This window comes from Chrysemys picta, chromosome 9 (assembly GCF_011386835.1).
Source record: "Chrysemys picta bellii isolate R12L10 chromosome 9, ASM1138683v2, whole genome shotgun sequence".
Taxonomy (NCBI): domain Eukaryota; kingdom Metazoa; phylum Chordata; order Testudines; family Emydidae; genus Chrysemys; species Chrysemys picta.
In genome coordinates this window covers 39,408,230-39,480,318 of record NC_088799.1, presented here as the reverse complement: position 1 = coordinate 39,480,318, position 72,089 = coordinate 39,408,230, and the positions used below count along the sequence as shown (strand labels likewise).

Below are 72,089 nucleotides of genomic sequence, written 5' to 3'. Positions count from 1 at the left end.
ATCATAGGAGGCAGTGAGATCTAGCAGTAAGAGAAGGGGACTAGGAATCCGGACACCTGGGTTCTATTTATGGCTCTGTCACTACCTCACAAATTACGTGGTTTCCAATCACTGAGGCTATCCACGTGCATTAGTGTCCCTTTGAATAAAATTTGGGAGGATAATAGGCTCATTGCTTTCAGATCCTTAGTTAAACAGTGCTATATAAATGCAAATGATTATTATTTGTATTACAATAGCACCCAGAGACCTCAGCCTGGAGCAAAGCCCCAGTGTGTGCACTGGATATACACATAGTAAGAGACACTTTCTGGTCTTAAGAACTTAGACTAAATAAACGCACAAAGGGTAGGAAGGGAGGCAGAGGTACAGAGTGACAAGTGACTTGTCCAAGATCATACCAGTAGGTCAGTTGTAGTCAGAAACAGAACCTAGGTCTCCTGAGTCCCAGTCTAGTGCCCTGTAGGCTCTGCACTTGTGTTATAGGGCCAGAGTGCTGCCTCTGCTGCTGTTGTATAACAATTGACTGTGGGGAGTAGTCCAAAAGGGACAAACAATTGCTCTCTTCTATAATTTTCAAATGAAATATAAAAATCCAATTAAACCTACAACACTGCAAACACAGTTACTTGAAGAAAGAGCAGTTTCAACTAATAATAGCCTTCAAAAATTGGCATTTGATACGTGGAACTCATTGCCTAAAGGTCTGTGCTATAAAATAGCACGTAGGCAGAAGCCTAGAACCCTTCTTAGATCCTAAATGCTTTGGCAACATTCAGAAGCGAACAAACTGCTTTTTGTGAACTTGAGAAAATCAGCAGCACTAGTGATGAAAAGCATTTAAACCCACCCACCCACCTACCCTGTCAGTCAACATGCTGTGAGAAGACTTACACAGAACACTAGCAAGAACTAAAGAGCCTCTGCAGGTGGCTGTCTAACTGCCATCAAAATCATCTCCCCAGAGCCAACAACAGCAAAGGAAGGATTACTACTATTGTAGCACTGTTTTTGGCTCTAGTACTGTGCCTGTTGCGGAAGAAGAAGATTAGTAATAGTGGCTGTCTCTCTGAACCTCTCAATCTATATTTGATCCCTCTTTCCTATTGCTAGGAAGTATGGTGCATATACACACAGCTGTTTGCCACTCCAAGGTACATGTGCTTATTTTGCTTTGCTTAGGATAGGATAGATCGTGGGTGAGATCCACCAGAGAAAAGCCAGATTAATTGCAAGCATGTGTTTTTTCATGCTGTCGTAACTTTCTTCCCTTACTTTAAAATTCTCTGCAGACTTAATTAACCTCAACTAGGATCATAAATAAGGCTGGACACATGATTCATCATGAAGAATTTATTGATGCAATGTTTCCTCCTTCCCCCCACCCCCTTTTGTTTTTTCAAATTTTCTGGGAACAGACTGATTTTCCTCAAATTTATTTGTTCAGAAATGTTCAGCAAAACAGCCTTGAACTGTGATTTGTTTATTAGTTCATTCCAAGTATTCAATATTCAAAAATTCAATTTATGTTTTTGTACTTATAGAAGTGATGCTGTATTTCTGTTCCTTGACTGAAAATTTTCCAGTACAATTCACTTTCTGTCACTATTCTGCAATATTCACTTAAAATTGGTTCTTTTCAGGAAATATTTGTGCCGGATAAATTGTTTGCTAGGATATTTGTAGAGTGCAAATGTACAGGGACAAAAACACAGTCAAAATAAGTTCATTCAAAAATTTAAGTAAAGGTTCACAGCATGTTATTTGAGTTATTGTCTCTGCTCTCATCATACATACTCTAAGAGGGTTTTGTTTTGTTCTTTTTTTAAGAAAAGCAATAGCGGATAGCAAAAGTCAGAAATTTCTTCATTGACAAAACTACTCAAAAGTAACCCCACCTCATAATCTGTGGAGATTCAAAACTAGAAAGTAAACATCCCAGAAAATAATTACAAAGAAGAAGGAGGAGGAGGAAAAAAGCATATTCAATAGAGCTGTTCAAGTTTTTCCTGAGAATAGATTAGCTTTGTTGGTGGTGGTGGTGGTTGGCTGGGTGCGGCTTGGGGGTGTTGGATTTCCCCAAGTTTTTAAAATCAGTAAATTGAATGTTTCTGAATATGGCAGTCTGAAAACAATAGAGATTGCAGTTGTCTGTCTTCAGAACTGTGCTGCTTAGGTCGTAGTGGCATCAGCTTTCCAACAATGTGTCTTGATTCTGATCATGTGATTTGTTCAGACCCCCTTAGCCCTTCTGCTGTAACTGGCACCAGTAGTGCCAAATTCGGTAGCTTGGTTGTTTCTTGTTTTGGGTTTTTGTTGTTGTTGTTTTTATTTATTTATTTGGTTGGTTGGCTGGTTGGTTCTTAGACTGACAATTTACCGTACTTATCCACTAGAAAATAGACTTTCAGACCAGTAACTTGTTGCACATAAGTTGACTGAAAATGACCTGAATTGGCATATATGACTCAATCTCTGGACTTTGACTAGTTTTGTGTTGAAATTAAACTTACACACCTTGTTTCTGGAGTATTCACTCTGCCATGAGTATTTGTGAATTTGATCCAGGGTGAAATTTTGCCATCTACAACTGGCTTTGGTGACCCACCAGCTCCTAGGCACAACAGTGAGTTTGTGCCAAGTTAGAAATGTAGTACTTTGGGAGTGAAAACACCTTTTGTTGTTTTTTTTGTTTTGTTTTTCATTTGTGGAAATTGGTTATTGGTGTAATTGCAAATGTTTGTTCTTTGAGTTTTATGAACAATGTAAGTCATCTTGCATACTTCCATACCTTGCATTACCTTTGCTATTTATGTACGTCTCCTCTCTTGAACACTGACTACCAATGGTAGTATTTATGCTGGGAAATATGAGGGGGTCTTGGGATATGGACATACATCCCCTAAGAACTATTCTACAACCATAAAACTAACTATAAAAACAAAACAAAACTTATACCTAAATAGGGTTTGAAGCCAACTCTCGAGAGGCAAAATGCTATTGAATTAACCAACTGTTCTGCCTAGCCTGTTAGGGCTGCATATTCTGACAGAAGGCAAAACACAATGAAAAGCCTCTATTCATCTTTCCCAAACTCAGAATGAAACCCCAGGTTTTTAGTGAAATGGCAAAATTGGTGAAACTGTGCAGAATCTCTTTGAAAACAAATATGCACTTAACACGGAAAAATGTTTCTATGTGGCCCTGGCTATGAATAATAGATTCCATTTTGTGTAATTATAAGGGGAAGTCACTGAAATATAGCTCAGAGTGAACAGTTGCAATAGGTGAAAAGAATTCGGAGGAGAATAAAAAGAACTAGGCTGTTGTTTGTTTGTTGACTTTACCCGATCTTTTCTAATAAAAAACAAATAGTCTGCCTTCTGTGAGTTAACATAATCACATTTGAACAAGAGACTTTTTTTTTGTATATGTAAATGTTTTGGTTGTTTGAAAATTAAACACGTTCTTAGATTTCGCATCGCAGTGCCAGCAGCAGACCTACTGGGGAGTTCCTAAAAGGATAAATTGATAAAAGTCCTAATAGGGGAACTCAACAGGAAAAAAGCCAAAACGAATTAGCTTGCAGAGACATGGCTAACATCATTGAGTTTATATATGTTTCATTAAACCGAGACTTGACAGCTTTATGAGGAAACAGTGGGGTTTGGAGTGCATGAAGAACCTGTAACACTGCCAAGGCTGATCAGGTCCTATGCCATGCAGCCTATTTAATAGACAAATATTTGCACAGTGAAAATGTCATTTTAAATGACTGGTTTGATAATCCCTTAAGCTTTTAAATGATCTGCAAAGTCTGGAAATTCTTCCCTGGTGTTTAAAATCTATGGGCATGTTAGATAATGAAAGCGAACATTAAATGATGGCCTATGCGTTGCTCCCTAAATTAGGGATTACTTTGTGCCTCATGAGCCTTTTTTTTTTTCCCCCGCCCCTCCATTTTCTTCTTTATATAGTAGAATATCTGGACCTGGGAGAGGTCCAGCCTCACTGTTGCAGGTATAGTTTGTGCCCACAAGTCTTGAGCCTTTTGTGCCTGAAATGGTGGATAGTGGGTATACATTGGACTACTTGCCCTTTTAACTACCTGATCTGCATCGAATAGTTAGAGGGGAAATTACCTAGCATCTGCAGTTCAACTGCAAGTACAAATTATGCCGACTCAAACTAGTGCTGCATGTTTGGGAAATGTTCTTGAATTACTACATATTCATTGTATTAGTTTCACAGCTTTGTTTTTCAGTGCCATCTAGAATAAGGGAGTCACTATTAATCACATTTGTGTTGTCACAAGTCAGTGAATTAATCATAATTAGTAAATTAATTGGGTGTTTGTGACTACTTGCTGGAAGCAGTGTTTTACAAAATGTTTGTTTTCCCCACTACTCCTATGGCTTTGGTAAGGGGAGATGATAGGATAGCCTACAGTACATATAAAAGTTACATCTTAACACAGCCAGCGTAGCAGTGAATGGAGATTAACTAAAAAAAAAGATCTAGATTAACCATGTAAATTTGTTTTTAAAAAAATCAAAAGAAATCCTAATTTAGGACCCCATCCTGCTCTCACTGAAGTCAATGACAAATCTCTCACTGTCTCCAACAGAACTAGTATTGGGACCTTACGTTTTCTCCCTGCTATTTTAACCAGTGTATCTTTCTATGATACAAGACATGATCTATTGCACCCACGCAGTCAGTAGGTGTTTTAATCTTGCAGAGAAAAGAGGATTGGGCCCATAATGTTATTAACCTTTATGATGCTACTTAATTAAATACACAGAGAAAATATCTGACTGATTTTCAGGCAAATAGAGTAGTGACCAAGAAAAGAAAAAATGCATTTGATGAGCCTGAGCCCCCATCACCAGCAAGGCTAGCGAAGGCACCCAATTAGTCAAGCTTTGTACCTGGGAGGTGAGTAACTAATTGGCTCCTGGCCAGAGCAGGCGGAGCTAAACCATAATAAGTAGACTGAAGGTAGTCAGCTGAGAAGACAGGTCTCACTGGCTGAGGGAAGCCTAGCGTTAGGGCATGCAGGCAGAGGCAATGACAGCAGTGTACTACAGGGATAGTGTAAGCTTGTGCAAAAGAATTCCTGAGATACAGTTTGTAAGTAGAGAGGAAAAGACTTCAGTAGTTAAAAAGAATAGGAGAACTATTCAGATGTGTTTGGACTTGTTCATGATACTGAAGGGGTCTGAGCATAGGTGATTTGGCTGAAGGGCCTAGCTACAGAAGACCTGCACCTGAGGGTTAGCAGGTGGCTGGGCAGGAGGTGCTAGAGCCAAAGAGTATGGCAACATATCACACTGATGCAAGAGGGTACTCTGAGGGTGAGTGGGCTGTGCCACAATGCTCCAAAGCAGAAAAGGTACATGTCTTGATAAAAGAACAAATAGAACTCTCCTTCTCCCTCACACAGACATGCATTGATCAGAGTGGTGGAGATATGGGGAGTAACTAGGTAAATCTCATGTAGATGCAGAATGTGCCTATAGGCACTCAAATAAGAGCAACGATACCTAGTCCTGACCACAAATGGTATTGTGTATTTTAAGCACCTGATTCCCTTCAGACCATATACTAAAGAGCAAACTTCAGAAGATTTCTCAAGAATATTTGCATATGACAAAGTTAAGCTTAGCAGCATGAGACCTGGGGTTCAGGTGGCTGTCAAGCTGTCCCTCAGTTTTGGGAATCAATGCTACTTAGCAATGCTTCAGGAGCAGTAAGGAGGGATCCCAGGATAAACAGCAGGAAATAAAAAATCATGGAATCTCGAAAATTGTATTAAAGGAAACAATAGGCAGTGGGCCAGAACCAACTGGCTTTAATTTGTCCAATGTTGTGATCATTGCCTACACCTTGTAAGGAAGAAATACCAAAAAGAAAAATCACACAGATGGTATTAAATCTCACCATAGGATTCCCCTAGAGAATCCTCACCTGTTTGTCCTCCAGGACACACTCCCTCTGAGCAGCAACAGTTGTTGCTCAGAAGGATGAGGAGTGGAAAAGCCAATCACAAGTCCACAAATAGGCCCATCACACCCCTGTGGCAGAGCATCAGTAAACTCAGTCCTCTACCTTGAAAGCCAGATGTATTCTGCTTCTGAATAAACTAGAAACACTAAGGTCATAAACTCAGTGGGCTGTGCACTGCAGGTTTCCTGCATCAAATTTTCCTTGTTAGGGTTGCCAATTTTGGTTGGACGTATTCCTGGACATTTAATCACATGACAATATTTAAAGATTAATCTTTAATTCCTGGAGACTCGAGGCCAATCCTGGAGGGTTGGCAACCCTAGCACATTACCAATAACCACTTGTCAGCAGTGCTGAGAAGGATCACTACAGGTCGCTCAGAATGAGTGTACCTATAAATTTAGCATCTTCAAGAACACTTCCCAAAACTGCACCCCAGTCTCAGCAGCCAAAATGTGCAGGAGTGGCTGTGGTTTCTACAGCTGGCTGCAGCACTTTGACAAAACAAGCTGTCAAGGGCAATAGCCTTGTTACTGTCATTACAGGCTTTTGATGAAGAAGCTCTTCACCACTTGCTTCAAACTATTAATCAATAACCTCCACTCAAAATGCTTACTAAGAAAATGAACTACTAGATGACCAGCCTGATATTCCAGTAAGGCTCTTGACAGCTTGTAGTTAAACCTGTCACTAATTAGGACATTCAGTGTTATATTTTTATCAAACACCAATCTCCCTTTATTTCCCCACCACCACACACATTTCTACCAGTGAAGAAGTATTTTCAAAACCAGAAGAATCAGGGCTGCTTTTAAGGTAAATGTCCAACAAGTGAATTCTGGCTCCTCAGTCCTTTGAAGACTAGGATTTTAAAGGGGTCTCAGGGACTTAGGTGCATATCTTCCATACAAGCCAATGGGAGTTGGATGCCTAAGCCCAGCTGCAAAGCCCAGAATAAATCCACAGTGTGAAGCCAGTGCCTTTTAAAACCTATTTATAAATGTCAGCCAAACCTAGATCTATCCTTCAAAGATTGTAGATGACACATCATAGGTTTTGCCCCTTTTACTGTTGTTTTTCCTCAGGGGGAATGACTAGTCATGTACTAATGAAAAGTTTCAGAGTAGCAGCCAGGGGCGGCTCTAGGCACCAGCAAAGCAAGCACGTGCTTGGGGCAGCCCATTTGTGGGGGCGGCAGGGATCCAGCATGGGAGCTGAGAACCAACAGGGGGCCCTGGGAGTGGTAGTTCCTTGGTTAGCTCCCTGCTATAGAGCCAGCCCTGGAGCAGGGAAAGAACTACGTTTCCCAGCATTCCCTTGGCCACTACCAACAGGAAAGAGGGGGAGGGAGTGAGGTAACTGAGACCTCATGCTGCAGCCTGCCATGAATGGAGAGCTGCACTGTGAGTAGGGATACCATATTTTAACACTAAAAAAATAGGACACTCCACAGGGAGGGAGGGTAGCCTAGACACACTGCTGCATACATGCTGCTGTGCTCCCCCGCAGAGCCACAGCCCCCTCCCCCCCCCAGCACCTGCCTTCCAGATTTGAACACCTCAAAATTCAGGAGTGCTCAAGCTCAGTTTGGGCAGCTGTTACTTCATTTCTCCCAAATCAAATATACGGATCCACTGTAACTTGCTGTAGAAAAAGTAGGGTAAAATTGAGCAAGAAATGCTTCCCAGTGGTTATTAGGACTGGAATTGCTATTTTCAACAGCCATTGCCTTTTTTTTTTTGTTTGTGTAAAAGGAAGACAGTGATATTGCATTGGCAAATTCCCCATAGAAAGAAAGAGTGGAACAAAAGAATAATAAAGGCACCTCAACTTTTCCTCATTTATGTAGGACTGTCTTATAATATGCATCCAGATATCCTCCAATCACACAAGCTGAAAATTGTTCCACTTTACTGCAGTTCTGTAACCATATGGGAACCAATCCTGTCTGTGTTCTGTGCACATCTAAAATTCCTGCTGAATGACCTGCCGTGGAAGCGAGTTACCAGTGACCCAGGGCTGTGGCGGAAGGAAGGTGCAGGTGGGGAGGGGAGAGAGCCCAGGGCTGGGGCGGCAGGAGGTGTGTGTGTGGGGCAATGGTGGGGAGGAATGGGGGAGCCCAGAGCTGGGGCGGCAGGGGGTGGGGAAGGGGGTGGAGGGGGAGAGCCCAGGGCTGGGGCAGCAGGGGGGTGCAGCGAGGAGCTCAGGGCTGGGACGGGGGGGCACCCAAATTTTTTTTTGCTTGGGGTGGCAAAAAACCTAGAGCCGGCCCTGGTAGCAGCCATGTTAGTCTGTATCCACAAAAAGAACAGGAGTACTTGTGGCACCTTAGAGACTAAGAAATTTATTAGAGCATAAGCTTTCGTGGGCTACAGCCCACTTCATCGGATGCATAGAATGGCTCCTCACTATATGTTCCATTCTATGCATCCGATGAAGTGGGCTGTAGCCCACGAAAGCTTATGCTCTAATAAATTTCTTAGTCTCTAAGGTGCCACAAGTACTCCTGTTTTTTGTACTAATGAAACTTACTTTCACTAACAGGAAACAAAATAGTGATGGTTACCCTTTCCGTTCCATACTGACTCTGATTTAGGGCTGTGGTTTTTTAAATAATCTAATATAATTCTATAGAAAGGGACAGTAACAATACAAAACTGATTTCATTAGTCCTCTGTGTGTGTGTGTGTGTGTGTGTGTGTTTGGTAACATGTTTAGTGCAATGGGATCAAGTTGAAAATTTGGTTCCATATCCAGATTTTGAAAACCCCAAAATTTGAATCTTGCGTCTGAAGAAGTGAGGTTCTTACCCATGAAAGCTTATGCTCCCAATACTTCTGTTAGTCTTAAAGGTGCTACAGGACTCTCTGTTGCTTTTTCCAAAATTTGAATGTTGCTTTGGGCCCACATCTGATACTTATGACACTCATTCAACAAGATACCTAAACACATGTCTTATTTTATACTACTCACCTGCATAAGATAAGGCACATAGTTATGTATCTTGCTGAATTGGGATAAGAGTACACTGTACAGTGAGCAAGATTTTATATTCTGATTTTGATTTCTATAATATCTTTCACTGCATTAATTTCAGCAAAACTTGCTTCATCTAAAACTTCGAGACTACTGTACATGTAAAGCACAATTTTTCTTCTCTTCACCCCACACCCCATTGTCCTTCCTTTTTTAGAGTCTCCATCATTTCTCTCTGGAGAGCCATGGACTTTATCATTTGGAACCATCTTGTATGCTAAACGTCTGAGATGGTGTATTAGAAAAGTGTGTGAATTTGCAGCACAATATGAACAAGGATTCTTACTCATAATTAATATCTACCACATGTGGGAAATATTCAGTGTTCTTAGTCTTAATAACCATATTGTATGTTTCACAAGGAGTACAGAGTAGAGAATTCAGAAAGGGGGTACTTGAATCGTTTGTAAAGTGCCTAGACTTTTTATCTTTTAGCTGCAGTATATTAGTATGCCAAGTTACTCAACACTTATACAGTAGGTAACATGCTAAAATATGCTAATAACAGCATTGAAATAAAAGCCTTTTCACTATGTTTGTGTCTAGACATATTTCGTTGTTGTGATAGCCTAATTTACAATTCAGAGTTAAATTAACTTATTTGTGTTCTTACTGTTGCCTCTTAAGAAACTAGACCATGAAAGAATTCAGAGAATATTAAGTGAAAGGTAATTTGTCTGATTTGGTGCTGCCAGAGATCTGAATTAATTGGAACAGTAATATATTAGTCTTTTATAATAATCACGTGTTGATTTTCTGACACCGAGCCAGTTTCTGTGAAAATACAGAGTGAGTCAATTGACTTCAGTGGATTTACACCACAGCAGTGTCTGGTCTATAAAAAGCAGCGTCCACAATGCTACACTTTGTTTCTGCAGGAGCTTAAGTTTGTATAGCTTGTGTAGTATGGAAATTCACAGCAATATGCCCCATCGTCAGGTTCGTTGTTCCAGAGACCCCCGCAATAAGAGGCCAGGATTCAACAGTATTTTTAAGAAGTAATAGTAAGCTGAAAAGGGCTCTTGTAGGAACCTGGTCTTTAGCTTTGAATTTAACACAGGTTCCAGGCTTCCCACTTCATTTTCTTTGCTTGGAGGTCCTGGTGAACCTATTAACAGTCATAATTACACTACAGAACTGGAACTTTTCCAACCAAATGGACAGAAAACAAATATGTTGCTGGATATCACATAGTTAGAACAGTGTGTAATTCAACATAATTGCAATCCTTTAGTACTGGCTAAAATATAGATCTATTTTGGTGAGTAACAATGAATATTAGTGATAACTGAAAACACTTATTTGTTGTGCTGTGGCAGATATATCCCTGTCAATATGTATGTGTAGGAAGATCCCAAGCACTTTATCATTTCAAAATGGAATACCTACAGATACAAGATTGGGATGTTAGAAATATAAGTCATGGCTAGTGCAATGGCTTGAATTCACTAGAACCTTAATCTTGCAGAACCTTAAGTGCATTCCTTTGTGCACATGAATAGTTCCATAAATTGGACTACTTGCATGAATAAGTTACTGGAACTATTTCCATGTGTAAAGTTATGCATGGACTTAGCACCCAAATTCTGCAATGTATTTGGTTTGGATGGGCTATGTGTCTTCACAGAAGACCATTGATTTCAATGGGGCACCACTCAGGTGTAGCAGTTCACTTACAAGATGGTAAGCTCTTCAGGGCAAGGACTATCTTTTTGTTCTGTGTTTGTATAGTGCTTGGGACAAGGGGTACCTGATATATGATAGGAATCCCTAGGTGCTATCCCAAAACAAATAATTAGAGGGAACTAGTTGACTAATATTTCCATTATCAAAGATGTTTCCAACCTTTTGAGAAGCTCTAACACCACTATTGTTTGGAGAACATCGTCAAAGTTCATTAGGGAGAAAGCCCTGAGGTTAGAGAAGTGCATTTTCTTTGTGCTATGTAGCTCAAACCTTGGAAGTCAGTGCTGAAATGTGAGAGTTTAAATGCTGGTGGTGACACATGACTGGTTTGTTACATAACAGGTAAAAGCAAATTCTAGTTCCTTAAAACAAAACAACAAAAGACAAGGAAATAACATAGGATGGAATTTTTTGTATGTAATAAAAATATGTTCTAGGTTGCAAAATCATGCACCCGACATGTCATCAGCAGCACATACTTCATACCATAGTGACTAAATGTACTCCCTCCAGAACAATGCAACAGGGATGAAACTGGTCCTACCCTCTAATGGTTGCTCCAGATCAAACACAGAAACTGAGAGCAGGGAGCCTATTCCTCCTGTGCTCTAATAATCAAATTGATGGTGCTCAGGTAGCACGCAGAAATAAGCTACCTGATTCTACTGAAGAGGGGGAAAAGAGCTAGGCTGGTGGGGGAAGGGGGAAGAGTAGCTTAGGACAAGGAGTCTGGTGACAATGGGACTGGAGGGAAGAGAAACTGGGAGTTGGCATGAAAGACTTGGATTGGCTGGGCAAGGAGATGGGGACTGGGAACCAGGAAGAAAGGGGAGGCTGGGACTAATTGGGCAAGGAGAATGGAACTGAACTGGGGTGGAGAGAACTTGGCCTAGCTGAGCAAGGAGACTGAGTTTTGGAGCCAGGGAAGAGATGGTGGGGGGACTGGAAGCCAGCTGGGTACTGCAGATAAAAAAGACAGTGTATAATCACGTAATTAAAAACTGTATTAGAATGAGACCTGGGCAAATAATTGGCTTTTCAGTGTGCTGGTAGTTCAGAAAAATAATACAAAAAATTGGTTCAGGTAGAAATAGAAACAGAATTTTTTCAGTATGTTCAAATTTAAAAAAAAAGTCAGAAAAAGAAATCATTTCAGGTTGAACTAAATGATTTGTTTCAGTTTCAGCCATCTTAAACCTTTCCTTTATTTTTTTAAAAAAGGAAATGAATGGCTAGAGTCACAAAACCAAAAAGCAGATGGTGGTGCTAGGGGGACCCCTTACATCCAGTGATTAGGGCACTCACTTGGGATGTGGGAGATGCAGGTTTGAGCAAGGACTTGAACCCAGTCAAGTGCCCTGTCGACAGGACTATTGGCTATTCGGGAGGGAGCTCCTTTGTCTCTCCTGTTGAAGCTGTTCCACTTTGGATAAGTAATTAAATAATCATTAAAGTCAATTAAGGTTGCACAGGCAACCTTAATTCTGGCATTTCCTAACTTTTGAGTGCTTGGCTTAGCAACCGTAATGTTCTTTTAATGTAGTTTTTGTTCGTGTAATTTATATTGATATTCAGGGTGACAGCAATGACTTTTCACTAACGAAGCTCTCTTTCTCATGGTTTGCTTTTTAATTGTCTCTGGTTTAACATACTCTTGGGCTGGTGCATCCTGCTCGGCTATGCTGGCAATCTCCCAAGTGTAACTCTGGGAAATTAAAAACAAACAAAAATATACCCTACTATGATGGGTTACATTAGTAAAATCAGGCTCTAATAATGTAAACAATTGAAATGATTTCATCTTTAGATCTTATGCCAACGACAGCAATTTTATGCTCTATAGGATTTATGGATTCTGGGCTATTGAAAATCATATTTGCTGTATTCTATTTGTATATGTATTTCTTTCTTTTCTAATTTCATTTATGGAGAGGAAAACTTAAAGCCTTAATGTAGAACAGTGACAATTATGAACTGTTTGATGTAACAAATATAACACTTAATGGTGCAGTTTATGCTGTAAAAAACATTTATGCCTCTATGTGACTATAAAATCATAAGAGCGTGATCACATGAGTGTAAATCAAAAGTAGAGCAACGCTGAACGTGATGGGTAACTCGTAATGTAATTCAGATAAGATATATCTCTCTGAAATAATTAAAAATACGCATTACTTTCCCCAGCATCATTGCTGCTTTGCACATATGCATTGAAAACAGTATTTATATGATACTGTGTTGAAATGGAATTATCTGAGCTACAGCATCTGGGCATCCTAATTGACTAAGTGATAGCTGAACTGCACACAGCAAAAGTCAGGGTGTATGTGTGTGCTATGGTGGCTTAAGGATCACAGAGCTACGCTCTAATCTTGTTGTTGCTATACATGGAGCTATATGCATGTCCCCTCGTACCATAGTTAGAGCAGCTTGAGTGGCTTCTATGCCTGCTGTATGCCGCCAGAGCCTCCCACTCGCACTGGGGTGATCCAATACAGTGGAATTGAGCAAAGTGGGGTGTGCTGTATGGAACAATCCAGCCTGTTGTTTAGAAGCATGCTGTGAGCTATAAAGTTTTTGATGTAAAATGAATCTTACTATTTTCCAAGGATATAATTTACTTTGTTGGTAAATGGTAATGATGAAACCAGAAAATTTAGTCCTGACATGATTTCCAGAGGAACTTTCATCTTCACTGAAAGAATGTTAATGGAAATGTTTGGAAGATAATTAGGCAAGGTTAAACTCCAGTTGCTATTTACATCCTAACAACTAATGTTCTCCTTTCCTGAACTGTTTATTGGATTCATATGTCATACAGCTCTTGTAGAATCAAACATTCTCATAGAAATGTCAGTGGGTCAAATTTCCCTTGTACAACTTCATTGACTTTAATGGAGTTACATTTAGGATTCATTTGATCCATTCTAGTAGTATCTAATATAGGAGTCTAGTCAAATGAAATGTTACGGTCTATTTTATGTTACTACTAGCCTGAGGTATATGGTTATACAACCCAGAAAGCTATTCTGCCGTTGACCATGTGGCTTCTGAAAACATGTTTTGTTCAGTTCCTCAGAGGTCTGGCAGGCAGTGTCAGATATGGATTAAGACTCCTAATTCTTCCCACCAGATAGAGCAAAAAAAAAAAAGCTTCAAATCAACAGAACAAAAACAAACAAGCAAACAAAAATGGAGAATTCAGATGCTAAAGAAGTTGTTTAGTTCTCTGTCACTTAAATACACCTCTACCCCGATGTAACGCTGTCCTTGGGAGCCAAAAAATCTTACCGCGTTATACGTAAAACCTTATTATATCGAGCTTGCTTTGATCCGCCGGAGTGCACAGCCCAGCCCCCCCAGAGCGTTATATCCAAATTCATGTTATATCGGGTCGCGTTATATCGGCATAGAGGTGTAGCATGATGGTATATCTCTTCGGGGCCTGATCCAAAGCTCATTGAACTCCAGTATGACTCTGGATTATGCCCTTAAAGAGTATCTTTGAAAGATATTGTACTTGTACTTGGAAACAACTATGCAACATATTTTTAGTTTATTGTTCTTGTCCTTGGTTCTTTTACTAATAGAGCTGTTTTCATGAAGACAAGATCTTTGTTTTGTAGAAAATAATCTGCTCCTGTTTATTACTAACCTGAAGTCATAATCTTCCTTTTGTGATTTCATAGTCATCTCCACAGCAACCAGGATGTCATAGATAGGGAGTTTGGACAGCAGGTAGAGCAGAGACAGGTGTACTCTTAAAAACAAAAATCCCATTATTTATTAATAAAATGGGGCTTGGTGGGGAGGTGAAAAACACAGAAATTGTGATACAAAACACAGTTTTTTGTTGTTGTTTTTCCCTAAGAGACATAGGTCGGAATGGTTTCCTTGGTGTAAGATTAACACACAGACATTCAGAAATCCTGTCCTCGGTAAACACCCATGATGCAGATACATGACATAATTGAAACCTCTGATGATTCCCATCTGGGAGGATGACAATGAAATGGCTCATAGTTGGACTGATTTGCAGCTGAAGACATAGCTCAGAGGAGTCCTTGATTGATCTGATGAAGGCACTAAAATGCTTTGCAGGGTAGATTGGCCTGTCTTCATACATCTAGCTCAGGAAGCTCTTGGAGTTATTAAACCACACACTATACTCACTGCTCTTAATAACTAATAGAGCTGGTCAAAAAATGTAATATCCACCTGGTGGGAAATTCTGATATATCAACATTTACTTTCATACTGAGTTGGGGGACGGGGGAATCAAAATTTCTGATTGCTTTTCTTGGAACAGAAAGATATGAAACATTGATTTGGGAATGTTGAAATGTTTATTTTTATTTCAGCTTGGTTCGACAATGAACTGCAACTGTCTAAATTAATGCAAATGCCTCAGGGGAGTTCTAATTTGGGTGCCTCATTCTTCCCTATGGACTGAGCATCCCAGTTGGACTGCACCTCCCAGGATGCACCATTGTCATGGCACTCTCATGATACTCTGTGGCAGTTCTACCAGAGGGGATACTTGATGCATCATGGGAGATCTAGTTTAGCTAGAAAGACCATAGAGGAGAATGGGGGCATGAGGCACCCGAACTAAAGCTCTTATGAGGCACTGTGGCAGTTCAGAGAGAAAGAGATTAATGCAAAGCTGACCCTAAAACAAAACATTTTTATTCTGCTTGGCAAACCAAACTATTCCAGTTCAGGTTGACCCAACCTGAAACATAATATTTCATTCTGATTTTTCATTGATTTTTTTTCCTAATGGAAAATCAAAACTTTTCAGCAAAATCAAAATTTTCCTGTAGAAAATTTCAGTTTTGTAGAAAATACATTTTTCATCAAAATCCATAACAGAAAATTCCTAATGAGCTCTAATAACAATCTTACACTTCATTTCACTTTTCATGCCTAAGTAACTTGCAAACTTAAATATACAGACTATTAGAGATGACATAATTCCACTTATGACATTTGTTGGACACCAAACATCTATCTAAGCCATCAGTTAAGGGATACAGATCTCAAATAGATAATGACCTCCCAATTCTGTATCTTTGGTTTCATGTCTGAACAAGCAATAACTCACTAATCTGATATTTGGTTTCATGAATAAATAGGGGTGCTATAACAAAGAAGACTACTACACTGATATGCAAGACCCTGGAAGGACTCTGACAGAATCTTGAAGAGGATGTTTCTTGCTTCTTTGGTAAAGTATTTTTCATGTTATACCTATTTTTTTTTAAATTTGTAACATAATATTAAAGTAGTTGACAGCTATTCTGTTGTTCCATTGTGAAAATTCAGTCGTCTACTATGCACAAGAGCCATTAAAGAAATATTTGCTTTCTTTTTTTACAATTGGCAAGGTGTTGTTTTTCTACTATCCTTGCTTTAAAAGTGGGTCAAGTATTTGTTTTTATTCAAAATTTGCAATTTTTCTACTTTTGGGAAGATACTATACCTGGAAATTTTCACTATAAAATATGAAAGCTTTGGAAAGTTACTTATGAGCAAATGAAAACTGGAAATATTGAAAGCATTCAGGACACCTTGCCTGTAGCTTCACTATTGCTCAAGAAAATTATATTATCTATATCTAAAGAATTGTATATATCACTCCATGTTGTAATCTGTATATGCCAGATCTATTAGAGAAGTGGGAGTAGAACTCTTATTGATGTCTTGTAGAGTTTTTAGACATTTTATTGGGACAATTTCTTGTATATCTTTGGCTGTGAAGCCAGTGTATGGTTCTTATTTTCAAATGTGCTGAGCACCCATGTCAACTGAAGTCTATGTATTCAGTACGCCCTAAAAATTAAGCCCTCTGAGTTTTACTGTGTGCAATTAATAATAATGCAACTAACAACTGTGCTTCATAGTAGAGCTGATAGGAGAAATTTTGATAAAACCATATTCTGTTGGAATATGTAGTTCCATCAAAATGCTTAGCAAAATCAAGTCACTTGTGCTGACATTTCATTTTTGAAGAATACTGGAAAAGTTCCAATAAAATCAAAACATCCTATTTTGACATTTCAGAACAAAAAGTATCTTTCCTGGGCCATTTCCCTGTGGCCCCAGCAAGGCAGCCAGTCCTTCTCGAGCTCCAGGGAGTGACTGAAGCTGCTCTGCCCTGCAGCTGTTCTTACAGGGGCCTGCCAGGCCCTGATTGGCTGCTCTCCTCAGCCCTTCTCTGATTGACTGTCTCCTACACATCCTCCCTAGGGCTCTTTTAACCCCTTAGAGCCTAGTGTGTGGCACAGTGCTCCATTGGGAAGCTGGCAATATCTCATCCTCAGGGCTGGCTCTAGGCACCAGCTGACCAAGCACGTGCTTGGGGCGGGACCTCAGAAGGGGCAGCCAATGTTGGGGTGGCAGGGGGTGCTCGAGGTTTTTTTGTTTGTTTTTGTTTCGGCCGGGCAGCGCGGGGGTGGGTGTGGGGGGGCGGGGGCTTCGGCGGTGCAGCACTGGGGGGAGGGGGGGTTGGGCGGCCTGACGCGGCGCTCGGGGGATTTGGCTGGCCTGGCCCGGTGAGGCGCGGCGCTCGGGGGTTTGGGCGGCGAGGCGCGGCGCTCGGGGGTTTGGGCGGCGCAGCGAGGCGCTGGGGGGGGCACGTTGGGCGGCCCGGCGCTCCAGGGGGGCGGGGTTTTCGGCGGCCCGGCACAGCACTGGGGCGGGGGTTTGAGCGGCCTGGCAGTCCGGGGATTTGGGCGGCCCGGCCCGGCGTGGCGCTGGGAGGGGGATTGGGTTTGGGCGGCCCAGCAGCGGCGCTCGGGGGGGGGGGGTTGGCGGCGCGGCGCTGGGGCGGGAGGTGTTACGGCGGGGCGGCGCTCTTCTTTTTTGCCTGGGGCGGCAAAAAAGTTAGAGCCGGCCCTGCTCATCCTCAATGGTATGAAGCTTCAATTTGTAGCTCAGCAGGGTTGGACCTCACTGGTGCATAGAGTACTCAATATTGCTGGTACTGGGCCTTTGGCTAGTTTAATTTGGGGAGGGAAATTTCATAGTTGGGGGAAGTGTGGAAGGAAACATTTCTTTGTTAAGCTGATAAAATAAATGCCCACTCATTGAAGCTGTTTGGAGTGTTAGACCTGACAGAGATGGACTAGCAAGCTGAATGCAAATGAGGCAGACAAAGGTGCCTGGTAAATACAATTTATTATGTGACTCTGCAGTTTATCTTGTGGATATTGCCTCCACATATGTCCTCTATGACAGGGCTGGGACCAGTACGGGGAGCAGACTGCACCATAATCTTAAAGGATGTGTAGTCTGTGCATCTCCACGGCACCCCAGGGAATGTGGAAAGAGATTGTGCCAATGTACAGCCTCTCAGAACCCCACTGTGGGATAGCTTCTATCGGTGAGCATAACATTAGCATAACACCGCTCCATGAGATTCTGGGTGGGAGGGGGAGCCAAATACTCCAGCATAGAGCCCACTTTGGTGTTTCCAGGTTACTGCCTCTGTCTCCAGCTGCTTCCAAGGCTTTGTTTTCCTTTGCTTCCAGCAAAGCCAGTAGCTCCCAATCACCATCCATTCTCCTTTCTATTATTTTTTTCACTCACACTCACTATCTGGCCCTCATTAATTTTCCCTGGTGGTTCACAGTGCCATACTTCCAAGATACTGTTACGATTCTCTCTACCTGCTTCCAGACCCATCTACCTCATTCTCTGACTGTCTGCTACCTGGGTGCAATCTCTTTTAAAAACCTTAATTTAAAAGAACCAGAACTGAATCCCTAGAGAACAAATAGACTATCTCACCCATGAAGGGTGATTACCAGTCTTTCACTTGTTTAAAAAAAAGTGCCTTTCATCTCTCTCTGGGCTGCGGCCCTTTTGAGTTATGTGTCTTTCATAAGCAGGAAGGAAACGGAGTGCTCACCCTTCATGGGTGAAGTATCCTATACATATTCAGGGCCAGGGAGCAAGCAATTATAAATAGATTTAAAGAGATGCCAAGATCATTGTCTGGAAACATCAATTACTGTGAATTCTTTGTTTGTTCCTTCCCTCACCTTGTGTTTCACATTACAGGTTGTAGCAGTGGCGTGGCTGGTTATACATTTTAATATTAGGGGTGACAACTGATTTGCCCCTGCCAAAGCATTGACTTGGAGATTACAACAAGTCTATGAAATAACTCGTGTTTACCAATAGTAACAAATGGGGCTAAATTAAATCCCAGTGTAACTCCTTTAGTCCCCTCCCCCTGCAGGGAGATGGTTTGAAAACTCTGTACCTCCTGAACACAGGGGTTGCACAGACCATGGAAATTGGTGTGTGGGGCACAATCTAACTCTTTGACCCAGCAAAACTTGTTGAAATGTCACCATGCAGCATAAATGCTGCTATTTCTGACTCAGGTTCAGTGTATTTTCTCTGGGTGGATTTTAAGGTGTTGCTTATAAGCTATGAAGCCTTAAAGGCTTAGAACTGGCCTACTTGAGCAACTACCTCTCTCTCTGTATCATCCTGCCACAGCAGGGTCTTGAGCTGGATCTTCTCATTATAAAGAGAGGGGCAGCTGGCAGAGAGTCCTTCATGACTCTGGAACTTGCTCCCCCCCTTAGTCAAAAATAGCCCAACTCTGGTGACTTTCCAGACATGCTGCAAAAGACGTCTGTTTGAGAGGGTCTCTGAAGAAGGCTGAGGGTCTGCTTCTTAGATGATGGAGGTTGGTGGCTGGATGGCCAGCTGAGTTCCTGTGAAATGGATTTCAGTGCTGCTGATTTTTAATTTAATTATATTTATTGTATGATTAATAATGGCAGAGCGCCTAGAGCTTTGGATAGGTGTCTTAATCATTTTGAATCTAAATAAATATAATAAATAAATGTTAGGGGCTTGTTTTCAGAAGAGCTTAGCAACCAACAGCTCCTAGTTGGGAATCTAAGTAAGTGGCCATATATTCAGGAGTTGTTTGGTGATCTCTTGAAAATGTGACCTCTTCAGTTAGGTGTCAAAATGGGAGCTAATCTTTTTAAAAAAAATCAGTCCTTATATGAGTGCTGAACACTTTGGAAATTCTGTCCCATAGGGTCCAACCATACCCTGAAATATGAAGACTACAAATTTGTCAAGTGTCCAATCAAGCATGCAAGTTAGCGGAAGTAAATGGATGATTGTTGCATCAGGCACCCAGTGACAGCATAGGTCCAGCCCCAAGACAGGAAAAGGAAACCTACAGGACAGCAGCAAGTCAGCAATATGGATGTCATCAGAAGAAAACACTGAGAGGCAGGAATGCTTCTATCTTTGCAATGAGGGCAAAGGCGCATGGGCACATGAACATCACACCGTCACTAATTTCCAAATAATATATTATAATTATATATCACATTGTAATGTACATTACAAATATCAGGCGTTGTTTCCTCTGCTGTCCCCCCTAGTAATATTAGATATGCTCGGATTGGGATCAGGGCGAGAAAGATGAGGAGCTCTTGGCTGACTTTCTAACCTTGAGCTGAAAACCCCTTGGTGCAGAATGAGTTGCCATAACCCAGTTTGTGGTTTCTAGAATAATAGTCAAAGAGGACCATAACCAGTGCCACAGAGAGCTATCAGATGCCGTTTCTCTTTTTAAATATCTAATTGTGCCAGCCTCGAAGTGCAACCCATTTGTTTTAGCAATGCAATAGCTCCAGAGAAAAACAATACTTTGGCTAGATTTTGTAGCTCACAATATCTAGAAGTAAAAATAGAAGCAAAGTTAGTTTAGCTCTCAGCATGGGAGAGGAAATCTGGCTTCCCGCAGCAACCATCAACCTGAAATTTTAAAGCAGCAGCTGGAAGATCCATGAGCCTTTTGCAGCTGTTTGATGTAGTATTTCAATTTTTTTTATTCATCAGCTTTGAACAACCTTACAGTCTGTTTTGTCACTTTACAATATATCAGTGTGTGGGGGTCATTTTGTAACAGCTATACATCTGATAATAATATAGTTGCATATCTTAGATGAATGATTTATAAGTGCATATATATATATATGCACATGTGTTTATTATCTTTGTATGTATACATATGTGCATGTATATATGTAAGTGTGTATATATATGTGTATATATATATATATATTGATATATGTATAAATGTGTGTAGGTGTATAGATGCACACACATATATACTGTAGATTGTACATTGATATTTCTCTTTACTCTTCCAATATACATTTTTGCTTCTCTTTGCCCCATGAAGTGGGCCTGCTCTATGCTACAGACTTTTGGATATTTGAAGGCACACCTCTTTGAAGGCACACATCATCCATCAATATGATGTCGAGCAATGGAGTGGCAGACATACAGTTTTTATTCAGTGGTCACCTTAAACCGTCAGGGCTACATCCTCAGCTGGTGTAAATCAGCAAAGCTTCCCTGACTTGCCTGGAGGGTGGGCCATTTTACAGCAGCTGAGGATTAGGCCCTCAGAATATGTCAGTTGTTACCACAGATCAATAAATAAAAATTTGGTGCTATCTCCGATGACTCTATTAGTAATATATATATTTCAGATAATACTGTGTGAAGTGAGCCTTTTAAATGAGGAGGAGTACTTGTGGCACCTTAGAGACTAACAAATTTATTAGAGCATAAGCTTTCGTGGACTACAGCCCACTTCTTCGGATGCATATAGAATGGAACATATATTGAGGAGATATAGCATTCTTAAAACTACAATACCCACCTGCTGAAGTGAAAAAACAGATTGACAGAGCCAGACGAGTACCCAGAAGTCACCTCCTACAAGACAGGCCCAACAAAGAAAATAACAGAACACCATTAGCTGTCACCTTCAGCCCCCAACTAAAACCTCTCCAGCGCATCATCAGAGATCTACAACCTATCCTGAAAGATGATCCTTTACTCTCACAGATATTGGGAGACAGACCTGTCCTCGCTTACAGACAACCCCCCAACCTAAAGCAAATACTCACCAGCAACCACACATCACTGAACAAAACCACTGTCCCAGGAACCTATCCTTGTAACCAACCCCGATGCCAACTCTGTCCACATATCTATTCAAGTGACATCATCATAGGACCTAATCACATCAGCCATACCATCAGGGGCTCGTTCACCTGCACATCTACCAATGTGATATATGCCATCATGTGCCAGCAATGCCCCTCTGCCATGTACATTGGCCAAACCGGTCAGTCTCTACGCAAAAGAATTAATGGACACAAATCTGACATCAGGAATCATAATACTCAAAAACCAGTGGGAGAACACTTTAACCTGTCTGGTCATTCAATGACAGACCTGCAGGTGGCTATATTACAACAGAAAAACTTCAAAAACAGACTCCAAGGAGAGACTGCTGAGCTGGAATTGATATGCAAACTAGACACAATCAACTCAGGATTAAATAAGGACTGGGAATGGCTGAGCCATTACAAACATTGAATCTATCTCCCCTTGTAAGTATTCTCACACTTCTTATCAAACTGTCTGTACTGGGCTATCTTGATTATCACTTCAAAAGTTTTTTTTCTCTTACTTAATTGGCCTCTCAGAGTTGGTAAGACAACTCCCACCTGTTTATGCTCTCTGTATGTGTGTATATATATCTCCTCAATATATGTTCCATTCTATATGCATCCGAAGAAGTGGGCTGTAGTCCACGAAAGCTTATGCTCTAATAAATTTGTTAGTCTCTAAGGTGCCACAAGTACTCCTGTTCTTTTTTTAAATGAGGGCCACTGGATGTGTGCTTTCTCTGTAGCATATATGCAGCCTAAGGAGTTATGAAAATCAAGCTGTCCACTTACTGCTAACAACTCATCATCAACATTAATAGTGTGGGAATAGGAGACATTTGCTCAGTCGGAGGAGCAGTGGAATTCAGTGTTTGATTATCAGTTTGAAAAGGTAGTGAACCAGCAGGATTCCCTTACTCTGCCTGAGCGAGGCGTTGTCTAGCACATTACCCTTCACTTTTCCCTAGAAATGCTTATTAGCTTTTCACAGTCAGTGAGTTCCAACAAGAGGTGGCACTAGGGGATAGCAAGAATTAATCTATTAAAACATGCACACACTGTGCTCTACAGTCCCTCTCTATAAGTCCCCCCACACTCTTTTTAACTCTGTATTTCGTACAGCTGGATTATTCTTGTCAATTAAAATCAAAATGAAAATTCAGAATGGGGGGAGTCCTTAACTGTAACCTCCTCAAACAACTCAATTCAGAGCCCCTAAGGGAGTGCTACTGGCCATTGGCCCATCTGAAGAAGGCTGTGTTAATTCTCAGCCTGGATTAAAAGATGTTTACATCATCATGTATGACTGTTAGATATATATTGATGTATTAACAGCTTTTTCCTCCAGACTGCTCAGCTCATCCATCCCCATTTGCACTCCAGCTCTACTTACTGATGCTCTTTTGTTGGTGGGGGAGATTTCCAAAGGCACTTCATTCATTTCTGCTTGAATGCATGTATGAGCCTAAATGCCACATGTGCCTTTGCAAATCTTTCCTATGTCAGATCTTCTCCTGCCCCCACTACAAAGAAAACCACTGGCAGCAGCACCCCTCACTGGGACTCATCAGCCTCTGTGATGTCTGGATCCCTTCCTAAAGAACTAGGTTTTGATTCAGGAGATCTGAGTAAAGATTCCAGCTCTACCACAAACTTCCTGTGTGGCCTTGAGCAAGTCACTTATTCTCTGTGTGCCAGAGTTCCCCATCTGGAAAACTGGGAGAATAATCATTATTTCTCTCACAGAGTGTTGAGAGGATGAATCAATCGCCTAATGTACTGCAGTGTTGGGGGAAATGTAAGTACCTACATAAGTAGGGAGTAGACCTACTCTTAAGGGTCTGCTTCAAGTCTGAGTCTGCTGAGTGGAGTGGTCCTGTGCAGACAGCACCTCACCGCTTCTGCACAGATTCAGCAACTGTGTGTGTCGGTGCCTGGGCACAAATTAACATGAGCAGGCCCCTGTGTTTTAATTCTGGTTTTGACACAGACTTGTCAGACCACGTGCAGGTCACTTAGGGCCAGATTTTTTAACTATTTAGCCACCTGAAGATGCAGGTAGGTGCCAAGTGAGATTTTCAAAAGCAACAAAATACCTCTTCATCTCTCCCCTCGAAGGGTATTGGAAAGCATAGCTAAATAACCTTTGTAAAGTACTGTTCATTTAATCCTCCACAGGGGAGGTGCAGAGAGTTACACAAAGAAATACAAAGTTAAAAATGATGGGTGGAACCGTGAGCTTGGGAACTGCATCAAATGTGTGTTTTGCACCAAGTTATGCCTGCCTAGTAGGAAGGGTAAGGGTAAAGAGAGAAATGTGAAAGTACATCTCTCATTTGCATACAGAGGATCTATGTCATCTCTGATATGTCCACCTATACCCAGCCTGTTTTTCACCCAGTGTTCTTGAGGGTAAGGTAACAGGTGGGCTCAGTGTGGTGCACTGTGCCTACCGCTCCGTCTTACTCATGCTTATGTGAAACCGCTGTTCGCACTGGCATTGGAATGCAACAAACAATGCTCCCTTGCTATGCATCAGAGGTGAGAACATTACTTAGTACCTGGCTCCCAGTCTTGTGCTCAGTCCACTAGACCATGATGCTTCTTGGAGTCCTGCACTAACACAAACCTCCAGGGGAGGAATGTGGAAAGCAGAGATTTCATGAACTTTTTTTTTTAAAAAGCAGGGGGCAAATTTTGAGTGGGGAACATCCCCCCACCTTTTCATGGTGACTATTTTCCCTAGATCTACTAGACTCAAGCCTTTGTTTACCTCCATCCTCACGTCTGTCAACAATTCAGGCATGTCTCCTGGTCAGGAGGAGTTAACATGTTACATTTGAAATGGGGCCTGTATCTAAGTCTTAAATAATGAATATCTCAAGCTCCTTTCACCCCTAGTATGTGCACTGCTGTAAATTCAAGGGTATGTTCTAATGCTGGTTCCTCCCCACCCCACTTGCAAGGATCTCTTTTGCAACATGTGGGCACTATGTATCCTGAGAAGGTGAAACAAATTTCTGATGAACTTGGTGCAAGGTAGATGCTCCCGAATACTGTGGAAAAACTGCAAATGAGCAGTCTCAGAGCTTGGAAAATCTGCTCTTTTAACAGGCTTCTTCCAGTCACCCTGGTCTTTTATATGTTTGAGAGAATGTACAGTAAGTCTGAGTTGTACAAATGGAAGTTAAAACCCCCAAGTCTGAAACATGCTAATCAAAGTTTAAATCATCACTGTACATAATGTTTTCTGAGGAAGTCTATTCTGCTTACCAAACCATAGCAACTATATGCTAATAATGTTAAAGGCCTGATGTAAACCCACAAAAGCAAAGAAGAGATTTGAAGCTGATCGTGAATCTTAGTCTTTAGAGTAATGTGGGTCACCTTCTCTTTGCTGGTTCAGAGGGACTTGAAAGACCCAATGTCAAAATTGTTTGTAGCTATGTATTGTACAGGTAGCAATGCTGAAAATGATAGTGGTTTCCAAAAGAAAGATCATAAGTTGAGCTTATTGAACATTGTTTTCACTCACTAAAGAGACAAATTGTGGTTCGGCCATTACAGTTGCCTTGCACCCCCTTACAGTCCATGCCAGTTATCCATACCATGGGCAGGGTGCAGGAGGGAAAGCATGCTTTCTAGGTGGGCTACACCTTCTTCCTCCCTACCACCCCTTGTGTGGGAGAAGGAGGAATGAAACAGGCACTGGATGGAGCCTTCTCACTCCATCCCCCACTCCTCTCAATGTACAAGCTAGCATAGCTGCTGCAGCACACACAAGCATGTATGCAGCACAGGGCCCAGAGCGATTGGTGACTCCCACTGTAGCCATGCCCTGCTCCTTACTCCTGGCCTACAATTCATACTTTAAGATGCAGGGTCCCTCCGAGTGAATTGCAAAGTACTGGATAAAGAACAAATCTCTGACTAAAAGCAAGAGGTTTCCAAAGAGAGAGACAATTGACATGTGATTTCTGCCTAGGGTTGGCCAAGTGTGTGTACAAGATTCTTACTACTACTAGTAGGAAGATGACGCTGTACTCTGCAGCACACCATATCAAACGTGAAAGATGCTGATTTGATCTTTTTGGAGAGCAGGTGCTCACTCTGAAGCAATCTACTGAGGTTCCATTGGGGGTGGTGTGTGTAATGATCTGAAAAGTGTAATGAAAAAGGAGAATGGCAAAATACTTAGACTCGGCTCTCTTCTTTTCTATCCCATCAGGGTAGAGTTAAGAGATGCCAATCACATCACTACATGCCTTCCCATTTCTTCCTGTTTTTAAACACAGATAAAAACAATACATAGTTTTAAAGATGTTTCTTTGAATTTCCTGAGGATGCAGGTGGCTCTACAGTCAGCAGGGAAGGGAATGGAAGCTGAACTTTTTGGAGGGAAGATTGTTCCTTCCTAGTTTTCACAGACTGCCAAATTCTTTGGGGGAGCATATGTGCTCCTCTAGTCTCCTTTCCCACCCTTTTGTTCCATTCAGCTATCTTTATGACATGACAGGATCGGGCAGACTTTTCCAGCTCCCCTTTAATTCAAAGTTGCAGTGTCAGGCTTGTCGGGGCTGACTCAAAGCCCACTCAAGTCATTGGAAAGACTGTCATTTACACCAGTGAGCTTTGGATAAGACCTAGAGTGAGCAACTTAACAGATGGCTGGGCTTCCAGAAATAAAAGGGATGTTCCCTAAAAGAGGTCCTATATATATCTACCTCTTGTAGTTTACTTACCTGGCACGTCTAAGGTGATGATCTTTAAAGATGTGTGCCACATTGGGCAACCCAGATAGACACAGAGCTAATGCGAACTATGAAATGTTTATATTTGAACATGGGTCTTGCTAGATAACATCAGGCACCTTTAGATTCTAAACCTCTGGAGATCTTCCTTCTTCCAATATAAGGATATAAGTGGAAAGGGAAATTGTAGGGACAATATAGGTCTTTAATAAATCAGGAGGGAAATTAAATTAATCATAAAAAGAACAGGGGTACTTGTGGCACCTTAGAGACTAACAAATTTATTAGAGCATAAGCTTTCGTGGACTACAGCCCACTTCTTCGGATGCATATAGAGTGGAACATATATTGAGTATTATGATTCCTGATGTCAGATTTGTGTCCATTAATTCTTTTGCGTAGAGACTGTCCGGTTTGGCCAATGTACATGGCAGAGGGGCATTGCTGGCACATGATGGCACATATCACATTGGTAGATGTGGTAGACCGGACAGTCTCTACGCAAAAGAATTAATGGACACAAATCTGACATCAGGAATCATAATACTCAAAAACCAGTGGGAGAACACTTTAACCTGTCTGGCCATTCAATGACAGACCTGCGGGTGGCTATCTTACAACAGAAAAACTCTAAAAACAGACTCCAACGAGAGACTGCTGAGCTGGAATTGATATGCAAACTAGATACAATCAACTCAGGATTGAATAAGGACTGGGAATGACTGAGCCATTGCAAACATTGAATCTATCTCCCCTCGGAAGTATTCTCACACTTCTTATCAAACTGTTTGTACTGGGCTATCTTGATTATCACTTCAAAAGTGTTTTTCTCTTTTTTTTTCTCTTACTTAATTGGCCTCTTAGAGTTGGTAAGACAACTCCCACCTGTTCATTCTCTCTGTATGTGTGTGTATATATCTCCTCAATATATGTTCCACTCTATATGCATCCGAAGAAGTGGGCTGTAGTCCACGAAAGCTTATGCTCTAATAAATTTGTTAGTCTCTAAGGTGCCACAAGTACTCTTGTTCTTTTTGCGGATACAGACTAAAACGGCTGCTACTCTGAAACCTGTAAATTAATCATGACTATAGCTGGGTGAACTAGTCATTCTGAATTATTTTATTTATGAGATTTGGTCTTGCCCCACCCTCATCTACAAATTGATCTTACATTTTGGTTCACTATGTTCTTTCACAAACAATTTGTAGCTAATAGTCCTTCAACAATTTGTTATTCTTAATTCTATATTTGGGCTCAGTCACCTGAGTGAAATGATGGTGTTTCTGCTCCCAGATTAGGAAGTAAAAGTAATGTCCAAAGAAATCATTCAGACTTCAAATCCCTTGGAGAGAAGAGGGAGGAGCACTTTAAAGAGAACTGCAATTCTAGAAAAAATTAGGATGTTTTAAGTCACTAGCTGTCCTCTTTTGCACAAGAAATAGCATAATATTTAGCTATGTATTGTATGTAGATCCCATATTTTAATAACTACTTTCCTTTCTGATTCAGACAGAAACAAAGAAAAAAGCCAGACTTATTGGCTATCTCTGTTCATTTTTGTCTTATCACATGGCCACCAAGTCATTGCATATACATGTCTGTCTCATCTTACGCGGGGGTTCCGTTCCGCGGTTAGCGCGTAAAGCGAAAACCGCGTATAGCCAAAACCCCATTGAGTTCAATGGCGGGCAAAATCACCCGCACTACAGGTATAGTATTAAAATTGTTATTTTTCTCTTTTTGTTTTTGTTTTTGCCGACCGCGTAAAGTTGAAATTGTGAATGTTAAATGCGCGTAAGATGCAATGGACCTGTACAGTATATAATATAGTGCTACTAGGCTTGTATTTCCAGTGCAAATGTGCTTGTTCATGTGTGAATACTCTTGCTCATGCACAAATACCCATTTGTATGAATAAAAGCTCCTTCTCAAACATTTTAGTATGAATGATAGTCACATCAGTAGTTGCAGAAAAGCAAACAAGACAGGTTACAAATATCACAGCTCGAATTGCAAACTGGATTTAGTAAACTTATTACCTAATAAACTTTCCCACTATTTGCCTCTCTCTAAGATTATTCAAGAATGGCTTACAGTTTGGGCAATCAGAAAGGAAACATATTGTAAAAATATAATATCATATATTATAATTTGATATGCATTTAACAGACTAATTTTATAGAATGTATGTACAGCTTGATAAGATAATGTTGCTAACAGAACCTTATATTTTCCATTTCCTACTACTTAGGGTCAAATTATGCCTGTCTTAATCACCCTGAATTGTTCCTTATTCCATTAATGTTCTTCAGTATTATTTTTCATTTACTTTCTGCTTTTTGGGAAGAAGCAGGGCTGAAATGGGAGGGATTATATCTCAAGCTTAATAATGTTATTCACTGTCATGCAGAGTTTACCTGGTGGGTTATAACACCGTAATGTTCCAGCTTTTATGACATGGTTTCCCTGGCCTGTGTGAGTGGGCCAATGAGCATTATAAACTGGTCACAGTTCCACAGTATAATTAGAACATGGCTTGCTCCAACCGATATAGACAAGATGAGGTTTTAGCATGGCGTCCAACACAGTAAAATGTGGCCTATAGGGAGGTCTTAAATATCCCGTGTAGGCTTTGAAGTTCTTTACAGGTGAATGGGGTTGGGGAGAGAACGTCACACTTTTGCTGTTGCTGTTGGTTGGCTGGGAACATTTTTCTGGAAGTCTAGCACCCTGCCTATAGTACAAAAATCAACTGTGTTGATAGGATATAATATAATTGGGCAGCAACCCTTGGTTTATATTGGGACAGCTGTATCTTCAGATAAGAAAAAACAAACCTAAATGAGAAGTTTAAAATTTGAAAAGGAAAAAAAATGCAGCAAAAAAAATTGTAGAGTAACCCTAAAACTGTCAGCTGCACCATATTCTCACCTCATGTTTTATCATACTCTATGGCTAAGGCAGCTTTCTGATTGACTTTTCTGGGGTTTTTTATTAGATATTTAGTATATTCCTCAATCAACTCATTGAGCTCCCTGAACTTCTTAGCAGGGTACCTGGTAAGACTAGGATGGGGGGAAAGTGTTTGCCAACTTAGTGGCCAATGCTTACTCAGACTCTATTAAAATCTTAGCATGTCCTGAGCATGCTTATAAGCATTTTTAAATGCCCAATCTTAAAATATATATTTCTCAAGGAGCCACAGCAAGTCTGAAGCTTTCAGTGTTCAGCCAGTATTATTATTGGTGAGCAAAATATGTCTTCATTTTTCTTGATGGAAACATATATCTGTATCTTTTTCTCTACTTTCTCTAGTTCATAAATGGTTGAATGGAATCTCCTCAGATTTCCGATGAAAAGTCCATCTGTGATGGGACAAAGCAGGGACATTTTCAGCCCCAAAGTTTAAGGTATGTACTTCCCCTGATATAGCTAGTCTTTGAGTGGTGAAGGAAGGGAGTGGAACCATGGGTCTGACAACTACCTGACTCTTTTTGCCAACTTTGGGCCTCCATATATTCCAGGAGAGACATTTTAGTAGCAGTCCTGTGCTCCTCCAAATGCAGAGTTCTGCTTGGTACTTACAGGGGGCACATTAGAGTGGGTGAATGCTACTTATTCCCTACCCTTTACATTGAATGGCTGAATAAGGGCCAAGAATCTAGCCCTTGGTTATGAAAGGCAAATGGAAAGTTTTTAAGGGCTGTTGCTATATAGGCTATTACTGTGCACACACTAATACTGCCTGTTAATGAAGAACTTCAACAGCTGAGCTTAGTAATGGTATGAAATATGGCTAACTGGTGGGGATTTGGAGAGAGACCATTGCACTGATTGGCTGGAGTGCTACACTACCATGGTTTGTATAATTGCAAGTGGTCTCATTCTAATCCCTGATGGACAAGTGGTCACAAATGGTCTGATCAACTACTACTGAAGTCACTGGAAAGATTCCCATTGACGTCATTGGGTCAAGCTCTACTTTCACAGTTCTGTTTACTGTAAGATTTTATATGGCTTCCATCACCATAGTGTATGATCACTTCACAGTCTTTAATGTATTTAGCCTCACAGCACCCCTGTGAGGTAGGAAAGTGAAGCACAGGGAGACTGTGAGTTTCCCAAGGTCATACCAGAAGTCTGTGATGGAGCTGAATTGAACCTGGGAATCCTGAGTCCCAGGATAGTGCCCAAACTTCCTGTCTTAATTGGCATTGTTAATTATTGTTCCAGTCAGGAGCGGCTCTAGCCATCAGCAAAGCAAGCACGTGCTTGGGGCAGCCCATTTGCGGGGGCGGCAGGGATCCAGCATGGGAGCTGAGAACCAGCAGGGGGCCCTGGGAGTGGTAGTTCCTTGGTTAGCTCCCTGCCTATAGAGCCAGCCCTGGAGCAGGGAAAGAACTACATTTCCCAGCATTCCCTTGGCCACTACCAACAGGAAAGAGGGGGAGGGAGGGAGGTAGCTGAGACCTCATGCTGCCGTGAATGGAGAGCTGCACTGTGAATAGGGATACCATATTTTAACATTAAAAAAATAGGACACTCCACAGGGAGGGAGGGTAGCCCCACCCTGCCACCATCCACTCCCTCTGATTGCCCCCCACAGAAACCCCAACCCATCCAACCCCCCCCGTCCCCTGATCACCCCTGCCCCTAACTGCCCCCCAGGACCCCACCCCCTATTTAAGCACTGCTGCTCCCTGTCCCCTGATTACCCCCTCCCAGGACCCCTGCCCCTAACTGCCCCCCTGCCCCTAACTCCCCAACCCCCTTACCGTGCCACTCAGACCAGCTGAGTGCCACTCAGCTCTGGCTCCGCGCAGCGCCAGACACACTGCTGCATACATGCTGCCGTGCTCCCCCGCAGAGCCACAGCCCCTTTCCCCTCCCACCCCCAGCACCTGCCTTCCAGAATTGAACACCTCAAAATTCAGGAGTGCTCAAGCTCAGTTTGGGCAGCTGTTACTGCATTTCTCCCAAATCAAATATACGGATCCACTGTAACTTGCTGTAGAAAAAGTAGGGTAAAATTGAGCAAGAAATGCTTCCCAGTGGTTATTAGGACTGGAATTGCTATTTTCAACAGCCATTGCCTTTTTGTTTGTTTGTTTGTGTAAAAGGAAGACAGTGATATTGCATTGGCAAATTCCCCATAGAAAGAAAGAGTGGAACAAAAGAATAATAAAGGCACCTCAACTTTTCCTCATTTATGTAGGACAGTCTTATAATATGCATCCAGATATCCTCCAATCACACAAGCTGAAAATTGTTCCACTTTACTGCAGTTCTGTAATCATATGGGAACCAATCCTGTCTGTGTTCTGTGCACATCTAAAATTCCTGCTGAATGACTTGCCGTGGGAGTGAGTTACCAGTGACCCAGGGCTGTGGCGGAAGGAAGGTGCAGGTGGGGAGGGGAGAGAGCCCAGGACTGGGGCGGCAGGAGGTGTGTGTGTGGGGCAATGGTGGGGAGGAATGGGGGAGCCCAGAGCTGGGGCAGCAGGGGGGTGCGGCGAGGAGCCCAGGGCTGGGACGGGGGGGCAGCCAAAATTTTTTTTGCTTGTGGCGGCAAAAAACCTAGAGCCGGCCCTGGTTCCAGCAGAGAGACAACAGACTGAAGGAACATGGAAATTCTACACAAAGGTGGTTTGAAGTCTAGGGTTGAAGCCACGGTGGGTTTTTAGGTAGTTCTTGTAAATAATGCCGATGCTCTCTACACTTGCTCTGGCAGGTTAATGAAGGTATTTAACTTCCAGTGCTCTCAATCCAGCATCTTTCTTCAGCATTAGCCCTTTTTTTTTTTATAAAACAAGGAGTCAAGGTCAGCACTAGTGTCTGACAACCGTGCTTTACCACATTCTTGTTATAAATGCATTTCTCCTCAGTGTCTAAAAGTTGGATTAAAGTGAGACAGACCTGAACAGTATATAAATGCTGAAACTCATTAAAATCATTATCTAATTAAAAAGAAGTCAAAATGAATAAACTCCCTGTATGCCAATGGCTAAAGCCCAACGATTTTCTGAACTGTGCCCTACTTTGCTGTGTGTCACTATTTTTTGCAGACAATGAACAATGGAAAAGAACTGAACCTTTAAAAGTAATATATTACTGGGTAAAGCTAAAACTTGTTGTTTTTCCCCCAAAGCTGATTTTGCAAATACAAATCATTCACCTCCTTCCATTTAGATTTTGTAAGAGCAAGAGAAGAATGAGGAAAGCAATTAGCATTATTGAACCTAAGAGTACAAGAAATTCCACACTGAAATTCCATGATTGGTGTCACAGTTATGGGGTGCAATCCAGGCTTGTGTTATCCCTTACTCTGTAAGGCACTCAGCGTTACAATGCTTTGCTACTGTAGCTCTCCGTCTGGGACACTCACAATCAGCAACAAGTATGTGGGTCACAGAAGTGCTGGTCTGCATGCCTGGTTCAGCATCTCTGACCCTACTAGCCTGTCTACAGCCCCACTCTGACTTCCACCAGCCTTGGTTGACTTTCCCTCAGTCATGACCTTCCATAGAAGTACAAGAGGCTGGTTTCCCCTGTCTTCGTAGGTGAAAGATCTTTGCCTAAGCAGGTTTCTCATCTTATATGCAGTTTCCAGAGACTTCATCTCTCACCCTAGTTGAAGGACCCATCTTCCTCAGCTTGCAAGAGCTCTGTTCCCTTGTATCTGTCTAGTGATGGATGCCAAAGATGGCTTCTGTCCCTGTCTTTATAGACCAGTAAACCTTTGCACTGTATTCTTTGAAAATTAAAACCCAGATGAAGCTTCTCTCTCTCCTGCTGGGGTACAGATGCCATGCTTTCTCCTCCCTCACTTGTTAGCTTAATAGCTTTGTTTCCCTCATATGTAAATGTACCTTCATTGTCTCTGCAGGAGGACTCAGCTGGTCAGAGAAGCAAATACATTCCTTTATCTAAGGGTATGTCTTCACTACCCGCCGTATCGGCGGGTAGCAATCGATTTATCCGGGATCGATATATCGCATCTCGTTACGACGCGATATATCGATCCCCGAACGCGCTCACCGTCGACTCTGGAACTCCACCAGAGCGAGCGGCGGTAGCACAGTCAAAGGGGGAGCCGCGGCCGTTGATCCTGCGCCATGTGGACCCCAGGTAATTCGATCCAAGGTACTTCGACTTCAGCTACACTATTCGCGTAGCTGAAGTTGCGTATCTTGGATCGATCCCCCCCCCCTCCAGTGTAGACCAGCAATAAGGCAGACCTGTTGACTCACTCCCCAGGACATGCCTGGTTTAAACATGTTTTAATCATCATTCCAGCATGTATCCATAACTCTTAATATACACTGTGTACGTACATCACACAAGAATATTAATGATCAGTGAGTTGTTAGTTTTCCAGTGACATATTACATGACACCTTTTAGATACAGATTACAATTATAGTGAGTTGAGGTATACTGAAGTGGTTACGGCAGCTGAAACTCCTTATCTAATAGCAGTGAGTCCCTTGCCCTCTGGCACTGGGATGCTCTTAGGGTCACAGTTGGTTATTGGTTATGTGCATTCTTATTATGTCTCCAAAGAACATAAATTCCCAGAGACACAGGAACGCAAACGTAAATAGTTATTTATACTTCAATGCAATTTGCTCTTCTAAAAATTCAGCTTTTCATGTTTTTTTAATTTTTTTTAAAGTAAATTACATCAGAATGGTCTTTTAAAATTGCTCTGACATAAATTAATCTAAATGTATTTAGTGATTCTTTGAAAAACAAGTACAATTGTTTTGTTTAATGTTAGGCAAATGAATAATTTTCTTGTCTTTTAGGCAGATGAAGAATTACAGTACAGTTTAAACAAGTATGTGAAGTGATTTAGGGTCTAGTCCTGCAAGGTGCTGAGAATCCTTAACCCCTCTTGCCTTCTAGAGCCATTGAGAGTGCCCAGCAATTTATGCAATATTCTTAAGATCTGACAGGATCAGGCCCTAAAGCTCAATCAATGTTCAGAGACTTTTAACACTGCACTTAAAAATAATTCTGGGTGGGTGTTCTTGGCTTCAATCTAAAATACTGCAGTGAAGAGAGAATAGAGTGTATGCTAAAGAAATGTTCTGAAGTCTCTAGCATTCTGTTCTCTAGTGGCAAATTAATTGCTAGCAAAATGCATGCTCCATGGGTGTTCTGCAGGAAGGTGTCGTCTTAGATTGGGACATGCTTTAGGAGCTCTGGGTCTTCCTGTTAGTCAAACAAGACTTGCCTGATTTTAGGAATTTGAGGATCAATATGTATCCATTAATCCAGCTGAAAATATTCAGAGCTTGATCTTGTTCTCAGATACTCACTATAGGCTCATGTTGCCACATATCTTTTAAATCGACAGCTATGTTTGTTGTGATTTGATGCAGCTGCTGATTTTACAAGATAAGTGGTTATATCTGAGAGAGGAATCAAGCCTTTTAACTTTTAAAATAGACGATGTAAAATTAGGTAGGCCAAGTGATATTAACACTACAACAGGCGCTGATCTAGCAAAGCGTTCATGATTTAACTTTGTGTGTGAGTATTCCCACTGCAGTCAGTGGGGTTAGTAACATGTTTAAAGTCTAAGCATATCCTTAAGTGATTTGCCTGCCGTGAGAGCTGGGAGAAAATTTTTCGACTAGGGGTTTATTTGACAAAAAACCACAGTTTTGGACAGGAAAAAAAGTAAACATTTTGAAAAGTCACATTTCATTTCAACACTTTGAAATAAAATGCTTAGATTTCTTATTTTGAAATGATGTTTCATTGTGAAATTTAGCTAGATTTGTTTAAGAAGAAAAAGGGTAAAAAACACATTGTTTGGGGGCAAATAAAACATTTGGTTTGATCCCAATTTTTTTTTTCCATTTCAGTAAGAGGAAAAAAATCCATTTTGGGTCAATTGAAACTTTAACTAAAGTATATAATTTTTTTTTTTTGGTTCAGCCACTGAAATGTAAAGGTCAGAAACACTGTATCTGTCTCTACTTGCTAGTCCCCATATCGTGTATATGATTCGTACATCTTGATATTAGAATCATATGGTATGAAATGGTTCCACATAGTTCAGGCCCCTGCTTGTTTGGCTGGATATATGGGTAGTGTGTGGTGCAGTTGCAATTGCTTATGCTAGGTCTACACTACGGGGAGGGGTCGACCTAAGATACACAACTTCAGCTACGTGAATAGCGTAGCTGAAGTTGCATATTTTAGGTCGACTTACCTGGCTGTGAGGACAGCGGCGAGTCAACTGCTGCTGCACCCCCATCGATCCGGCGGGTAGTGAAGATGTGCCCTTAGTATCTGGGATGTGGCTTCAGAAGTCAGAGGTCACCCTCCCTCTTGTAAGATGGTATTTTGGACTGCAGGGGGATACAGGCTGCACTCAGCAGCAGGCTCTGATGGCTGTTGTGTTAGTTATAGAATGCTTAAATAAAAATAAAGATGTTGTTAAATACAAGCTCTCTGTCTTTGTACATCACCTAGCACTGTGGAGTCCTGACCTATGACTGGGGCTCCTAACCATAATAAGAACAGAAGTGCCATAATAGGAACAACACAGCAATGTCATATTTATGTTTCATTCCAGAGCTTGTTAACAGACAGAGAAAAAGATGAAGAAAAAGTGGACAAAACTATTAAATCCACTTTTCCATATACAGAGATCAATCATATGTTTTCAGGATTCTAGAAAGGAAAACAATACCAAAAAAGAACTCAGATAATGTCTTTGAGAGATCACAATGCATGTCTCCAAGAATCAGAGGGGTAGCCGTGTTAGTCTGTATCCACAAAAACAACAAAGAGTCCGGTGGCACATTAAAGACTAACAGATTTATTTGGTCATAAGCTTTCATGGGTAAAAAAACCCACTTCTTCAGATGCATGGAGTGAAAATTACAGTTATAGGCATCAATATATATTAGCACATGAAGAGAAGGGAGTGACCTTACAAGTGGAGAACCAGTGTTGAAGGCCAATTCAGTCAGGGTGGATGTGGTCCACTCTCAATCATTGATGAGGAGATGTCAATACCAAGAGCAGGAAAATTGCTTTTGTAGTGAGCCGGCCACTCCTGGTCCCTATTCAAGCCCAAATTGATGGTGTTAAGTTTGCAAATGAATTGTAGCCCTGCAGTCTTTAAGGTGCCACTGGACTCGCCATTTTAATGCATGTCTTGTATAACAAGTTGCAGTAACTGTAGAACAAAATATCTGTTGCTTCTGCGCACAGGCAGTATTCTTACAATTTAAAGATGCAGTACACAGAAATCAGACATTACTGTTTTATAAATATATATGCCACACATCACTAATTTATTGCACAGTCCCTGCATCTACCTCTCCTTCACAGGGACCTGGGTGGCTCAAGGTGGCTGGTGGATAAGAGTTCCCATTTTATAAACATCTAGCTTGAACTTTGTAACAAAGAAACTGACACCTATATTTTCCTCAAGGAGTGCTGCTGATGCTACTAAGTAGGAGAGCAGAAGTGGTTGGTGTTTCGCAACCAAAATCCCCAGATTGTTTCTGTGAAATGTACATCCTCAAATAGTACCATTTTTTTAATGAATTTTTAACATGCATGGTAACATATATAGCAGGCAGTAAAATAATAAAAAGTAGTCCATAAATATACATTGCTATATTTCTTTTAAGAGTAGATGCCACTTTTCAGCATCCTATGGAAGTAGCGGCCTCTGTGCTTACCGTAAAAGCAATGTTGGCAGACTCATAAATGACATAGAAAAAAGACAATTCACAGTTAGAAAGGCCATCTTGGCTGTTGTCACTGCTGCTTCAGCTTGGACATTCTGGAGTCTGATCCTATAAATATATAAGAATTCAATTGTGTAATTGCTGTTACTGAGATGAATTCAATTTGTATATATTTTTATACTGTACCATTAGATTTTAGATTCTTGAGCTAGTATGGTTTCCTGTGATGAACACAGATGGGAAGAGCTCCAGACCCTGAGATGCAGAAATTAAGTTACAAAGAGAGGTGAGAAAGAAAGGGGCTGAAGAGAACAAACTCTGTTCAGCATGGCTAATTTTGACATTTGCTTTTAATAATTCCTAAGGTAGGATTTTTGCCTTGTGTTAATTGTTTTAGGTCCTGATCCAAAGTCCACTGAAGTCATATTGGAGTCTGGGCTTTAGTGGGCTTTGAATCAGGCCCTTAGCACTTGTTAAAGGTGTCAGACAGGTGGATTTGTAAATGAAGTCACCTATAGTACAGCATGGGAAGGAGCAATGCTCTCACAGTGCCCCACCAATGTGATTAATTCCCTGAACTGAATGGATCGTCAACAGTGGGAGGAGGGTAGTCTAGTCTCCATGCCCATTTCTCCTGCGTTTTGCGCCTCTGCTAAATGTGCAGGAACTGTGCCAGGTTTGAGGATGTGCTTTAGTTTGGATACGTGTTCACTTGGAACTGGTCTGAGACCACCAACTCACTTCAAATGAGCAATCCAGCATCCACCATTGAATGGTATAAACATTCAATCCCTGGGCTGGATTCCAAGAGTGACCTAAGGGTGAAATGCTCTGTGTTCCCTTACCAATATCCTGAGCCTACCCTCCTTAATTGCATTTTAATTACACTGTACTATGACTAGTTATTAAATGCTTGTATGACACACCCAGACTGCCTTGGTGGAAGGGGGAGGAGGGGCAGATTTATGCATATTATTTTTAGAAGTATTTAAAATGGTATTAGACATTTTGCTTACAGCATTAGGCGTTTTTACAGTAACTGTGGTAAAAATATTGATTTACAATACAACTAAACCTTACCTTAGGTTTTTTTAGACACATGGTTAAATAACACGTTCAAAACCCACTGCACATGAAAAGTGTGTGGGATGGGGTGGTGGTGGGGTGATAGGGGAATAGAAATGCACATGTATTCCTTGAACAGCCCTGTGCAAATTCCGTGGGCAGAAACATGCAGGAGCAAGTGAGGTTGGGTCTAGGATGGCCTCAAGCTCCACTGCTACATGATCTTGTACTGGAGCGTGTTCTAATGAGCTGATGGAGACTATTCCAGTTGTTGACCTGCAATGGAGTCTGTAGAGCAGTCAGGCAGCTGCTTTATGGCCTGGGTAGTGGATGGAATCCTCCCCACTGTGCACCCTTTCATGATTTGCCTCTAAGAATAGGCCATTTTCTAAACCAGTTAGAAACTATTTAAAATGGTGGACTGCTGTTACTGAGTAACAACAGTAAATATAAGACCCAGTCAGGGTCTCATTGACGTGAATGGAAGCTTGTCCTTGTAGTCAATGAGTGCAAGACCAGACTCGTATTCACTATATCTCATCTTTATTTCTTCTTCACAGGAGGCCTGATCCTGTATGGTATTGAGCATCTTCTGCGAGGTGATGAGCATCCTCATATCTGTACAGGATCAGGTCCGTAGCCTTTATGAAGTCTGTATGAAGATATCAGAAGTTAACTTTTAAGCCTATTGAACACTTGCTTAAGCAGCACTTAATCCTTAGCATTAGCCAAGTGCATCCTCAAAATTTTTTGATTTTGGCCACAGGCTGAATGCATAAGTGGCATTTTTGCAAACTCTCCTAATAAATAACAGGTATCAGTATTCACTATTATTAAGCTAAATCATTTCTTTAAAGGCTACATTCCACAATGGATCCAATGACAGCAGTCCTTACTCATGTGAGTAATTGTATTGGTTTTAATGAGTGATCATGTGAGTGAAACCTTTATAGGAGCTGGCATATCACTAGGCCTCTCAATTAAGTGGCGTATACTCTATATCAGTGATACTCAGACTAAGGATCATCAGCTGCAAGTGGCTCTTTAATGTGTCTCCTGCAGCTCTTTGCAGCACATGATATAAAAATACTGTGTGATTTAACTGTTAACCAGTCTAAGTCATTAACCAGTCAGGATGCTTTTACTATGTTATTAACCATTGTAGAAACAATGAATTCACACCATTGTGGCTCTTTTGGGTAATGTTGATTGATAATTTGACTCCTGAGCCACTGAGGTCTAAGTTATCACTGCTCTGCATAAAACAAACAAACAAAAAAGTAAACTTGTATTGCAAATTGTGGGTGTGGGGGTAATTTACAACAGAATTTGGCCTTCTGATGGATTTGAAAGCATACAGAACCTCACTTGCCATTGAGGAGTGATTAAAACTGCTTGTTTTCCTTTAAACTGGTTCCATACATGTGAGCTGAGAAGCCCTCGTACATTTTGTTTTACTTGTTTAAGACCCCAAATCTGTAATAGATTCAGGTGCTTATCTAACACTCACTAGTACAGACAAAGCCAGATTATGTGTGGTCCTGCAGGAGAGCACTAGAAAGGGAAGTGTTTAGGAAGCCTTTCCAACCTCATTCCATGCAGGCATGAGCCCTAATTTAGCTCCACTCCTTTGCACCCTTCAGAATTTTGCTGTGGGAGTTGCTAAGGGCACCTTTGTGTCAAGGCCTCACTGTCCAGAGTGCTTCCTCTAGCATCTTTCAAATGTGCTTTATAATGACTCCTGGCACTGGCAGCCAGCTGATGCTGATGATCCTGATCCATGTGGCTCAACCTCTTTGGAGCCATAATTAAACCGTTCTTTTCTAAACCAAATAATCTGAAAATCATTTTTCATTTATAGCACCTGCCAAAGACAGCTCTTGTAACTTTTTTTGGTGGAAGTAATCCTATTGACTTCAATGCAACTACTCCAGTAAATTGGGATTGCTGGATTGTAACTGCTACTGACTGAAATTTTTCTGATGACATGTATTGGTTTCTGAGGCACAGGATGGAATTTCAGAAGGGGGGGCAGGAAGAGAGAGAGATTTACCCCCCCAAAAAGGCTAGTGGTTAAAGCACTTAAGTGGGATGTGGGAGAGTCAGGTTCAAGTTCCTACTCCAGATCAGGTGGAGTGGAGATTTGAATCCAGGGCTATGGCTACACTACAGCTTAATTTAACATAAGTTATGTCACTCAGGAGTGTAAATTACCCCACCCTCCCACCCCCTGAGCAATGTAAATTACATTGATTTAAGTGCCGGTGTGGACAGCACTATGTTGGCGGAAGAGCTTCTCCTGCCAACATAGTTACTGCCGTTCATGGGGGTACGGCTGTAAACTCTCTAATGTAGCCATAGCCAAAGTCTCCCACATCTCATGTGGGGGCTGTAACCACCCAGCTATTCTGGGTTCTTACTTTTAAATTTTCACAACAAATGTCAAAAGATCTCATTTTCGTGCCAATGCAGCATTCAAATGTTGATACCTCAGCATTTTTTGTGAAATAGAATTCTTGTTTACCAGCCAGCCCTAACTGTACCCTATGTCTTGAGTTCCAGTTTCCCTACAGATGCTGAGGACACCCACAATGGCTCCCTACAATGCTGTGGTGCAGGGAGTGCAGATTGACAGGTTGTCCTCAACTTTGGTACTGAGTTTATACAAACTGGGTCATGATAAGTAAGTAAATAGAAAAGCTGATTTTTCATTACTTTTAAAATTGTATTCATTTGTGATTGTTAAGTCTACTCATACAGGATAGCTGATTTGAGTTCTAAACAGTTTCTAATATTTATTTTTATAAAGCTATACAATTTATCTTTAATATAATTATGTAATTTATTATATTAATACCAGCTGTCATATTTGGCATTGGTTATATGAAGTAGTTGAAAGACTATATTAATTTTCCTTGAACTAGAAAGCTGATTTAAAAAATTTAGAGTAAGACCGAGCACCCATCAGCCAGCAATATGTCCGGGGGGGATGGTATTTTAGGGGGTGTTTCTAGTAAACATTTCCCTGGTTCAACAGAGGAAATTATCAGGCCTTATCAGGAGGGTATCTTCTATTTCAGATATATTTCTTTTGCAGAATTGACCTTGGCAGTTGAGGGGTTGGCCCACAAGCAATTTCTCAGCCTTCTGTAACTGTAACCATCTCTTGTGTAGCGTGATCACATAGGACGTACTCTGTATGGGGCTGGCTTTAGAATACCAAAGAGGGTTAATTTATTACTACTTTAAAGGAAGGGGGCAATGAACAAACCCACCCCCACTCAGAGATTCTCCTTTATGTTTCTAGGCCTCCAGCAGTAGGTGACCCAAAGCTGGGTTTGTTGCAATGAGTTAGCACTTTTTCCCCGTAGCAAAATTAAATATGGGCCTCACTGAGAACATCAGATCTGATTCACTTCCAATTTTTGGGAAGTTTGGATTCAGATTTAAACTCTGTTAAGGCCCTTCTGTAATTATGTTTTAATCGCACAAAACTGATCAGTACAGATCCTCAAGGCCTCTCTGATATGCAACACACAAAAGCAGCCCTGCCGACGATCTGACTGCTCAGTCACTAATAACTCTTCCCCTCCATCAGGGCCGGCTCTGGCTTTTTGGCCGCCCAAAGCAAAAAAAAAAAAAACAAAAAACCTGCGGCGAGGTGGGAGCGCGGGTGCAGGGGGACTGGCTGGGTGGGGGAGGGGGAGGGACCGGGTGGGAGAGAGAGAGAAGGGGGCGGACAGGGCTACAGCAGGGGCGCTGCCACGCGGCCCCTCCCGCTGCGCCGCCTCCAGCCGCGAGGGCTCCGCTCCAGTCAGCAGGGAGGGAAGGAAGAGGACTGCCCTGCAGAGCGCTCTGGTTCTCCGTGCCGCCGCCCCCTACAGGGCGGCCAGAGCGGAACAAAAAAAAAAAAAGCGGTCATGCCGCCCTAGGATTGGGCAAAATGCCGCCTCGAACAATCTGCCGCTCCAAGCACCAGCTTGCTCAGCTGGTGCCTGGAGCCAGCCCTGCCCTCCATGCACAGTTGCCCTGTTAGGGTATGTCAGTCTACACTGCAATTAAAAACCCACGCCAGCTGACTCGGGCTCACAGTTCTCCAGCTAAGGAGCTGTTTAATTGCAGTGTTGATGTTCGGAGGTGGGAGGGTCCCAGAGCTCAAACTGCAGCCCAAGCCCAAGTATCTACACCCCTATTAAACAGTCCCTTAGTCTAATACCTGCAAGCCTGAGTCAGCTGGCATGGGCCAGCCGCAGGTATCTAATTTTAGTGTAGATATATCCTTCTTACCATTATGACTTTTTGGGACTGGCCCTTTAAATATAGCAAAGCCAACTGCTGCCCTAATGAGGCTGTATTATAGCTGGCAAGTGCTTGCTGCAATTCCCGCTCTTCCAGCTGCAAACACTTGCCATGAGTTCTCTTTCTAATTGCTGGGGAGAGAGCACATTTTCCTAGCCTTGAAATTTGAAGGGGTTCAGATTCCTACCTTACCTGGTTTTCCTGTGTTCTGAGTCTTGCTAAAACCTATCAGCAAGATTCTGGGGCACGCAGGCTTGTGCAAGCTCACAGTGGGATACTGGAAGGGAGAAGAGCTGAAATAGAATGAGAGCAAGAGATCCCTGAAACAGTGATTTGATCCTCTTACTGCTCTACATTACCACACCCCTGTCAGGGCAGAGATAGCGACATAGAACCTGCCTTCACCATCCTCCTCCCATCACCTCTTGATATTCCAGAGAGTGGCAACATTTCTAGCTGTACTGTCCACAACAAAATTAAATAGGGAACGAAAGGAAGTTTCAAGCAGAAATCATGTCACTTTTAAACCTAGGATCTAATGTGGGGCTACATATAAAATAATGACACAGTGGTCTATCACAGAGGGAATTCCAGGAGGTATCAGTGCAAGCTCCTGGCAAGAATACATAGATTAGACATCTGCTCTGATGTGAAAATAGAACTCTTCATCTCAGCAAAGGACATTTTCCCTTTGTAAAATTGGCATCTATTTATTTGGTCCAAAATGTAAAATAAGGCATTTCAGACTAACAAAGGGAATTACAGCAAGTGATAACATAATTAGACCACAGTTTGTCAGTCAGGTACAGTGGCTAGAAGGAAAATGGTTTATTTTTTTTTCTGACTTTTCCAGCTGAATCAGAGAACTCAATTTAAATGCTGCCTCTACAAATCACAAATCAAATGAAGAGGGCATCTGTGCAGCTGATCACATGATATAGGGTCAACCAATGGGGCATTGATGAAATACCATGACTTGTCCCACATGATCTATCCCAAGTAACATTGTTCAAACTCAAAATATTTTTTTTAAATATGGAGATATACCTATCTCATAGAACTAGAAGGAACCCCAGAAGGTCATCAAGTCCAGCCCCCTGCCTTCACTAGCAGGACCAAGTACTCATTTTGCCCCAGATCCCTAAGTGGCCCCCTTCAAGGATTGAACTCCCAACCCTGTATTTAGCAGGCCAATGCTCAAACCACTGAGGTAGCAGGGATAATTTGAAGAAGAAGGTTTCGTGTTCATATAAAGATTCTAATCTACTCATGCTGGTTCACAAATGCAAGCTACTGTGAATAATAGGTAATCTGAAATTTGTCTGTAATTCAAGTCAAAATGTATTGCATAACTCAATTGTCTACTCCGTGCTCTAGATATGTAACCAACCTATGTTTGAAATTTAAAGAACATTTCTTAGATAACATATTTTAAAACATGTACTTTTAGGGCTGTGGTATCATTTATTTGATTAACTTCTGTTGGTGAGAGTGACAAGCTTTTGAGCCACACAGAGGTCTCTTCAGGTCTGAGAAAGGAACTCCCAGCCTCACAGCAAAATGCAAGACAGACTATTTAGCACAAAAAGAAGAACAGGAGTACTTGTGGCACCTTAGAGACTAACAAATTTATTAGAGCATAAGCTTTCGTGGACTACAGCCCACTTCTTCGGAAGCACAAGTAGTTAGCACATATTGTAAGGGACAATTCAAGGTAGAGTGGCCCGTTAACGCCTCTGCAGTCATAGGACAAAAAGAGCGGGTCAGTGAATTACAGCTTGTTGTAATACGCCATAAATCCAGTATCTCTGGTCATATCTAGCAGAATAATGAATTTAAGCTCCCAGGCTCATCTTTTGAAAGTTGGGAAATTCCCAAACCTGAGCCATTCTTTTTATGTGACAAATCTGAGGAACTGTCCCAGATTGTGGTGTTATTAGAGGAGGTTTTGGAACAAATTGATAAACTAAACAGTGGATATAGTATATTTGGATGTTCAGAAACCATTTGACAAGGTCCCTCACCAAAGGCTATTAAGCAAAGTAAGCAGACATGGGATAAGAGGGAAGGTCCTCTCATGGATTGGTAACTGGTTAAAAGATAGGAAACAAAAGGTAGGAATAAATGGTCAGTTTTCAGAATGAAAAGTAAGTAGTGGAGTCCCCCAGGGGTCTGTGCTGGATCCAGTCTTATTCAACATATTCATAAATGATCTGGAAAAAGGGGAAACAGTGAGGTGGCAAAATTTGCAGATGATACAAAACTACTGAAGTTAGTTAAGTCCCAGGCAGACTATGAAGAGCTACAAAAGGATCTCTCAAAACTGGGTGACTGGGCAACAAAATGGCAGATGAAATTCATTGTTGATAAATGCAAAGCAATGCACATTGGAAAACATAATTCCAACTATACATATAAAATGATGGGTTCTAAATTAGCTGTTACCACTCAAGAAAGAGATCTTGGAGTCATTGTGGATAGTTCTCTGAAAACATCCACTCAATGTGCAGCAGCAATCAAAAAAGCCAACAGAATCTTGGGAATCATTAAGAAAGGGATAGATAATAAGACAGAAAATATAATATTGCCTGTATATAAATTCATGGTATCCCCATATCTTCAATACTGCATGCAGATGTGGTCGCCCCATCTCAAAAAAGATATATTGGAATTGGAAAAAATTCAGAAAAGGGCAACAAAAATGATTAGAGGTATGGAGCATCTGCCATATGAGGAGAGATTAATAAGACTGGAACTTTTCAGCTTGGAAAAAAAGAAGACTAAGGGGGGATATGATAGAGGTCTATAAAATCATGCCTGGTGTTCAGAAAGTAAATAAGGAAGTGTTATTTACTCCTCATAACACAAGAACTAGGGGTCACTAAATGAAATTAATAGGCAGCAGACTTAAAACAAACCCTTTGACAGGTATTTATCTTGCACAAAACACACAGTCAACCTGTTGAACTCCTTGCCAGAGGATGATTTGAAGGCCAAGACTATAACAGGATTCAAAAAAGAACTAGATAAGTTCATGAAGGATAAGTCCATCAATGGCCATTAGCCAGGATGGGCAGGGATGGTGTCCCTAGCCTCTGTTTGCCAGAAGCTGGGAATGGGCAAAAGGGGATGGATCACGTGATGATTACCTGTTCTGTTCATTCCCTCTGGAGCATCTGGCATTGGCCACTGTCGGAAGACTGGATACTGGACTTGATAGACCTTTGGTCTGACCTAGTATGACCGTTCTTACATTCTTAAGAATGCAAAGTATTCACCCACAAGTGAGAGAGGGTGTTTTTGTCTTTTATCATTTTCCTCTGTGAATTCATTCAAGAGTGTAATGATTGTTTTGTTTCACCCATATAGTTGTTGTTGGGGCATTTAGTGTACTAGATAAGGCACACTACATGTTATGATAGGCATGTATAAGATCTATGGATCTTGAAATTTGTAATGGGGGTGTTGATTATTGTAGCAGTGGAGATATGTCTGCAGGTTTTGCATCAGTTGTTCTGGCAATGTCTGGTGCTGGTTTGAGTTGGTTTGTCCTGATCTGTGGGGACCTGACTTCTGATGATGAGCTTGGAGAGGCTGAGGGGGTTGTTTGAAGACCAGAAGTGGAGGTTTAGGAAAGATTTCTTTCAGAATGGGGTCCCCATTGAGTATGGGTTGTAGTTGTTAGCTTGTCTCTCTGATATCCTGGGACCAAAATGGCTACATGTACACTGCGCACTTTTAGGGCTGGTCATTTACAGTCCTCCTGTCTCTGGAACTCCCGTGTGTGAAGTGGTGAATCAGGTAGGTGCTGTATTAGAATTTTTTTTTTACATGTGCCAGTTTCAACTTCCTATGTTTAACTTCTTAAAATCTCTATTCTCACTACTTGTAATATATTTTTAGCTTGTACTCTAGAAGCAACTTATCCTAATATTATGAATTCTAGACTATTCCTTTAGCAAATAACTGAGAGCCTAGCTCATTAAACCCTGAGTCTGTGACTGTTACAATTGGTTGCTGTCTTACAGCGTATAGTATTTCTTAGGATGATCTCTTTATGAAGAACTTCTATTTGCTGAAGTCATGTGCTTTGTTTTTAAAGTTAATCATCTCTAGTCCAAATTTTCCTGCCACAGAAAACAAAACAAACAAGCTATGGCAAATCCCTCTCAGATCAGCAAAACAGAGAGGTCAGACTTTTGCCTTGTTTACTGATGTTAATGTTTTGAGCATTACTTTATTTAACTAGGTTTCCTACTTTCTTTTTTTCTTCATTGGTTAAACACCTTCCTTTCTTTCTATGGTCCACTTTTACAACTCTAGTTTTTCATCTTAATCAGAAAGGAATATGTTAAAGTTATTAAGTTAGCAAGGACCAAATACTTCTCCAGCTCCCCACCCCCAGCTCTGTTGCAGAATAGGCAGTATGCATGAGAAGATGTCCTTTTAAGGAAAGAATAATCTATTTTCCAGTTCCAACAAATTTCAACCACATTCGAACAGAAAAGATCATATTTCCATGCTGTAGGTAGATGGCTCCAACATTATTCATGTGATTCTTTGTATATGTCTGCAGCAGCCATTTAACAGGAGCACTGAGCTAACTCTGAAATACTATAGCACTCAGGTCCAGCCTTTTATGTTTGTTTACTTATTTTTATGAGCTTTCCTCCGTTATTTGATTAACAGAGCTGATGTATAACAGAAGACAGCTAAAGAAATTCATTTGACTATTCTAAAGGGAGGCCCCATTATATCGACCTTGGAACACCAGGACAGTGAACCTAAAATCTGAGGTTTTACCACATGGCTGTTAAAAGACAAAGGACCTCAGCTGCTATAAATTGGTCTAGCTCCACTGATTTTAATGGTTCTATGCCGAGTTCTTGCCAGCTGAGGATCTGGCCCAGAGAGTCCAGTCATCCTATTGCTTCTGTACTGGGCATGAGATGAAAATGAGGCAAGATAAAATGGAGTGAAAATAGCAGCGTAACAGGGTAGCATGCCTTAAAAGCTGGAAGGCCTGAGGCCAGTCAACCCTGATTACTGAAGGAGGCACTGAAGGAGGTATCATGGAATTTCTCTATAAAGCGCAACGGTAAGCGGGGGGGGGTAGGGCATGGGGAATCAGGAAACTGTAGAGAGACTGCAGTGAGGGAGAACAGGGATGTTGCCCCACCTAAGGAGGACTGGGAGTAGCATGCTAAAGCAGGAAAATCCAGAGACATCAGGGGAATTTTGGCTGTGGCCAGCTTGAGACTGGAGCAAGGATTTTTGTGTTTAAGTCTGAACTTTATGTGGATAAATCAGATCCTAAGGAAGGGTCTTGTTAATGGACTTGTCAAAGTCTTTTTACTTTAGTTTATTGAGAAAACAAGAGGGGAAACTGAGTCAGGCTGCCTGTAGAGTGACCTGAGGCCATGAGTGGGTGCTTGGGAGGCAGCTGGCATGGTGACAAGCACCAAAACTTGGAGGGCTGTTATGCGAGCTTGAGCAAACCCGATGGACATGTAGTACTGGCGGCAGTGCAGCAGCAGTCTAGAGGTGAGCGCAACCCTGAAAATGAAGTCACAGATAGAGGGGAAAATGGACATGGGTAGAGAGCAAGTCATTCACTATATGCTCCCATCAATGGTCTGTTGTGAGGGACCATAAAAAGAACAGATCTGCAGCAGCTTTATTTATGTTATGGAAGTGCCCTGAGATGTCAATGAGGAGCTGCACCCTCATTGTGCTAGGTGTTGTCCATACACCCAGGTAGCAAGAATCCCTTCCCCAAAACAATTATAATCAAATAAATCTAATTTATGACTGGGACAGCTTGAAAGAGAGAGAGCTACTGTGGGAGCCAGAGGCAATGAAGGCAGGTCCCAACATACAATCAAGTGAGTACCAGGCTGTCTTGGCCGTGGAAGACAGTTCTAACAGCAAGACTGATAAGCCATTGGGACGTGAGGGATTCTCCGTCTCTTGTAGTCTTTATGTCAAGACTAGATCTCTTTCTAAATGATATAGTATAGCTCAAACGGAAGTTATGGGCTCAAGGCTGACATTATTGGCTGAGGTTCCTTGGCCTGTGTTATGCAAGAGTCAGACTAGATGATCAGAATGGTCCCTTCTTGCCTCAAAATCTATTAATCCAATGGCAAGTTTTGGCTCACTGTATCTATTTCTTCCATTAGAATTTATCTCTCCCCCTGTCTGTTCTTCCCTCCCCACCATCTACGCCAACATGTACCCAATAGTGATAGAGTTGAAGTTAAACTTTCAAACTGTTGATTTGTGAGTGTTAGAAATTTTTCAAAGGGATTCAATGGGAATACTTAGATTAGAAGCCTTATGGAGCAAGGACTCTCATTTTATATGTAGGGGGACGGTGCCAGATGTAATGGGGCTGGGACTTCTGGTCGCTACCATAATGCACATAACTACTAATATTCCCATGACTACTGCAAGCAGGATTTGGCCCATAGTAAATGGATTTAGTTTTCATATCCTGATTGCCTACAATGGTTCATTTCATCAACCTTGCGCAATTTGCTATGGTTTTGATTTATTCTACAACATCCTTATAGACTTCTAATCCTTACAGCTTTCACACATATGGAATTAGTTACAGATTTAATGCCCCATTGATATCAGGGAAAATAATTAATTTTCTGACATTATAAAATAAAGGGGAACTAAGCTTCATGTTTTCCCATTCCCACTTACCATTTAGGTGTCATCTGTAGTGCAAAGGTAAATCTTTAGTATTCACAATAACTTCACAAATGTGACTGATGTTTGAAAAGTAACATAATAAACATGGAAATTGAAGAGGTAATGGAATTCTCTGGAAGCAAGGGGTAGGAAATAGTTTTTACAGTATTTTTAATATACTTACTAATGTAAGGCCTTAAAAGCCACAAAATGGAAATTTGAGCTCTTTCTATTGAATGATCTGTTTCAGTTAACTTTTTATCTTAAGAAGCTGTAATGCAAATTCTTACACAGTAATGGTCTAACAGTATATCTGCCAATGATACTCAAGTCTCCTGGGATATTTCTGTAGGAAATATATTTTGTAAAGTTTGAACTATATGTGAGGACTGTTTTAAAAGAAAAGGCCACAGCTTTGGAGAGCCAGCCTCTATAGAGTTTTCATAGCTCGACTCCTAAGGGACTTACAGTGACTTTCCTTTTTTTCCCTTATGAAAGACTCCCATAGAAAATAACCTCTGTATAGAATTTGTCAGCCATCCTTAAGAACTAGACAGAGAATTAGACAGCTGCTATAGAGTTCTATAGGACGTTTAAAACACTATAGAAAGGGATATCATTCTCTAATAAATATATATAGGTTTTTTAGAGTAACTGCTATAGAACGCAATTGGTTTAATCTCTATTAAACTTTGTAGGTCTGTTTCTATTCGTTAAAAGAAAACTGTTTTTCTTTAATGCTCTTCTGGAATTAGACTTATGGCTTTAAATAATATATTATTGAGTAGCTTGTAATAAGTTATTGTGGGGAGAGCTGTGTGGGGATTTTTGGTTTATTTGGTAGCAGAACCAAAAAACAATTGTTTGGGGTTGACCTGGAATACATTTTTTGATTTTTTTGGCAAAACAAAAAAAATTAAAATAATCATTTCAGATCAAATGAAATATTCTGGTCAACACAAAACTGATCTTTTTGTTTTCAAGCTTTTTAAATTAAATCGAGCCAAGTTTTTAAACCAAAAATTGAAACCTTTCATTTTGAAAATGTCTAAATGAAACATTGTCTTTTTCAACCATTTTCTGGTTATTTTTAAACAAAACAATTAGCAAATCTGACACAAATTTGCAAAATGTTTTGGTCCAGCCAAATTTGCAGAGTCTCCAAAAAACTTTGCCCACCTCTAACCCTGGGTCCCTAAGCCATGTAATAAAAATGAGATAAAGATGAATGCAAACTTTATTTGTCTTGATGTTACTAGACCAGGGATCGGCAACATTTGGCATGCGGCCTGGCAGGGTAAGCACCTGGCGGGCCGGGCCGGTTTGTTTACCTGCCGCGTCCACAGCTTCAGCCGATCATGGCTCCCACTGGTCACAGTTCGCCGCTCCAGGCCAATGGGGGTTGTGGGAAGTGGCGTGGGCTGAGGGATGTGCTGGCTGCTGCTTCCCGCAGCCCCCACTGGCCTGGAGCGGCGAATCGCGGCCAGTGGGAGCCGTCATCAGCTGAACCTGGGGACGCGGCAGGTAAACAAACTGGCCCCGCCCGCCAGGGTGCTTACCCTGGCAGGCTGCATGCCAAAGGTTGCCAATCCCTGTAGTAGGCAAAAGAACCCAAGTGGGTTCTAAAGGCTGACATCACCTTTTGTAGATCATCCCCCAAAGAAATTGTGGATAAGCAGATGTCTCTTATAGACTTGTGCAAAACATTCACATAAACCTCAAACCCAGTTGAGCTTAGCCTGAGTTTGAAGTTCTGCATTAAATATTAATATGGACAGAAGATGCTTGCACAGCTACATATTTCCGAAACCGTGTGCTTTTCTGTACTGAAATATCTCCAAGTTTCCTTTACTTCCTAAACAAAAAGATTATCTTTTTTAATGAAAATAGAGTCTCCGGAGATTTTAGAGAGCAATACACTAATGCAGCCAACCTGAACCTGCATCATGCGTCTCTCTGGGAGTGTCCAAGCTGTTCTCCTGGACAGCTCTTGTGTACAATGCATTCTCCTGATTAATTAAACACGGGTTTTGGCTACAATATTAACTACAATAATATATTTTTTGTCTGTTTCCATGCCCTCGCCAGTATGAAAACAGCATCTCCCATGAGCTCCTGTTTAGTCCATGGGCCAGAGTTTTTAAAGGTATTTAGGTGCATAGTGGGATTTTCTGAAGTGTCTAGGTGCCTAAGTCCAACTAAAATCTTAATCTCATCGATTTCAATGGGACTGAAGCATATGCTTAAACATAAACATGTGATCAAGTGCTTTACTTAATCAGGCCCCAAAACCTTGGCCTTACTACTTGTAAAAGTGAGTCTTGAGAAATGTCTCTCTGATGGTTGTTTGTTGCAAAATCTCAAGGTAGCCACCAAGCATGACCACATTTCAGTAGAGCAGTTGCATTTATGTCTGGGGAGAATATAACCAAATAAAAAACAAGCAAAGCAACAACATGTAATGTGAAACTCCCTATGTGCTGAAGTTCTGTAGAGAATATTGAGCTCTATTTTTCTTATTTTTGATTTGGTCTGCAGTTCTCTCCTATTAATTCCCTGATAGCCCACAGCTATTAAAATTCTAAGCAGTCAACATGCAAGAAAACAGCATAATTAAAAGCTGCTCTTTCTCTTTCCCTCTCCTCTTTCCCTCTGTAGACTTCACTAAAAATGTATGTAAAAGACAAACCTTTGATCCAAAATGATCATTTTTTAAGTCTAAAGTTACTAACCTCTTAATTTGTCATTGACAGTACTAGTAAAGAAAGCTGTTCTTAGCTGAGGAAAAACGCTTTCGATATTTTCTCTAGAAGTCAGCCAAAGCAAAACCTGATTCCAGACTCCTGTGAAACTTTAGAAGTTCAGACCTGGCTAGAGATCCAAACTTTGCAGCTGGCCTGTATCAATATAATAGGCCTAATTTAAAAAAAAAAAAAACCTGGGCCAAATGCAGAGGCAATGTGTAAATTAAAACTCCTTTCACCCAGCTCCCTTAATGCTACTTATGCCTACGATTTCAATATCTAATGTTGTGTAACTTGCTCTCTGAGGAGCTGCAGTTGGAGTAAGCAGTTATAAGTTTTAGTTGTGTGACAGATAGCTCAGTCAGAAAGGCTAAAGGCAAATACCTGTGAATCATGACACAGGGCTGTTGTAATGAGGCCACCTCAAGGACATCAATTATAATAAAGTCTGTAGACTAAAGTCTCAAGCTTATTCTAGACCTTTTGTGTAGCTCTGATGCTGCAACAGGATTGGAATCTGGCTTGATTTCATCATCTGAAAATCCCTTCAACATAGCTGATTTTTCAGTTGCCATGATGCTGACAGTTCTCTGCACTGGAGTAGGGGGCATGCTGGGAGATGGCAGGGGCAGGAGGGGACACTCTGGCTATTATCAGCTGATGAGATATCCCCTTGTAAACTATTATGAAATGGTGTTCTTTAGAGCAGTCCACAGGCTCCTCTAAGCTATCCTGGGGCCCTGGCCGGATGCGGCCTAAGAATCAAAGAGTCACAGGCCCATCCTTTGCAGTCCCAAGCCTTCTCTCTGCTGTGCCCGAGGTGGGGAGAGTTAGGTGTGGCAGAAAATCTGGGACGGTGTGTATTGGTCTTACTGGAGTAGGCCTTGTGTTCTGTCATAAAGAAGTAATTGACCTTGAAACAATTATTTTTTTTTCCCTCTGCCTCTTCTACAGAGTATTTCCCCCTTGAGTTAGAAGGACCTGCTAATAAAGAGCTGTCCTTTTAAGATACATCTGCATTCATCTTAGACTTTTTTGTAGAGATTCATGCATGAATCATCTTCTCTTTAAGTGTGCTATAAGAAGCATCTTACAAACTTTGATTGCTGAAACATACCAGGTTTATTTAAAAAACCACAGTAAAAATTACCAAGGGGGAACCCCCGACCACCACTTCCAGTCATGCCCAGTGCTTAATCTTGTCTCTGTTATAAGTGAGTTGAGATTTTGCAGGATAGACATTAGCATTGTTCTGTACATGCTTACTCCATGCCAAGTATAACGGGGCTCAACTTGTGGCAGGGAGGAAGGAAAAGATGGGTTTTAAGATGTGAGTAGCCAGCACAATACAATATATCTACACTAGCAAATGGAAACAAAACAAGCATACACTTTCTTGCACAACCAATCAATACATTAATATATCTTCATTAGCGAGATTGTTTTATGTTATTGATATTAAAGATCTACATATTGTGTCAGATTTCTTGTAATTGTTATTGATTAATAAAACCCTGTGGGCTGAGATTTCTTTCCCTTGTATTGCTGTAAGACAGATCCCTTATTAAGCCATAAACTGTTATCATACTTGTGAAATAATACTATGCATACATAAAGTTGAGGCTCATTCTAGATACCGCCTGCACCGGTGTAGAGCATAAGAGGGTAGCTATTTTGGGGTACACACACCGCTCAGCTTATTTTAAGAATGGATTTTTTACTCATGTCATTCATAGTTCAAATATGACGTCTACAATACAATGTTCAATTGTAATGAGATAATCTAATGTATACTGACAGGTCGTTTATGACTGAATCCCAATGTTAGCTCTGCATACCAAGGAGCATGCCAAAGAAAAGTAACCCTTTTTACTCAGTGAGGGAGGAAAATGGATAACCTCTGGAATTAAGTGAAAAATTGAATCCAGCTTCCTGTGTGCACTTTAGGCCCCGCACAGGGATTACAGAACTAGCTCTGAACTGCTTGGCTGCTGACAATAAAGATTTTATGTGTGTCATGTTGAATTTTCAAAGAAGTTCCAGAATCGAAAAGGTCATTTTTACATTGCGTCTATGCTGTTTAGGAAGTTAAATGCTTTATACTGGCCTCTCTTCTCATTGGGATCGGAGTTTATGTACCCAATCTCAAGTAATGTAGTAGCATAGCAGTTAAGGAAGGGTGGGGGAGGGGAAGGGGCAGTCCTATGCAAACTGAATTCCAAAGCTTTAGCCTACTTTTCATCATTAAAAATTTATCTACTGTGGAACTCTTATAGCAAAAGCACTTCATTGCCAACAAATGCTCTATGGGAGGAGTTTTATTAACACAAAGGGACTGTATTTGATTGAGATATATGGCTATCAAATACAGTTTGTATGTGTATAAAATGCAGAATCAGTGCCCTTCCAATCCACAACGCTTCTGTTCTTGGCATGAAACAGCATATAATAAAAGTAAAGATGCTTTTTTGTGTACTCGGCATTATTAAATATTTATATGCTTTCTTTGGTAGCATATAACCTAATACATTATAGGTCATGGGGGCTGTAGAATGTTCCACTCTGAGAACTGCTTGCCTGTACTTTGCAGTCATTGTGGGAGACACATGAGACAGCTCAACATAAAGGACATGCTGTCATTTCTAATCCATGCATATAAATAGATCATGCAGGACTAAGACCTATATGAATATCCACTGTGAACACAATTTCAAAGATCTGTATTAAAAGCTTCTTATTAACATATTAAAGTCCCCCCAAAAATTCCAGCAATGTTCCATTAATCAAGATATAGACTAAATCTTTAAAAATACACTTAAGTACTCAGCCCTGTTATTTTTTTTATAATACAGTTAGTTAGAACTACATGAAACCTACAGTCAAGAAATGAACAGTAGAGCTTAACACAGGCCACAAAATAGTGTCTTTAATTTTACATTTGAGGTATCAGTCTCTTGTTATTACTAGAAAGATTTACAGTGTATGTATGTGAGAGGATTTAGATACTTTTATATAAAACTCCCCTCTGTATTGATGGAAGCATAATGTCTCAGAAATTCCTGGTGTATGAATTCCACAAGAAAATAACGAGGAAGCTCTCTGATGTGATCTTTTTACCATATTCTCATTTGACTGCTAATTTATTTTTAACTCAGTAATGGGAACAGTAATTTACAAGTTAAATCCAAATTTTCTGATTTTAGAGGTCAACACTCCAGTTGGAGTCATTTGCAAAACTTCCATTGACTTCATTGGGGCAGGATCAGGATCTTTATTCATGGGAAAAGATAAGGACATTAAAATATCTATCCTATCTAATGTCCTCATAATAATATTAATAATAGCCCACACACTTCAGCTGAAGGGTTGGTTTCTTTACAAAGGAGAGAAAGCATCATCTCCTTTTTGCAGATGGGAACATTAAGGCAAAGAGACTTGTCAAATGTCACACGACAGGTCAGTGATAAAGCCAGGAATAGAACCAGGCCTCTGGTTTACCAGTCCAGTGCTAATCTGTTGGATTATGTTGGCTAAAATACACTTAAACTAACATTATATGAGTATTACAAATCCTTGAATACATTAAGAACTAATTCTCCTAATTACAGAAATGCTATGTTTCTTTTCAAGGTCTTGATAATAACTAAAGCACCATTAATTTAAAAAAAAATTGGCAATTATATTGTAAAACAAGTATTTATGGGAGGAAATACAATCTAATGCCAAGAAAGATTTCCTTTTTTGCCAAGAGGTCTGAGCTGTTTTATAGACTAATCTACAGAATTTACTGTATGTGCAATCCCATGGGGGAATAAATATGATCCTAAAACAGGCAAAATGCTGGACTGGATGTGATGATCAGAGAATGTTTGCGCACATAGGTTGACATTACCTCATAATTGCTACATTCTGGCTCCATAGTAGATGTAGGATTCTGGCTACAAGCAAAGTAGTCCTCTAGAGCCCATCAGTTAACTCTCTGTGGCCACCTATGATTATTAAAAATAATAATGCACGGGTACATAACCCCGTGATTAAGAATGGGATACATGCTATTGTTAGGTTCTAGAAAAACAGTAATGGATAAAAAAGTGAAACATAGCTAAAGTAAAGCAGCTCATGGGTAGCATGAATCACATTTGTCACTTCTTCTGTCAGGTCCCAAACCTTTTTCCAGCACGTACCGTAAACAAGACTACATTGTTAAATAGTTTTCAATATAGCTCTTCCCTGATTGGATGAGTGTGAGAAGAATGATGCTTGGATGCAGTAATGAAAAGTTTTATGCAAGGAATATACAGCATGTGTGTTTGGGAATTTAAACTGACCCTGCACGTGTATCTGATATAGCGTGAAATGTATGAAAAATGCAATTTTTTTATCTGAATGTTGGGAGTTTGAATAAAGTGGAACTAGTATGCAAGGCATTTGCTTCTCCTCTGAAACAATCTTCTAGGGTGCCCAAATTATTGTGAGAAAGCCAAAATATGTACAAAGCTATTAAATGTTAAGCAGTGGAACAGCAGCAGCCTGAGGCATCATCCTTTATACAAATTATAAAAGCACAGCAAACTACTGACACAGTGGTCAAATTGTAACTTTTTAAAATTCTTAAAATCCAAGATTTTCCAGGGTACTAGCTAGCCCCTGGATTCCTTGAAGACTAATTATTTTTTAAAGAGCGACAGCCATGACCTTCCCCCACAACACTCACTTGCCCCCTTTTAGTAATAAGACCCTAGAACTGTCCCTGCTTAGATGAGACCCAAACCTGGTTTTGAGTTTGGCTGTGCAACAGTCTCTGATCAGGTTCTGCAAAATCAAAAATAATAGACAGCCTCCGTGGCCCATCTCTAATTACAGCTACTATATGGGGGCCAGATCTTCAGCAGTATAAACTGTCCTAGTTTCATTAACATCAGGGCAGCTACACTGATTCACAACAGCTGTAGATCTGGCACGTTGTTTTTGTTAAGTCAATAAGGACATTAAAAAAAAAAACTATTGATGATCACTGCTGAGCTGATGCATGGGAATCAAAGAAGATGAGATGGTTGGTTTTTATGAGCATGTTGTTCTTGTTTCTTTTAAGTGAAGAAAATTCACAGCTACCCACCATATTTTGTGTGTGTGTGTGTGTGTGTAAAGACAGTGTTTTAAACTACTAATGATTTTTTTTTAATACTGGCTCAAACCTCAGTAAAAGATCTATCTTGAAAAAATATAAATTGCCTTGCTAATGTAGGGCTAAAGATTATGAAATATAGTCCATTAAAATAAAACCAGTAGTTTCCTTCCTGGTGGAATTTTACAGATTTATCGCATTGTGCGGTGTTAAAACAAAGTATCATCAAGCTTCCTATTAGTTAGTGAGCAAGCCACCCTTAGGGCAAATGAAATTAAACAACTTTATGTACAGAGTACCTGAAAAAAAATTACAAGGCTAGACAAGAGGAATGGTACTACAGTGGATGTCTGTAATCACAGTCTGTAGAAACCACGAGTCCTTCCTGTAGGAGAGTGGCTGGAAGGGACCACTTTTTCCTTGTATCAAACAGAATTTGTATCCATTCAAGAACATGGCTTGTGTCATCAACATGGCCGCATGACAGTATTGCCTTATAACTGAAAGTGTTTGCACAAGAAAACTTTACTATTCTATTTTAACGAGGGGGTAAAGTAGGGCAAAGTGATACTGAAGCATTTCTGAAACTTCTCAGTTCAACTTTGATTTGTGAAAGCCCAGTTCAAAACCAGAAAATAAATAAGTGGGTACTAATGTCCATACAGTAAAATATGTATGGTGTGACTAGCAGAAGGCCTTTGCATGTTTAAACTGATGTATTCAAACTGAAGTGGCTAGGAGCTTAGATACTTGTTGACAGACTACTCTCTAAAGGCTCTGCAGCAGGGTTGGTGGTCATATTAAATCTGTTTCATTCTCATATGCAGCTATCTTCCATTCCCTCCTCTGGGGAGAAGTTTGGATTCATTTTCACTGGTTGCCAAACACCAAGTCTAACAAGGAATACTGAAAAGAATAGACCCATCCCTTCACTAGTGAAAAGGATCAACAATTACAGTGAGGGATAGATAAACTTGTTGCAACAAACTTAGACTCTCTTTTTTGCTCAGTCCCTCTCTGGCTTTGCTCCATAAGCCAACATTTCCAAATATAGCTGCCATGGAACAGCTCTGTGGAATTTCAAATGTGCAAAAATTTTAAAATAGTTTAAAATTTCAAGCTATTAGTAGATTGTATGAGCCAGTCAGCCTGGGAGGAAGTGGGCTACTTTATGGGGGGGGAAAAACAAAACCCTAAAATGAAGACGGTACAAAACAATGCAAAACAGATTGGCTAAAAAACAAAAGTGAAAAATTCTTTTTTTAACCCATTTTACCCAGCCTCTAAAATTTAGTTATAAGACAGGGCAACAGTCAAATACCACAATATAATAATGTATTTTAGGAAACAGAAAACTAATGCCGAAGACACTCATGCAACAGCCTACATTCATTGCAATTTTAACTTCATTAATTCTTCATAGAACTATTAAAGGTTTCCTAAGTATTGTAATACTTTGCATTGGGTCACCATATTGCTAATTATCTTTTCATTAAAAATCTTCCCACCGCCCACAACTTGCTGTTAAATATCCACATATTATCCCCCTTCGCAATTAGGTCTGTGTTTGTATAAGAAAGTACTTGGCATGTTAAGCAAAGCTATGCGTTCAACTATTTTTGCTTGCCTTATTACTTAAGCTTCTGAAGACAAGCTTGCTGGCTATTGAAAATTACTTGAGTGGTAGATTGAATGGAGAATGACTCTTGCGTCCGTGACTGAAATTCTCTCAGATGTTCTTTTACAGCTCTTAGGATATTTGTCTTATTGTTGACTTACAGCACATGATCCATGCATAGAGTCACCTTCAGGAACTTCAGATATCACACACTGTAACTCTGGAAAAGCAGTGCTTCTGTGTTGGCACAACATTTATTTTAAGACTAACTACTGAATAGACTTTTTTATTATTACTTTGTTATTACACTCATTTCTAAATTGCCCCAAATATATTCTCTCACTCGTAGTATTATACATTAATACCTAGAATAGGCTATTAAATGTTGCATATGTTTACTCTGGGCTTGATCCTGCTCCTATTGAAGTCAACGGGAGTTTTGCTTATGTCTTTAATAGGAGCAAGATCAGAACTGCTGGGTCCCATCTAGTAACACTTGCTCACCCATGTAAACCTAAAATCAGATTGGTAAGCCTATTGAAGTCAGAAGGCCCACCCATCTGAGCAAGGACTACTTGCATCAGGATTACAGGACTAGAGTGCAGTGTCTCTGTCAGCCTTAAAACCCAATGGCCAGTTTTGTACCAGGTTAAAATGGGTATGTTGTCTAGCATGGGCCAAATAGGAAGAACAATTGAAGTTTGGACGGTATATATTATTTCACCAGAACATATGGTTTAAATGCCAGAAGTTCACACTGAAGTTTTTTTGTATGTTTGCTATTATAAAGCTACAATATTTTGAAACACAAACATCCCACCCTCAGACAGAGCGCATAGAGTATAAGGCTTTAAGGGACCATTGGGTCATCTAATCCCACCTACTATAAAACCAAAGTATTGCAGCCTACAGGAGACTAGATTATTATATGCCACAGGCAGAGAATAAGCGGGACCAAGGTGCACATGTACTGTAACTATTGCCAGAAGTACCCCAAAAGATATTTAGGGGATTCTTTTCTTACCCATTTCTCTAGAAGAGAGTTTTCCAATTGGCTTTGATTTCAAATTCCACAATATGACAAACGTCACCCTTTTTATAACATTTTTGGTATGCCCATCCAGCAGTTAAACTGGCCCAGGTCAGCTGATTCAGGCTTGTGGGGCTGTAAAATTGCTGTGTAGATGTTTGGGCTTGGGCTGAAGCCCCAGCTCTCTGTGGTCATGACACATGAGAGTATAAGCAATTTTCCAAAACAATATGTGATGATAGTTACAGCAATGGTCAAGAGAAACACTGAAAGGGTTGCAAGTTTGGGACTAAGTTCAGCATATGGGAATTGTATAGCTGTATAATCAAATCTATCTGTCACATCCACAAAAGATAACATAGAGTGCAAAAGAAAGGATTGAAGATGGAGGAGCTATGACCTTTCAGTCAAATCTCGCTATTTAAGCCAATTAGGCCTAGGTTTGTGGACCTTTGTGATTTATAAATTGTTCTGAATTGTCTGCTTAAAGTAGTATATTTGTAGTAAGTGTTTGACATTAAAGCAGAACATCACTTTCTGGTCTAGTATTTTGTTAGGGCCAAATGGCCCATGGCACATGCACAGATGCTAACATTTTGTTCCTTCCATAAGCCTCATATTAACTCTGATACACCAGCAGGTCAGAAACCAAATGATTGATTCCACAACACTGCAATCTTTGTTTAACACACTATTGGCTCTTTTCAGCCAGCTTTGCAGCTCGTTCCTGCTTGAGCCATCAGTTATCATGCCTCTTTGCCAATGTGCACAACCCCTCCCTCACTTACCCAAAGCTTCTAGACCTGTGTCAAGCCGCCAGGTGATTTACAAGTAGTCTTCGAACACTCAGATTTTTATCAGTAGATGTTAATTTCACCGTACACATGCAAACCAATGATGAAATTTAAAGTAAGAAAAATGCTGCTTGCAAACTTATTAGTTTGATTTAAGATATTTACTTTGTATATTTTGACATGTGATGTTGACTATTTGTGGGTCAACAGTTATAAAGCTTTAACTTTTTGAATCTCAACATCTACTGGCATTAAATAATTATTGTCTGAGACCCCCTTCCCATAGTGTCCCATAACTGTGACCATTTAAATTGATAAAAGTTGCTTAAAAATTAACATTGATATTATCTGTCAAGATTATAAACCAATAAAAAAATCAAATTCTGCCAAGCCCACTTACAAGGCTCCCCGCACTGTTTGTATTTGCAGCTGCTCTTCCCACCTGTCCATCTCTGTGCCTCACCATTAGGACAACCCTGTTCCTCAAATATCACTCTGTGGGACTTTTGCTTAATGGGCCTCTCAATTAATATGATTCTATCTTTCATATGTGGTTATGTATCCTCTCTGTGAACCTTTCCGGCCCTTGCCCACCCATTCTTTTTCTTACTTTCACAAAGTTAAAATAATTTAAAGTATTTTGAAAAAACAAGCATGTTAATAAATCTCTTCATGGGTCTCTCTATTTATGTACCATACTAACTCATTCCTTCAACTTTGAGTGGTCTCTTGAAATAGCCCAGTTGTTTGGGTTGAAATTTGGCCGGTGGAGGAGACCATTACATGAGATCCATGCTGCATTAGAATTGAGCAAACTTCAGTTTGTGTTTCACAGATGCAAGAGAAAACTCCTCAGTTCAGGAGTGACATGTTCTGGAGTCTCTCTGATTAAAGACTAAGCATGTATCCTTCTGTGACTTGGCTAAGCTCAGTCAACACAATCTTAAATCTTATGAGCCAAATCCTGTTTGGCTTTACACTGGTGAAAATGGGAAGTAAGTAATTTGGAGTTAATAGAATAACTGAGGGTATATACCTCTATAATGCCAGGACAACATGGCATCTCCATAAATACCTCTTGTCTACAAATGCTGATTTACCTGATCTTCAGACAGCACAGTTCTTTCCTAATTGTGTTGGCTTTGCTCTGATTGAATTACACTGTTTGTTTGGTTTTTTTGTTTTGACTGTACAGATCCTGTACCATAGAGGGTAGGAGACACATGGGCCAACAAATGATAATTGATTACTTAAGTGTAGTTTAGCTAACTGAGTCTAAGTAAAGGAGGGAAGTGAAAGGAATGTTTTTGTCAGGTACGTTATTGCTTTTACTGCAAAAGCTATAGATCAGAGGGGTTTTCTTCAGGGTGGGGGTTTTTAATTGCTTCTTAGGCACAGACCACAAAAAACAAACAAAAACAACCAACCAACCAAAACCAAAAAAACCATGCAATAGCTGCTGGCTGTGTATTCCTCAAAGAGAAAAGGAGCATTTAAGTTTCACCCAGTCAAAAGATCAGAGACACAGTTGCACTAAGTGTATGCGTACAGGGTGAAATAATGAAATTCAGCCTTCCCGTTACAAAGCTGATTAGGGTGGTGGTGTATGGGGAATTCCAAGAGGGCTGAGGATGTTGGCATCCATGCTAGCTCCTTCAGCCTAGCCCTGATTCCAGCACAGTGGCTGTTTGCTTTGCAGCTCTCTCCTGTTTGAAAGTTTGGTGCCACTAGATCAACGTGATATGGAACCAATTTAACTTTTCTGAGCTACCCCAAGGTAAAGCTTTTATTGCAGCGTGTTTGGGGAAATAATGGAGCAGGTGGTGAAGATCTTCTGTTGCCAATGCACCTGGTCTATCCCCTGCAGAGGCTTAATGCAGGCCCTCCTTGATGCAAAAGGCTTTCTGTAGGAGACTGAGTTTCACACACAGCCAAACTGTCAAGCACTGGCCTTGCAACACTTCTGCAAGACCAGAGAAATTCAGTTCTCTCTGGTGTATTTTAGCAGGGACTGTAAGGTCACAGAATGATACATCACACTCTGCACTCTTGCATTTCATTCTGAGCTAGATGGGTCCCTGAGAAGCAGGGAATGAACCATCAGTGTAAAATGGTTCCTTTTAGCCTCTCTTCATTAAGGGTTGAATCCTGCAGTATTTTTATCATCACATACTCAGATAAAACTCTCACTCAACAGATGTTTTGCCTAAATAAGAATGAACAAAGGACTAAGTAATGGCTGCAGAATATAGCCCTAAATACAGAGCTCCCTCTGTGTCTTGTGCATCTAGAACAGCTGAAATGTTTTTTGTCTTATTCCCAGGTGATTATAACGAGCTGTCACTGGTCCTAACTAGAGAAAAGCATTGGCTTAGCTTGGAGGTTCAATCCCATTTCAGTAGGCCAAATACTCAGATGGCAGGACAAACCTGCAGATTTTGGTGGAAGAGATGCACAAAAGTAGAGTTCTGAATTCACAGTATACTCCCTTCTCTTGCATCCCACCCTGCAACCTCAGAAATTCCTCTGGTGGATTCAGCCTGTGCAGTTCAAGACTACAAAGACTGAAGATAGGATAAGGTAGTGGACTGCATTTTTCTGCGCTGCTGCCCAGATCAGCGTTAACTAATACGAGAATAAAAGAAGCATTAACTAGCTTCTTCCCTATGGTAAAGACCCATGTGCCCAAAGAAAATCTAGATAGGAGGGGAATCCTTGGAACCACGTTACAGTTGGGATAGAAGAACTAGTGGGCTAGGGAACAGCAAGGAGACCCAATGTTGTGAGGATATCTGTCATTCACTGCCATTGAGTTGTGGGAGTGAACTGCTACTTCTCAGAAAGGGACACCTCAATAGGGCTCTATTGAACAGGCTATCGGTTCTGGGGATGGGGAGGAATTAATATTAAAATAGATAGACCTTAATCTGTGCCAGTACCAAATATGAGAAAAATAAGGGAATGTGAGAGAGGAGGGAAAAGGAGAAAACTAAGGAGAAAAACATTATAGTATGATAAGGATGTGTGGGACTTCAGGGACCTTATCCTTCATTATCAAAGGTGGTAAAGAGTTCTTGGCTTTCCTTCTGTTGAAATAAATAATGTATAACAGTATTAGAACAGGGCCTTATTGATACAGTTTTAAAATCAAAATGAGAATGTGTTAAGTTTATACTATTTCTTGTTACCTGCTTGACAATTTTTGTCACGAGAATATACTTTGTAATGACATACATTCTATGAAAGATTTCTACTGTGTGTTGGTTTAGCGTGTAATAAGAATCTTTGCTCTCTCCCCTTCTACGACTCCAGCAACCTAGACGGATGGACTAGAATGCCCACCAAAGTGATTTATAAAATATAAAGGAGTTCTATGTATTACTGTCTTTCAGGGACTATAGTTGGCATTACATTCTTGATGTCTCATTTCAGGGACAGAGATTGTAAAAAGAACAGACAATGGCATACAACAGACTTTAAATCCTTGCCTGTGACATAATGAAAATGGGAAATGATGCAGTATAACCCTTACTTATTCTCACTACAATCTCTGGATGTAATCCCCCAATGTGATCATCTAGTGTTCTATTGCTATAATAAACTAGAAGTCTAGGCAATCTGAGTTATGAGAATTCTCTGGATGATTCCCAGGGCTCTGTCACCTTGTTGGGGGGAAAAGGGGCAAAATTGCATTTAATGAAGAACTGTTTTGTTCATGTTTGTTCTACATTACTGCTCTGTTTAATGGGGGAGAAAGAGAGGGAAAAGGACATTCATGGAAATATTTCATTTCTGTTACCCCATCCAGAGAGAATTTTCACCAGAGTGATTTACCTGCTAGTAAATAAAATAGTCTAGGTGAATAAGAACAGTGAGTTGTGTAACAATGCTGGTTCTGGTGGGACACAACTGAGAGTGCCAATTCCAGACAAACAGGGATTTTACTGTACTGCCTCCTCCATGGACAGTGTCCAAGCCTCTGGCAGTAAGTTCAGGAGGAGGGTGTGATGGTGCACCCCCTAAGGCTGTATGTTTATGAATGTATCTATGACATAACTGGAATATGTTTTATGCTACATATGCCATGTAACATATCTCTAAAGATTATGATCTACTGAATCTATTCATCCTATTTGTATACATGTATCATTTTTGTATTCAAAGTTATGAATATTGGCTGTGTACTTGCTTGATTTTAAAGTAGCCTTAGTAAAGCATTTGGTCAGTTTCTTGAGAAAGGAATGTGCAAATTAAGTGCCCAATCAAGAAACACTTAATGGACAATGGATCTTCAATCCACATAAGAAGTCTTCCTGGAGACATTCAAGATAGCATGTGGGCAATGGCTGCTGCCTGTAAAAACAGAGTCATGCAGGGACATGTGACTTGCCCATGTGACTCCAAAACTCCATCTTGGAGCTGGACTTTGCATAGGAGAGAGGAGGGGGTCTCCACCAACAAGAGAAAGTGGGAGACCCCTCCATTTTGTCTTCAGCTGGCTCAAGAGATAGCCTCTCCACCCCAAAGGATACCTGAAGGAAACTGGAACAAAGGACAGTAACCATGGGGGTGTGTGTGTGTGAGTAAGTGCTGGACCCAGAATAGAAGACTAGTCTGTAAAAAGAAGCTTACTGGAACACTGTATTCAGTTTTCTTACTGTATTAGGCATAGACTTGCGTGTTTTATTTTATTTTGCTTGGTGATTCACTTTATTCTGTCTGTTACTAGTTGGAACCACTTAAATCCTACTTTCTCTATTTAATGAAATCACTTTTCACTTATTAATTAACCCAGAGTATGTATTAATACCTAGGGGGTGGGGGCAAACAGCTGTGCATATCTTTCTATCAGTGTTATAGAGGGCGAACAATTTTTGAATTTACCCTGTATAAGCTTTATACAGGGTAAAACGGATTTATTTGGGGTTTGGACCCCATTGGGAGTTGGGCAGCTGAGTGTTAAAGACAGGAACACTTCTTAAGCTGCTTTCAGTTAAGCCTGCAGTTTGTGGGATGTGGTTCAGACCTGGGTCTGTGTTTGTGGCAGGCAAGCGTGTCTGGCACAGCTAGGCAGGGCTCTGGAGTCCCAAGCTGGCAGGGAAAGCAGGGGCAGAAGTAGTCTTGGCACATCAGTTGGCAGCCCAAAGGGGTTTCTGTGATCCAACCCGTCACAAGTTGAATCAGACATTTTGGCAAATGAGACCAAGTCATTTCACAAACAAAAAGCAAAAGTCCCAGCTGCAAACCAAGAGCATAGCTGGATTGTATGAACTTGATCCCAGCTGTAGGGAGGTCTCCTTATATTTGCAAGTTGTGGGTTGGCCTCCTTCCACCTCCACCTTCTGTCCTCCCTCCTGCTAGCTTATCTCTGAAGGGACTGGGACTATACTACCAACACGTTATATACTCCCTACAGTTAGAGCCTGTAAGCACCTGATCAGGAAGTCAGCAGCACAATTTTTTCTTCAGTCCTGACTGCTTGAATTTGTGTTCTCTAGAGACTGCATATACAAAGTTCACTAGCCAGAAAGGTTCACAAGTGATGTCTTTGTGATGCCTCCTTACATTATTCCCTAGAAGTGAACTTCCTCTCTTACATTCAGTGTGTCATATTTGGACAGCAGATCAAGTTACACATGCTGCTGGAGTGGACATTTTAAAGGAAGAGTAGTTTTGAGAGTTTGGACAGCTATCAGCAAATTGCATGCGTCTTATGAGCGGCTCACCATCTCCTATCGGCATTTTCACTCATCTTGGCCAAACCCAAAGTCTTTCATTCTGTAGTGTTGGTCTCTGGGTGGCTTGTAATCTCAGATGTTGAAAACGGAGAGCCAAATAAATTAGTATAGAGAAGAAGCAAAACTGGTGGGGTAGAAAAGATGGGGCTTGATGAAGAAGAAAGCCAATTGAGGTAGGCATAATGAGGAAGACAGGTAGCTGTAGAGTGTGGCAAAATCTCAACAGACACAGTGTATGTTACAGGTGTTACCCTAGGAGAGCTCTTTACAAGCTTTACAATAAAATAATGCATTTCCATCTGCTTTGACAGTCCCAGCCTTCAGCATCATGCTTAATAAAGCATCTAGGCCCATATTATCCTCCCTGTTGCATCTCACTGCTTAATTACACAGTATCTGTTTTTGATTTTTTGATCCTACGTTCAGCAGGAACAGTTTTGGAAGTAATTGCTCTACATAAGCACAGAGTTATTTTAGATTGGTTTACAGTGACACTTTCCTGACTAACACGTTGTGCATTCCAAATGATCAATTCTTTAATGAAGTTGCCATTCAGATTACGGAGATGGAGAAGGACAACTTCTCCATATGGATTTTGAGCTTCCCTCTCCCAAGAAGTGTGTGGAGTTTCAGTTGAAGGATTTTTGTTTGAGGTCATTTCCAACAGATATGAGAAATATTAACTATTTGTGTCCCAATGTCTTGGGACTGGGACATGGCTGACCAGCTTGACCTGCTCCCCTTTCCCTGGTGCTGCTCCAGATGTTACAACCTCACAGGGGGTGGGGGGGGGCAAGAATCTTGTGGGGCATCCCCTGTTGAAAGAGTCTTATAGAGGGGAGGTTGGAGGGATTAGGGGACCTAGTACCTCAGTGCTCAGGGAGGGATATAGTGGGAGCATACCTGGCTGGCCTGTCTCCCTCTTCAGATCTGCTCTGGCTGCTACAGCTACATTCTTTACAATATTCTCCTGTTCTAATGCCTGTCCTTCATGTGATGATCTTTGTTTGCAGACATTGGGGCCTATGTATTAAAAAAAGAGTTCTTTGACGCTTCTAATGTTGGGCACCTGCCTTGAGGGTCATTCAGGGCATGGTGCTCCCTTCCTGTGAAATTAAGTCCTCGTTGTCTCCCATTGGGCACCTCTAGGTGGTGGCTAGTAGAACTGGTCAGAAAATGGTATGTATTATCCATGGAAATACTTTGGAAGAAATTAGCGTTTTTGTGTACATATTCTGGTGTGTCTTTCCCACCGTATGTCCCTCATCCCCCAGCAAAAACCCAAATGTCCAAAATGTCCTAGCTTTTAAATGGCTTTTTGAAAACCAAGTGGGTTTTTTTTTTGTTTGATTTTAATGGGGAAAAAACAGAAATGTCAAAGAAACATAAACAAATTATAGGAAAAATGTAGGGGAGGAAAGGCAATTTTTCATCATTTCCCCCCCCCCCCCCATATATTTTTTTCAATAAATTGCTAATTAGAGCTGATTAAATATCTCCAGCTGGCTGTGAATATTCACTGGAATAAATAATTGAATTTGCTTTGGCTGTGTTTGCATTAAGTGAACAGTCTAGGAAATAAATATACTGTAGGGAACACTGGATAAATGGGAATGTGATGGGGTATATACCCATGCTGGCTCTGAGAGAGCTAACATGGGCCTTAGAGGCCAAATGACCCATCCGGATACACTTGGATGGTGGACCAGGCCTAATTAAAGATGAAGCCCAGCTGGGGAAGGAGCTTGCTGGTGTCTAAAAAGAAAGAAAGTGCAGTTTAGAAGGGGGTGTGTGTGTGTGTGTGCAGGGGAGGCATGTGTGCATGTCTGTGTGTGTAACCTGTTTATAAATGTCTGTGACTTTGGGTCTTTCCATCCTGTCTTCTCGGTCAAAAATAGCTGCTTGGTACTTTTGCGAGAAATTTGAAGTTAGAAGAGAATCTTACAAATTGACTTGTGAAAACTATTTAGTAACTTTTGGGGTTCTCAAAATTTTATGGAAAACAAAATCATGAAGATCATTCAAAATGTACCAGTGAAATGTTTATGTAGAACGCCCCTAAAAGTGACATCTGTTTTGATCAGCCCCTTGTAAGCACACAGTTGACATTCTCCATTCAAAAGAAGCTCAAAGAAATCATCTTTAAATAATTTAGTGTAATTTAACTGGAATAATACAGCTTGTGAGCATCACATGTTTTCACACCATAGAAGTAAAACAAATTATCTGAGGACACTTATTGTAGCAATCTCCATAGGGCCTTGTACTGGCCTCTGCTCCTGGGAAGAGCCAGAGTAAATTTTTTGTATAGGACATTTTAGAGTAGCTGAAGGATGAAGAATCCTGCCTACAATCTGTTATTTTGGTGTAGAGCAGCTGCACAGATGTTGTCTGATTCAGTTGTTTCTCCTTTTTCTCTCCCCAATCTGCCACCATCCTATTCCCAGCTTCTGCTCCACTGGCATAGAGACAGGATCCTGGAATGGAGTGCCTCAGCATACAGTAAGTCTGGAGGTCTCCTCCACTAACTCTGCACAACCTGCTACACCTCTCATACTCAGACAATTATTGAAATATTTTCTATCTAGGGCCTACAGTGGAAGCCACGTTAAAGCTACAGCTTGTCCAAAACATGCCTGCCTGTCTCCTTAGCAGGGCAGGTGGAGGAGGACACATCAAACTAGTTCTCAGCACGTTGCCCTGGTTCTTCGAATCATGCAGTTCAAAACAGACTTTAACTTGTCACGTATACAGTCGGTTGAGTTATCTATATGCATGGAGGGCTACGGGGAGGCATAGCAGCTCTTATGTCATACCCTCTGTATGGAACCAACAGCAGAGGTTGCCCAAAGGAAAGGGTGTGTAACTTGAGGGTACTTGGTAGCTGGTAGAAGAGCAGTCTTTACTTAGTTCTTATAGGTCCAGTCCAGCAAAGCACATGTGCACATGGAAGGTTTAACTTTAATCACATGAATAGGCCTAGTGCCATGGAGCCATAAGGGACTTTTTCATCTGGATACCACAAAATGCTTTAGAAAGGGTGGGAAGTACCATGATCACTGACTGTTTCCTCATCTGTCAGAGGTACAGAAAGGTGAAGGGACTTTTCCAAGGTCAAAAGGCAGGTTAGTGGCTGATTTGGGAACAGAACCAGGCCTCCAAACTCCAGGACCAGAACCCTATCTGCTAAACCACACTGCCTCTAGGGACAAGGGTGGACTCATGCTGGCCCTAGAATAGCAGAACTCTATCCATATATCTATTCAAGAGACACCATCATAGGACCTAACCACATCAGCCACACCATCAGGGGCTCGTTCACCTGCACATCTACCAATGTGATATATGCCATCATGTGCCAGCAATGCCCCTCTGCCATGTACATTGGCCAAACTGGACAGTCTCTACGCAAAAGAATAAATGGACACATCCGGAATCATAACATTCACAAATCAGTAGGATAACACTTCAGTCTCCCTGGTCACTCAGTAACAGACCTAAAAGTGGCAATTCTTCAACAAAAAAAACTTTGAAAACAGACTCCAACGTGAAATTGCAGAGCTGGAATTAATTTGCAAAGTGGACACCATCAGATTAAGCCTCAATAATAACTGGGAATGGTTGGATCATTACAAAACCTAAACCTATTTCCCCAATACTAATTTCCCCCTACTGTTACTCACACCTTCTTGTCAACTGTCTGAACTGGGCCACTCTCATAACCACTTCAAAAGTTATTTTTCCTCCTTTGGTATCCTGCTGTCAACTGAATTGTCTCATTAGACTGACCTCACACTTGGTAAGGCAACTCACATCTTTTCATGTATTTATACCTGCTCCTGTATCTTCCACTCCATGCATCTGATGAAGTGGTTCTAGTCCACGAAAGCTTATGCCCAAATAAATTTGTTAGTCTCTAAGGTGCCACAAGGACTCCTTGTTGTTTTTAGTGATCTGATTATCATTATCATTGCCATTAAACACTAATGAGAACTGTTAATTAGTAAGCCTGCCTGAGTGTATTTCCCCCAGCCCATCACCCCTTTCTTTTTCTTCTTGGGGAAATGGAGAGGAAGGGAAGATTAGAGTCAGGAAGTCTTAGTTTGTTCCCCCACATGAGCTGAGCTGCTCTTGATCCATTTTAATCATCTCTGTTATATCCTAAATTCTTACAGCTCACTTTCTTGGATTACAGACAAGGATGGTAGTTCAGATCAATCCTAGTGACTAGAATCTAGGGACTCTTGGTTTGGGTTGTAGCCCACGAAAGCTTATGCTCTAATAAATTTGTTAGTCTCTAAGGTGCCACAAGTACTCCTGTTCTTTTTGAGGATACAGACTAACACGGCTGCTACCCTGAAACCTTGGTTTTTACAGTGGCTCCATTCTGTAATGTAATTGTGGGCCTGATCCTATTTAAGTTACAGGGAATTTTGCCTTTGACTTCAGTGGGAGTGGAAGCAGGCAACAAATCTCAGAACTGCTTTTCTGTCTCTGGGAAAGATGCAATGAAAGGTCTGGAGGGCCCATAATACACCCCCCCATTTTTTTTTTATTCCCATGTGGTGATTGTTCAGGCTTCTTGTGATATGTCAAGAACAGCTTTCAATGAAGAACTGAAGGATGAGTTTTCAGAAAACTTTTCTGCCATGATGCGAGCTTGTGCTTTGAAATGATAATCAGCAAGGGTGGTTTGTAATTTCCTAAATGGCTGGAAGTGGGTAGGTGGGGAATGGAAAAACAGGACTGTGAGTGACTTCCCCCTGCAACTGTGGGTCTAGAGGAAGATGCAACTAGCAGTTTGAATCCCTTGTCTTAGCCCCAATAATTTAGGACCCAGAAATTTCAAGGCCAATTCTGGACAAGTGTGGGAGTGATTTCTCACCTCTCTTGCACAGGCTGGGCTAGCAGTAAATTTTCTCCCTATAAGCCAGTTTGCGATTTGTTGAATCATCATAGGGTGCTTATTACTCTGGATTGCGGTAACATGTAGAGTCCCCGCAACCAAAATTGGGGTCTCATTGTGCGAGGTGCTGTGCTCACATCGTAAGAGTTCTTAACCCAAAGAGCTTACCATCTAATCAGAGGAGACTGACAAAGGAAGTATTATAAGTGGGGTTTGACAAATGAAGAACTGAGGTGCAGAGACAGTGAATAACTTGCCTAAGCGCTCTCACGGTCTGTGGGGGAGAGAAGAATCTGAACCCCACTGAAAGCCCTAATCCTGCAAAGACTGCACATGCTTGTCCTTATGTGAGCAGTCCCTATTACTTGCAGTGCACAAGTACATGGTTATCTTATTGGAAAGAGAAAGCACTTGTGTATCTTTGCAGAATCAGGGTTCTAGATTGTCAACTTTTCAGGGCAGGGACTGTCGCCCCAATCCTCAAAGGTACATAGGTTCTGAACTCCCATTGGATGTCTTCCCTAGTCTCTTTGTGCATGTACAGAACTTAGCACAATGGGGTCCAGTTCTCAATTGGGGCCACTGTCCAAGCTTAATTGGTGCTGGGGCTCAGCCCTAGCATCTCTTCTGTTAGGGTGTTCTCCATTCACCTTGCAAGTGAGGTCACACCAGTGGGGGCAGACCAGCACACTCTGCAAAATGGCGCCCTCTGGACAGCAAGCGCTACAAGAAAAGCCCAAGCAGAAAAATCCGTGGGCCGTAACTAGGTGAAAAATGCCACCAATTCTGTAGAAAGGTAAGCCCAAAAGCACCGGAATGGTGTTCCAGCACATTCTGGCTCAGTTACA

At 41.0% G+C, this 72,089-nt stretch overlaps 1 long non-coding RNA gene across 1 annotated transcript; it reads left to right on the top strand.

The window, feature by feature from the left end:
- The first annotated feature begins 15,871 nt into the window (after positions 1-15,871).
- Positions 15,872-39,840, top strand: LOC135973577 (uncharacterized). Its single transcript, XR_010590483.1, has 4 exons — positions 15,872-15,961; positions 29,816-29,910; positions 37,413-37,506; positions 38,846-39,840. It is a non-coding gene; the product is annotated as an uncharacterized LOC135973577 (long non-coding RNA).
- Positions 39,841-72,089: the final 32,249 nt, after the last annotated feature.